The sequence below is a fragment of the Pholcus phalangioides genome, unplaced genomic scaffold (assembly GCF_987345545.1).
Source record: "Pholcus phalangioides strain wild (caught in Gottingen) unplaced genomic scaffold, Ppha-v1.0 ptg000014l_1, whole genome shotgun sequence".
Classification (NCBI taxonomy): Eukaryota; Metazoa; Arthropoda; class Arachnida; order Araneae; family Pholcidae; genus Pholcus; species Pholcus phalangioides.
This window is the reverse complement of record NW_028301607.1, coordinates 27,598,141-27,670,229: the sequence shown is the minus strand read 5'-3', so window position 1 is coordinate 27,670,229 and position 72,089 is coordinate 27,598,141. Positions and strand designations below refer to the sequence as shown.

Sequence of the window (72,089 nt, the reverse complement as noted above, 5' to 3'; positions counted from 1 at the left end):
TTGACGCCCAAAAACCATTGTTGCCCGACAGTTTTTCGCCCATTTGGGGCACTTGCCCTGCTCTGACGAAATTTTAAAGTAGCCTATCGTTCAAGTCGGGTCCCATTTGGTATATATGCAAAATTTGGCGACGATCGATCTAAAATTGTAGATTTGTATAGAGAACATACACACACACAGACACACAGAAAATCAATTTTATATATATAGATATAGTTTCCACTCCCGTATCCCGTATACTCAAACAAACATACTTCCGTACTTTAGATGCTCCAATCGGCTGCTATAGGCATTTCTACCGCAGTTCTTAGACTTTTCCATCGGCTATTACAGACACCCGCAACATTGCCGATAACCGAGTCGCTGATATTCCTCTAGCTGTTGCAGAGACCAGCATCAGTGATGTTCATCATCGGCTACTTTACGGCCGTATTCACCACTCACGGTCCTGAAACGCGGATCAGTTGAAACCCGTTTGTTTTAGAACGAATTTACGGCCGTATTCACCAACACAGTTTCAACTGCAATCGCAGGTGGAAAGATTGAAGATCGAAACGGATTGGTTAAATTAAGGATTTTAACCAATCCGTGTCGATCGCTGATCGTTTAACCTGCGATTGCAGTTGAAACTGTGTTGGTGAATACGGCCGTTAGACAACCGCACCATAGGTATTAGATCCCCTCCTCGGCTATTGTTAAGATACCCATCGCCGAGCCCAGAGTCACCGATATTCTTGCCGTTATTGCAGAGAACCGAAATATCGCGGATATCCCCTTATTTTCGTACAGATAGTTGCAGACAATGGTTAATGTTTCCCCTCGACTATCACAGATAATGTCTGTGCTAGAGATCTCGTCTTCCTATCGGCTATTATAGACACCCTTACCGTCGGAGATATCTTTTAATCATTGATATACTCTTATCGGCTTATTATATACATCCGTACTATCGCAGATACCCGAGGCCTTATTTTTGTATCGGTTATTGCGGACATCCATTAATGTTTCCCCTGCTAACACAGATAATATCCGTACCAGACATCTTAAGTCTCAACGGCTATTACAGACACCGCTTCCATCGCAGGCACCCGAGTCACTGATAATCTTATCGCCTATCTTCGAAGTTCGTACCACCGCAGACATCCGAGACACCGATATCGGCTAATCTTAAGGCTGAAACACACTACACTGACGTGATGTGTTTTCCCGTCGTGTCAGAGACGTTGTAAATTCTGTGATGTGGGAATTTCACGTCATATCATTTCAACGTCACAGAATTTTACGAATCAGAATTCACAACGTCTCTGACGAGACATGATAATCGCGTCACGTCAGTGTAGTGTGTCTCTGCCTTTAGAGGTTCGTATCATCTCAAGCATCCGAGTCATGATTTTTATATCGGTTATTGCAGACTTCTTAATGCTTGCCTCAGCTACCACAGTCAATACCCGTACCAGAGATCTTAGGTCTTCCTATCGGCTATTATAGACATCTGTACCATATTCTTCTTGGAACTTTCCATCGGCTATAACAGACACCCACAACATCGCAGATAACCGAGTCACTGATATCCTATGTTATTGCAGACACTAGTGTCAGTGATGTTCATCAAATCATTTCCAGGCATGCATCATGTGTAGCACATGCAACCATTTCTCGATACGAGCGGTAGATAGGGAACTGATTTCAATATATGAAAGGTGGGCATTCACCCAGGGGGTCACTCAGAATATAGGTCCAAAATTTTGGCCATCTTTGTATTTGGTGCTGGTGTATGCATTGAACGCCTTTGCTTTTTTGCAATTTTTCTTTTCCAAACACGATTTCGTCTCAGCAACTTTAATCATAAAGGAATGGATCTTTGTATATTTGCTCTGCAGAGCTTATATATATGTGACCTTTGGGGGGGGGGAGACAACTTGTATAACAGAAAGCTATTTATACTTAGTTATCGATCGGATGAAATTAACCTTGAGGGAATATGAATATAGCAAGCGAGAAAAAGTTCAATAACAAATCACTTAATGGATCTTCTTCGTCCGGAAAATATATATACGACCGTAAAATCCAAAAATAAAACCATAAGTTTTGGCTTGTTCCATCCATAACGCCACCAACACGCACCCGCGTACATACATGGAGTGATCGAAATTCTCGAGAAAGGGCTATCGTGATGCACTCTTTGAGATTGGGCTTCGCTGGGGAAACAAACGAGAACCCCCGTTATATGTATAGAAGAAAAGGGTTTATATTATTGATTTCAATACAATATCTCTCGAAAATATTTGGGCGCTGACGTTGGTTGTTGTTCCGAGTTTGGACGTCGTTTTCCGGGAAGACAAATGACCGATTTCTCGTTTTTCCTTATCCGCAAGATCGAGATCCATTTTTCTTCCCTACTTTACTTTTGATTATAAATTCGATATCCGTTCTCTCTTTGTGGCGGCGACCTCAGATGTAACGAAAATATCAGTTCGATATTATGTGTGGATTCACGCTAGGATGGCTTTAAAATAGCTGTAGAAAACACATGGGGAGCTGCCATTTCACATTTCAAACACTGGTTATGTCACGATGACTCTTACCTGTCTCATAAGCTGGCACCTGTTACCGATGCTCATATCGGTTATTGTAGACATTCGTTACCATCGCTGACAGAAGAGAGTCACTGATATTTCTATCTCAGTTATTGTAAAAATCCGTGCTATAGCAAATACCCGAGGCACTGATTTTTGTAATGTCTGTTACGTCCATTACAGATTTACGTGCTCTCCTCGGCTGTTACAGATAACCTAACTCTTCGGCTATCACAAACAATATCCGTACCAGGGATATTAGTACTCACAAATCACCAACGAATAAGGGAAATACAAAACTCCTGATGCATTCTGACACCTAGGTGTGTCATTTTCAGAGGGAAAATATACAAACTCCAATCACGCTGACCGAGAATCCCACTCAATTTGGTTACCAAATCTTAAGATCGATCTACTGATTTTTGCTATCTGCTGATTGATCCGTTTTCCCTTTTTTTCTTTCCCTCCGCTGCTGAGGGTACGTCATCATCATCATACCTTTACCCATTTCAGAACCCCTCCGGCCATTTTCTAAATCCTCCTCCTCTTTTACTATGTGCAGACATCTCTTCCTCCACTCTCTATGCATTTTTTGCGACTTCTTAGTCGCAATTCTTGTAAAGCTGCACTCATAGTGGAACGAAGAGGTATTAGTTACAAGAATTGTGACTAAGAAGAAAAAAATGCATAGGGGTGGAGGAAGAGATCTCCGCACCTGTAGTAAAAGAGGAGAAGAGGATAGAGAAAATGGCCGTAGGGGGGGTTCTGAAATGTAAGGGTATGATGATGATGATGATAACGATCCCTCAGCAGAGGAGAGAAAGAAAGAAAAAGGGAAGAACGGACCAATCAGCAGATAGCGAAAATCAGCAGATCGAGGTGAAATCCTTACTGGAGACAAACTTTGAGGTTTTTCCCTGCAACACAGACTTTTCCATCCAATTGACAAATTTTTGTTTGTCCAATGACGCCTGTGTCATTCCCGTTGCTCAAAAATGATCGCAAGACTCAACTAGCATGCACTTGTTAGTTTAAGCCCTATCGTGTTTTCGAGATACTATTTTCAGTGCTAACAGCCCTGTCTTATCCGACCAAAGACGAGGCTGAAACGCATATTCCGCGAACAGACCCAGACATTGGCCCCATGACATATACGTATATACGAGTGTTGTGTATAAACAATAATTCTTATACTTACAGTTCAGAAGATGCTCTTCGGAGTCGACTCCCGGAAATCGGACGTGGAATCTCCGGTTGTGGGAACGGGCCAACCTCGAGTGGGGCAGAGGCGACGGGGGCGTAGTAGGAGGAGCGGGAGTGGTGGCAGGAGTGGGCACAGATAGAGTCACGCTGTTTGGCATATCTCAGCCATCGCTACCACCGGATCGATGGTCATCCGTCCACGGTCACCTAAACACACATGAAACAAAAATAACTCGACAAATTATAAAACACACACACACATAAAAAAACCAAACCAAAATAGGGTTGGCTCTCCTTCATAAAACATTTTTAGTCGTTTTAACTTGGATAGCCTTGGCCTTTAACATCAAGAGACTCGTAAGGAAAAGTTGTAGTTATTATAATTACGAAGTTAGGTTCCGATGGTGCCTTTGATGGCAGAAGAAGCTGATGATGGCACATTAGTGAAGGGCATCGTGACACGAAGAGAAAAGCATTTAGACTAGAGAGAGAGAGAGAGAGACAGCCGCTGTTATTGCCAGCATCCAGATAGATTATTCAGAAAAAGAGGCCAGAGGCGTTATTATGTGTGTGTGTGTGTTGTCATGTGTAATTGTGAGTATTTCATTACGCCATTGTGAGGAATGCTCGCTTCCTGATTATGTTCGAGATGACTGACTGGAGGAGTAGATTGGTGGGCGGAATGGCACAATTGTAATCTCTTGCATGTGTTGTAGCGTTGATACAACAGAGTCTTTCTCTCTTCATCCCTCTCGGACCAGAGAAAAAATTTGTCATCAATGAGCCTGGTGCGTGATTGTCGGTTAATTATAGACACGAGAAATAATCCTGGAGTGATTACGATGGGCTCTGAATGCATTTTTTTAGGGCTGGTACAATTAATCGGATCGGGTAATCGCAGTTAAAAATTTTAGTTGAGTTAATCGACTCGATCAATCCGATTTAAATTCGATTAAAACTTTTTTTTTTTGAAAGTTCATAATTTAAGTTGATTTATTTGATGAAACCGATTAGAGATGTCTTAAATTATATTCCTATACATAATATTTCAGATATGCAACAGTATTTAAAAATATTTGAATCAATATTTTGATCAAATTTTTCGACATGGGAAAATACAAGCTCATTCAATGAAAACTAGTGATGATTTCAGTTTCAAATCGAGTTTCATGGAAGTTATCGAAGGCAAGACCAAAATTTATTGCCCCCACCGGGAGAAGAGCGCTTTTCTTATTCGGGAAGTATAATCTTCCCCTCCCCCACCAGTATCATTTAAGAGCAGTTTCAAGGGAAAAAATAACAGTATGAAAATCGAAAGTAGTTTCGAAATCAGTGACTAACTTAAAAATGACTGATTTTCTAGAAATAAACAAGATCTCGTAGTGAGAAAATTCCAAGATCAGAACAAAAATGTTCAGCGTATTGTTCAGTTCAAAAATGTTCAGCGCGTTGTTAAGCTAAAAAATGTTCAGTGCGTTGTTCAGTTAAAAAATGTTCAGCGCGTTGTTCAGTTAAAAAATGTTCAGCAAATTCTTCAAGTGTGCAGCCTATCATCGTTTGATCATTTTTTTCGCACCACGGTCATTTTCTGCACACGAGGCAGCCTTAATATCTTAAATTTATTCTAATATTTACTTTCATCTAACGAATAAGTGAGTGAAATTTATAAAATATATTTTTTTAGCATTAATAAATAAATATATAAATAAAGTTGAAAAATAAGTTTGCCAGAAAGTGGCAAAGTTAGCATTTGAAAATATTCGATTAAAATTCGATTGATCGATTAAAAGTTTTTGATTAACCAGTTAAAAATTTTAATCGATTCCCAGTCCGAATTTTATTACACGACAATAGTTCTCGTGCGCTGTGACGGTGCAATAGTTAACGATGGAATTTGTTTTTTGGTCAGCAATGAAATTAATCACTCGCTTTTTTTTTCTGGTTGTAATGAAATTATACCTGTGAAATTTTCACAGATCTCTCCTAGAAGTCAATTCTTTGAGCAACGAATAAATCACCAAAAATTTTTTTTTTATTTTGACGAGGATAAAGAAAATTCATTTTGGTTAAGTTGAATGTGAAATTGCAAAAAGAACGTTTCTTTGGCAACGATAATGTTAAGAGCTCTTGGGAATGATGGAATTCTTCTAACGCAAAGGTGTGAATTTAACAATTAAATTATTCAGGCCACAATGATGTCAAAAATGAAATTTTTAGCTCACAACGAAGCCTTGGTAGTTTTTGTCAGCGATGATTTTAGCAGTGATACTTTTGGGTAATATAAACTTTAACAATGGGATTTCTGGGCAACGATGAAGCTAAAAATGATTTTTTTTTCCGGCAGGCGCTGAAGTAGAGGCATTAGCCTCAACCTAGAGGTAGAGATAGACGACTTTTCCTCAGCCCAATATATTAAAGAAACAGATGAAGGGTAGGAGGGAAAAATGGTTTCAGTCCGAAAAAATTCTAAATTAATGTTTTTGCGGTTTTGTATAGGTCAGTACCGTCTCTTTCAACCACGTAAAACATCAGAGGCAAAAATGATTTCAGTCCGCTGTATTAAATGAAGAAAGATACGGCATAAGGTGGGAAACAATGATTTTAGTTACAGCGCGCAGATGGAAAAAAACGATCATTCCAGCATATGTGCATGCGTAGAAGTCCTTTCGTAGAAGTCTTCTTTCATAGTGATTGACTGTAAACAAGACATTTTTAAGGCTTGGACAGATTTTTTAAGATCTTTTTAGATTTTACCAGAAAATATGTGCTCACTGCCGACAAGGCCAATCAGATGCTTTAATGTGGATAGTTCTACACCACGTTTAGTGTATCGCCGTTCCAGTTTCTTTGATAGTCGCACTAGACATGAAGTTACTGTTAAAAAACAAGTAAAAAGGAAGAAAGGACCATCAAAAAGAGAAGGACATGTCTATCGAAGAATTGGAAGTTTTATACAAGGCGCCAATCCCAATGTCTCGTGTGAAGTACAGAGAGTGTCCATAATTAAAAGACCCTATTTTAAAGTAGCCTACAGGCGAAACCAGTCATCAGAAAAATGTGAAATTTTGTGGAGGACTTCATAAAGTGATGGGAATTTATTTCGGGGGGAAAAATTAGTTATTAGTTGCTCTACCAGAGGGCGTTTTATTAAGAAATGACACGTTTAGGCAAACGTTTACAATTTTAACAATTGTTAAACACCTTTGCAATTGTTACAGCAACAAAACATGGTTCCACATGATGATCATTATTTTCAGATACCATGTGAAATCGCAAGATGGCATGTTTCACATGACCGAAGTGTGTGCGGGGAAATGTTCAGCACGTGGCGTGAAATGCTGCCTTTAAGACCAGATAGAGTTTTTGAATTTTCACGAATTATTAGACGTTTCAAATGCCCTCCCCCCCCCCAAAGCCAAAAATCGCATGGCCGTATCCGCCCCCCCCCCGGGTAGTCCGGGGGATCGGGGAGGCCATAGATTAGGGAAGTGATGACACATAATCTGTCAAATGTGTTTTCTACTTAATTGTTGTTCTACTTAATTCTGTAAAATGTGTTTTAAGAACATTCTTAACACACACTGCAATGTGTGGAGGAAGTCTTGCATAAAGATTGTGTCTGCAAGGCAATGACGTGCTTGCAGAGCCGGAACAATTTTGTTCTGTAACAGCTATGCATATCGCTTCCCGGTGATCGAACATGTCACTGGACCTGTAGAACGTAACTCCTCGTAGAAGTAGAGACCGAGAATAAATGATGCAGCATATCCACACCATACCGTCAATTTTGGTGAATGCAACGAAACCTCTAAGATAGCATGCGGATTTTCTGATTTTCTGAAGCAGACTGCAGAGGCCTATCTCTAGGAGGTGCATCACCTGCTAGAGATAGAAGGCCTCCGCACTCTGCCTGTGACGTCAGTAAGTAGTCTATTTTCCCTCAGAATATTCAAGGAAAAAAATTCCCTGCTCGTGCCAATATCAATGTTGTGAGGAAAAGAAATGATCGGGCTCAGAATTGGCGATTTCTATGTCCCACATCCAATCACTATGCGGTATTTGTGAGCCAATCAGGAAGATTCTACGCCAAAATAAGAAGAAACGAAATAGGATGCTGTGTTTCAAAATGTGGCAAACTTGCTAGGTAATCTGAATGACGTTCATTGCAAACAGTGCAGAGGCCTTCTATCTCTAGGAGGTGCTGGGTGAACTCGGAAAGAAAAATCATCTGCAGTAGATGGTAGCATGCTTTCCCGGAATGCAAGAAGTCCTGGGCTTAAGCAACACCATCTATAAAATAAAGCCTCCGCACGAAGCTTGCGACGTCAATGAAGAAGGCCATTTCTCCTATTGCCACTAGATATACTGCAAAAAAAAAGGTAAAGATACCCCATGCGTCGTCCTGCTATATCCAATGGCAGCAGACGAAATGGCCTTCTTCAGTGACGTCACAAGCTTCGTACGGAGGCCTTGTTCTATAGGTGGTTTGGCTTAAGTCCCCGCGGAGACCAGATGGCTTTTCTTTCCGAGTTCACCTCGGCATAAAATCCAGAAAATATCTGTTTCTTTGACATATTGGGCTGAGAAAAGTCGTCTATCTCTAATGGAATTTTTATTGGGCAACTCAAGGACGAAATTTTTTAGGAGTCAGTAAAGCTAACAAAAGATTTTTTTTCTTGGGCAAAAATGAAGCTATAATCGAATTTTTCGGGCAATAATATTGAATTTAAAAAAATGTGTTTTGAGCGATGAAAATCTAAAAAAAAATTCCACTAATTTCAAATGAATAATAGCGATTATTAACTAGGGCTGATCCGATTAATCGGGTCGGTTAATCGATTCGATCAATTCGATTAAAATTTTTAATAAAAGTTTGCGAATTAACTCGATTTTTTTTGAAAAAACCGATTAGATGTCATAAACATCCTGTTCTATACAAGAATATTTTGGATAAGTGACCATATTTAAAAATATTTGAATCAATATTTTGATCTAATTAGATTCATTGGAAACATGATTTCAGTTTAAAATTTAGTTCGATGGGAGTGTAGGTGTCGCTGTGAAAGTTCTATATCAAAGGAGTTTTAAAAGACGACCAAAATTTATCGTGCCCACTATGAACAGTAGTTTTTCTTATTCTTGGAAGCATCAGCTCATCTCAAAAATACCATTCGAGAGGAGTGTCTAGGAGAACAATCAACATTATAATCGAAAGTAGGTTCGAAATCAGTGAATAATAACCAAAAATAGCTTAAAGCGGGCAGCCTTAATTTTTTTAACCTATTCCTATATTTGTTTACATCTACCGGAAAGGTGAGTGAAATGAATAAAATATATTTTTATAGCGCATCTGTTAATATAATTTCGTCACAACTATTCGATTAAAATTCTGTTTAACCAGTTAAAATTTTTTGAATAACCAGTTAAAATTTTTTGAATAACCAGTTAAAATTTTTTGAATAACCAGTTAAAATTTTTTGAATAACCAGTTAAAATTTTTTGAATAACCAGTTAAAAATTTTAATCGATTCCCAGTCGTGTTATTAACTAACATCAGTAAATAATTAACAAATATTTTTATAACTTTTTCTGATAAAATAGCTCAGCTATTTGACTTAAAACGATTGGTTTGGTTTGAAGGTGCTTTCAACAGCCATCGTTTGTGTTCTAAGTATGGCCCAAAACAATTTCGCTCTAGGCCACAGTTCGAGCCTAAAATAACATTTCCCTTTTCCCAATGTGTCCCTAACCAAAAGAACGGGCACCCCTTGAATTAGACAGTATCACTTTAAAATTCAATTGTTTCGCATCAAGAGACGGTTGTGCAGAATCATCTCGAGTAGCGAGAGGGTAAAGGGTCACACGCAAGTACGTGGCTTCCAATTTTCCAACAACCTCTGTGTCCATGGTCAAGGTGAATCACAAGTGTGGTAGCCAAAGGCTACTCCGCCCCTTTCGTCACACATCCGTTCTATTCTGGCACTTGCCCCAAAAAAATTTTTTTTGGGAAGAGGTGGGGGTGGCGGGGGGACAGTAGCTCCCGTTTATAGCAACACTGTCTGTATCCCGATGGCTATGTATGACCATAGATTCGTTACAGATACGAAGCAATTCCTCACTTGAATACAGGAGTGGCTTCTATCCCCCCCCCCCTTCCGCTGGAGAGGCTATTACCACTTAATGACCGGCCAGTTATGAATAAGTTTTTCAGTCACCGCCGCTATAATCCTGGGATACGTGTGTGTGTGTGTTGGGTGAGGAGCAAGGCAAGTAGTGCAGTTTGGCAGCGGACAGATAGAACTAAACCCGCTCTCCCGGAATCGATCGCGGCGGCGTGTCTTGGTAGGACACACACACACACAAACACACATATAAAGGATATTATTACACACGGCGGCAGAAATGCTGAGATCTCATCAGAGACGGAAGACAATTATACTGCTCTGGTGGGAGTTTGAGAAGATGAGTGTCATTGAGACAACCACCGTTCTCCGTAAATCGATGGCAGACACTGAAGATGTCTGAAACTGTTGTCACGGGCACTAAGTACGTACATCTATCACATTTAATCGCGTCTATACGGGGATATAATTATCTGATTGGTGATCCAATCGTTTCTTTGAAATATCGAGAAGGGAGGGGGCGACAAAATTACATGAACATGTAGAGGGGGCGCAAGCAATAGAGAATATTCCCTATACGGAACGGGGAATTTCATAGGAACCTTAACAATATGCGATTCGCCACAAACGCAATGCATCGTAATTCGCAAAATACCACCGTGCATGATACAACGCAATACTATCACCCTCTTCTGTGAGTGGTGTTGGCAATACGCGGAGCACCACAATACACAAGATCTCTTGGCTAAATTCTTTGGCGGGTCCCCTGCCACAATTTTTCCCGAGTCCCTTTAAAATAAACTTACAGTACGTAAAACAAACAAAATAGCAGAATTCTTCCTTTGTTCAAGGGCTGGAAGAACTTCCCCCTGCATGATGGGGGAAGGGGAGTCATGCGCGTCTGACCTCTTCCTGCAATTACATAAAGAATGGCTTTCCAACAATATAATAAGAAAAAAAGCTCACAAACAGTGCAATTAGACAAATGACTTTCCATAAATAGGAATAGGAATAGGCAACAAATGATTTTCTGAATTGTAATTAAATTAGACAGACAATGGCTTTCCAACAACGCAATTAGAGAACATACAGTATACATTTTTCCAAAAATGCAATTAGACAACAAATGGCTTTCCAACAATGCAATTAAAAAACAAACGACTTTCCAACAATGCAATTAGACAACAAATGACTTTCCAACGATGCAACTACAATGGTGTTCCAACAATGCAACAATAATTACTTTCCAGCAATGCAACTAGAATGGCTTTCCAACAATGCAATTAGACAACAAATGACTTTCCAACGATGCAACTACAATGGTGTTCCAACAATGCAACAATAATGACTTTCCAGCAATGAAACTAGAATGGCTTTCCAAAAATGCAATCAGACAACAAATGGCTTCTTTCCGACAATGTAATTAGACAAGTAACTTTCCATCATTGCTTCCGTTGAAAGACACAAATGACTTTCCAACAGTGCAACTATAATGGCTTTCCAACAGTGCAACTATAATGGCTTTCCAACAGTGCAACTATGATGGCTTTCCAACAGTGCAACTATGATGGCTTTCCAACAGTGCAACTATAATGGCTTTCCAACAGTGCAACTATAATGGCTTTCCAACAGTGCAACTATAATGGCTTTCCAACAGTGCAACTATAATGGCTTTCCAAAATTGCCATCAGACAACCAATGCCTTTCCAACAATGCCATCAGACAACCAATGCCTTTCCAGAAATGCAAATGGACAACAAATGACTTTCCAGAAATGCAAATAGACAACAAATGGCTTTCCAGCAATGCAATTAGACAACAAATTTTTTTTTTCAGAAATGCAATTAGACAACAAATTTTTTTTTTCGGAAATGCAAATGGACAACAAATGACTTTCCAGAAATGCAAATAGACAACAAATGGCTTTCCAGAAATGCAAATGGACAACAAATGACTTTCCAGAAATGCAAATAGACAACAAATGGCTTTCCAGCAATGCAATTAGACAACAATTTTTTTTTTCAGAAATGCAATTAGACAACAAAATTTTTTTTTCGGAAATGCAAATAGACAACAAATGACTTTCCAGAAATGCAAATAGACAACAAATGGCTTTCCAGAAATGCAAATGGACAACAAATGACTTTCCAGAAATGCAAATAGACAACAAATGGCTTTCCAGAAATGCAAATAGACAACAAATGGTTTTCCAGAAATGCAAATAGACAACAATGGTTCTTTAAGTAATTAGTAATTCTAACGGTTCTTTAAGTAGTTAGGACCCCTTCTTCAGGTGAGCAGTTTCCATTCAACACACGACGAATGATTTGATGGCCATAGCTAGACTCAACCTTAGCTATAGCATAGGCATACCATTTAAAAGTATAGAAACCGAAACCAAAACTGCATGGCCAATAGCCACTGCGTATCTCAATCTTTTTTCCCCGTAAAATGTTTTCCATCATTGGTACAATAAAAGCATTAATATTGTAGAAATATCCGTTCGTTTGGGTTCCGTGAAACTATCAAGGGTTCCAAGCGATCAACTAAATTGGTTTGAAACCTCTGATTCACAAAAATTTCAGTAGATACGTATTTGACATTGTTATTCTATATTATTACGCACCGTGACCCTAATTAGTGCCTTGAGTGCAGGTTTGAATCCAAGGTGATGTCTCGAGAGGGGTGAATAATTGTCAATATTCGTAGGATCATCACGTATTTTACGGGACAGCCAAATTTTTCACATGTTACATACGGCTGTTCGGAAGGGTGAAGGGTGACACATAATCATTTGATAATTAAAAGGTTTTCTTCTTAATCCATACCCTGTGGGAGGGGGGGGGGAGGTTGATCGGACTCCAGTCCAGGGGCCTGAGACGAATCATATATATAATTATTACAGTAAAACCTTTCTTTTGAGGACAAAGGCGGGAATAAAATATTCGTTCGTAAAAGAGGGGTGACCGTTAAGAGGAGTTTCACACTGTATTTCGATATTTTACACTGTAAGTTTATTTTAGAGCGGAGGGGGGGGGGTTCTTAACTAGGGGCCCTTGGTGAGATTTTAGGAAATTTGAATTTTTTGGATGAGAAAAACAATCGATATAACATTATTATATGTTTTAATATACTTTTAACATTATTGCATCTTAAATATTATTCTGTAAAGGGAGTTTAAGGCTTCATTTTATTGGCAAAAGGGAGTCCACGACTTGAATTTTATTGACACGGGGAGGGGTTCAAATTTCCTTCATCTTACTGCTACAAGGGATCAGCAGAACAGAAAAGGTTGAGGACCCCTTCTTTAGAGAGACCTGCAAAAAATCTCAGCCTAGGGAACCCTGCTCCAGGAAGTGAGAGCCATCTTCACGCCCAACCGCAATAGGATATAACATCTGTTACGTGAATATAAATACCAAGTACATTCTGAGAGAATTATTCTTTCTCGTATGTAAAACCCATACTAATCGAGCTTTATAAAGAAGTTTTATACAGCCAAAAAAAAAAAAAAGCATTTCTCCGAAATTCTTAGTTAGAGATTGTTAGAGAAGAGAGAGAGAGAGAGAGATCTTCTCAAGTCATAACACGAGAGAGAAGAGAGAGATAAGAGATCATACATACCATCACCATCGATGGTCGATACCAACGGCTAACATCAGATTTGTACTACGACAATCATACCACCAATTCTATAATAACTACGAGACCTCACTCAACGTCAAGGTTGTCCAAAGAAAATAACAATAACAATTCCCGATGACAATTGTTTCTCGTACCGAACGGAATAATGTAAGGTTTTGATGGAGACGTGAGCGGAGACACACACACTTCCTCACACTGGCTGCTTGCTTCCCCGTCTGACATAACCACACTGCACGGAAGCTGCTATCGAAGAATGGAATCATGGGATTCCGCTCATGCGCATTGTATTTGGATCCAAAGGGGCGGGGTGACCGCTACGAGGTACTATACTATAATAAGGAGGTATATCCTCCTCCACCCACCTACCCTATTCCCGTAAAAGTTAAAGGGAAAAAAATGGATAAGAGAAGGAGATTAATAAGACTTAGACACGCGAACAACATTGGGCAGTTTTGTGTGTATGTGTTTGGTATGTCAGGGTCTTATACTGTAAATGTGAAGGGAGGGAGGGCGATAAAATGGCCACGAGGGAATTTTCTATCTTTAAAAATTGGACCGTGTGTGATGGCATTTCGGCATTTCCCATGATGATCCCTTTCGAAAGGTCGAAGATGAAGAGAGTGAGAGTCAATATTTTGAACGATGATGGACGTTTTGAACTTTCATATTTTCTTAAATGAACTTCTCCCTTTTTTCGTCCATATTAGGGGTCTTCATTGCATGGCCCTCGGAACTTTTTGCAGCGGGCCACCGACAAAAAAGGCGGCTTATACGTAGCTACAGATATGATAGAAATGCTGAAAATAAAACTGTATGACGAAATGTATTCTAGAATTAGTGAAAGAAATCATTTAGAACTAATAAGAGAAATAATTTCAGAATTATTAAAAGAAATAAACTTAGAAATAATAAAAGAAATTATTTTATAATTATTGAAAGGAATTACGAAAACAAATAATTTCAGAACTGATAAGAGAGGGAATGACCAGAAGTATCGAAAGAAATGGTTTCATAATTATTGAAAGAAATAATTTCAGAATTAATAAAAGAGTGAATGTGACCAGAATTACCGAAAGAGAAATGATCTCGGAATTATGGAAAGAAGCGATTCCATAATTATTGAAAAAAAATAATTTCAGAACAAATGAGAAAATTTCCAGAATTCTTAAAAGAAATATTTATGAAAAATTATAATAAATATTATAGAATAGCTATTTTCTTAGATATTTGAAAATATTTTGACACTGTTGATCATCAAATTCCACTACTTCATTTAATTGGAAATATGCGGGAAATATTTATAACTTGTTAGAATTTTGTCAATGGAACCGCCACCGATATGTTATAATTAATGGCACATTAAGCAATCGTTTGACGGTGTTCTTCAGGGTTCAGTTTTAGGCCCCTGCTTTCTTATTCTTTTGAAAATATACATTAGCAACGCTCTTTAACTGCCTCACAGTAGTCCATTTAGCGAATCTAATAGGAAAAAAAGTATTTTATAGAAAAATAATGAATATTTTTTGAAAATTCTTGATCCGCGTCAAAAATATCGATCCATACATGCTGAGAAATATAAATAAACAATTAACTTCGGATTCAATTACATTCGGAAATTTTAAAATCATTTTATTACAATTACCACGTTTTCTCCCCTTTTTTTTGCAATTTCTTGCACTTTAAAGCCAAAATTACTTTTTCTAATTAATTTATATCAGTTGTTACTGATATTTGTTATTTCTTTGATTCGTTGTATTCAAAATAATAACATATACCTGATATTGAGAATGTAAAAAATTGAAATGAATAATGATACAAAAGTTATTGAACAAAATACTTTTACAAAATATTTCTTTTCTCACCACTTAATTCAATGTTTGCAAGCAAAAGTCAATCTCTTCAGTTAAAAAAAAACCAACTATTTTGCTTATAGCAGAACACTTGAAAAATCTATTTTGTGTTTTCGATTTGAATTACTGATTTTTCAAACAAAAAATGAGAGAAAACTCCACAGATTATTTGAAAATAATGTATACACTCAGTGCTGAAAACACTTGAAAAATATATTATTTGATTGTTCAAATGAATTTACGCTCTCGTATTTTTTTTCTATAAATTAAAAACTCACGAAAAAAAAAAAAAAATCCTCCAGCAAACAGTTTTCGCTTTCAAAATTTATCTAAAGGATGGTGCAATTTATCTTCGTGTGTTGGCCGGATCGTGAGCGGACGGCCGCAACTAGATGCTAAATTTGCTCACCCTCTGGTCCGGCTCCCTGGGCACCAGACCCGCCTGCTCCCTCCCCTCAGTTGCGTCCCTTTTTGGATGGTCTGGCATTAGCTTCTACTGCGCATCAAAGCTTGTTCGCGCTGTACTGCTTTTTCCTTGTAATCGTGATGAATTCCTTTCGAGGAAACACGATAGGGTCTTGTATGATTTTCCATTTTTTAAAAGGTGACGAAACTTTTTCATATTCAGACGGAAGTTGATGCCTCTAGGTTCAGGGGAATTTTTAAATTTTTCGCGCGGATTTTTCATCAATTTATTTGATCGACAGATCTGTGGACTTCCTAAAAGGCAACCCAATTCACCGTTAGCACTATGCGCGTACATGTAAAGTAAATTTAAAAATTTATTACAAGAAAAGGGGCGGCTAGAGGCGACAATGGATTATACATTATGAAACCTGTCTAAGACGGACACTGTATGAGACGGAAACCTGTCTTAAAAACGGAATAAAAATATAGTCTGTTTAATGAACCAATTCGTTAGAAGTTCCGTAGGACGAGGTGCATGTCTGATTTAGTAGTAGTAGTAGTAGTCTGTTTGATGACCGATACTTTTATTTGCAACTTTATAAAACGGAATATTATTTCAGTCTATTGACGTTCCGTCCTAATACGTTCACCCACAACACGTAAAACAACTGAAAAGAAGTATCTCGGTAGAACAAAGTGAACTTGATTCGTAAGTCACTTTTAGTGCTTAAAACTATTCAAAAAGAAGTAAAAGTACCATTTTCGAAAACGATTTGTTCTACACAGAGCTGGGAAAACGAAGGATCACAAAAAGAAAAGAAACCTAAAAAGGAATGGCAAAAAAAGAATTTTGTGGTTTTAAACACAATTGAGTAATATAAACTAAGAAAGTTAAGTTTCTCACATTTCAACAAAAATTTTCAACAAATATTACGAAATAAACAACACCTCAAAATACACCAGACACACTGATATAATAGTTTTTTTTCCTCCTAACACGAAAAATACGTCGTCGTCGTCCCCACTAGCTAATTTCGCGATCTGGACCACTGTGCGCCGGTACGCGAAATACATTTATTTCGACTAGGAAGCCTGGAAATACTAGCGGGCTCATCACAAAGAGTGACAACCCTTTTGAGCCCGGTAAACGAGCCCGCCCGTATCTTTAGACTGCTATAGTTTCGACCAATCCACATAGCTGCTACATAAATTAAGATTTATTTGTTAAATATTAACAGTACCGTCCCTAACATTGGTTTTCATTTCTGTCTTAGGCTGAGAATATTATTTCCCCCATTTATTATTTTTCACCGGTTCTGTAATTTTTTCTCAATTTTTGAAGGTCCGCTAATTAATCTAAATTCTCCTATATATATATAGGAGAAATAATTAGCGGACCTAATATATATATATATATCAACCGGTTATTATGCGTACTTACTAATCGTCTTGGTAAGTTTGATAAATTTATCACTTTTACAATGTTCAATTCATAATCATCAATGAATATTCATAATACACAAGCGTCGTTGATAACTTTGATAAATGGTAAAAAATGATCACTTTTACCGAGGTTATGCATAATAACCAAGTGTCGTTGGTAAAATTTATCGCCTTTATCTGTGATTATGAATAATACCCTGGTGTCATGATCCCCTACACCTTGGAGCTGTTTCCCTAGGGTAGGCTGTATCTTTTGCGGGGTTCCCAGTCAGACTTTTCAAGAAGCCCTTCTATAGTTAATTTGGTTCACAGAAACTTTACCCCGACATCTCGCCCCTGACACGTTCTGTCCCCAGTACATTTGGCCCAAGGAAATTTCGCCTCGGTACATTCGGCTCCAGACATTTCAATTGCCCTGACCATATAGGTGACCATATGAGTGATCAAGTGAGTTGGACTCCCTGACATTTCACCTACCCTGGCAGTATGAGTTATGGTGTGAATGAGTGAACATATGAATGATGGTATGAGTGAACATATGAATGATGGTATGAGTGAACATATGAATGATGGTATGAGTGAACATATGAATGATGGTATGAGTGAACATATGAATGATGGTATGAGTGAACATATGAATGATGGTATGAGTGACCGCAATGAATGATTGATCAAGTAAGTTGGAGATTTACCCACTGGCATTTCACCTGCTCTGACCGTGTGTGTGACCGCAGGAGTGACAAAGTGAGTGACACGTAAGTGATGGTATGAGCCATCGAGTGAGTGACCAAGGGAGCGATTACGTGAGTTGGACATTCAGTCCCGGATATTTCATTTGACTTCCGACATTTCGCCCCTTATATAAATGTTAGGTAAGTAAGTATGAGGCAAACATTTGAAGCCTTAATGTTTATTGCTGTCACAAATGCATTGGCGTACGCAGGAAGCGTGAGGGGGAAGGCACCTTGGGGAATTTTAATGTTTTTCTTCAGGACTGTTATACTTCAGCTTATGGTGAAATATTTCACAGGAACGTAAGTTTCAAAAAAATTATTTTATGCTTCACTGTGTGAAAAATTCCAAATTCTTAGGGCCCATTAAAGTACTACACAATAAGTAACCAACTATAAGAGGGAGGGATCACCTTTACAGACACTTAACCCCTCACTTGGTCAATCATTCGGTCACTCACTTGGCCAATCATTGGTCATTCATACAGTCTACTTAGCCATTCACTCAACCATACATTCGCTCACACTCACATACTCAAACGGTCACTTAACTTTGTCATTCATTCGGTCACTCACTCAGTTAATCATATGGTGATCATTCTTATGGTCACTCACTTGGCTACTCATACGGTCAGTCACTAAATAACTCATTTGATTACTCATACGGTCACTCGCTTGGTAATGCGTACGATCATTCACTTGGTCACTCATTTGCTCACTGATATAGTCAATCACTCTGTAACTCCCTTGGACACTCATACGGTCAATCACTCACTTGGACACTTATACTGTCACCCACCTGGTCACTCATATGATCAATCGCTCGGTCACTCACTTGGTCACTTATACGGTCAATCACTTGATCACTCATACAGTAAATCACTCGGCCACTCATGCTGTGAATTACTCAGTCACTAACTTGGAAACTCATACAAGCATTCACTTGGTCACTCATTCGGTCTCTGACGATCAACCACTCAGTAACTCCCTTGAACACTCATACGGTCAGTCACTCACCTGAACACTCATACCGCCTGGTCACTCATACCATCACTCACCTGATCACTCATATGGTCAATCAGTCGTTCACTCATTATTCATATGGTCAATCACTCGATCACTCATTTGTTCACTCATTGCTCGTATGGTCAATCGCTCGGTCATTTGGTCACTCATACTGTCAATCCCTCGGTTACTCATATGATCAATCACTCTAATCACTCACTTGGACACTCATAAAGCCATACACTCACACAGACAATTGCACACTCACAGATACATACGGTCACTCACTCATACAGTCAATTGCACACTCACAGTTACGGTCACTCACGTGGTCAGTCATTCTGTCACTCACTTAGTAATTTGTATGTCCACCAAAGCACTCCTACAGTCAATTTCACACTCACTTGGTCATTTATACAGTGACTCATCCACTTTTATGGTCACTCACACAGTCACTCACTCATGCGGTCGCTCATACATTCAGGGCAGATGAAATACATCAGGCCAGGTATGAAATTTCCAGGGGCGAAATTTCCGGATCCCATTTATGCAGGGTGATTGAAGTGATTGAAAAAAGATGGGAAAAACTTGAAGAGGTGACACACACACACACACACACACACACACACACCAATACAAACAACTGTCATCAAAGAATTCATGGTCTAACATGAAACGCAAAAGTGTTTCGAAACCGGCATTCCTGTTGAAATTTATCGGGAGAAAAAGAGCACCGTACATGCAAATGTGACCTGGGAAAGAAGAAGAAACCGTATGCAAATTTGCTTCACAGGGAATAAAAGGCGCGGACGCCATCCCGTTTTCTACAACTGTTAAAACGGTTGCACACTTGAATAACTTCACAGAGCTGGCATCGGCACTTTTTATTCACAGTGACGCAGATTTGTGTACTTTATTAATACTGAAAAACAGACATTTAAGGAGCTGCAAACGGAAGAATCACAGAGGCAGCACGAATGTACGGTGAGCGTTTTCCCCACAGGCGGTGGCCCAATCCGAACACATTTGCACGCTTGCATCGGCAGCTGTACGAAACGATCCTTTCTTGCTGCCCGGTCTGATGCACTGTGACGCAGATTCGCATACGGTTTCTTCTTCTTTTCCAGGTTACATTTGCATGTGTATGGTGTTCTCTTTCCTGCCGATAAATTCCAACAGGAATGCCGTTTTAACGTTCGCGGATCGGCCGTTTTAAAACGCGCTAGCGTGTGTTCGCATTTCTAAAACTAACAAGTTTCATCGAAGAATGTTTTTTCCCCATTTTTTCTGAATCACCGTGGCTTATGGCTTCATTTATAATTATGGCTTCGTTTTCCCTTTTAAATTAGTTATTTCGTCTGCCAGTAGATGTCAGCAGTATGTATGTCATGACAGGAAAACAAGCCGTTGCAAAGGTGCCAAAAGCAGACGATAATACTGAAAAATTTGTTTTCTCTTCATTTTTTTATTATTATTATTTACGATAATATTCGCGCACAGTGTTTGTTTTTCTCGTTATGCCCGTCTCCGAGGAGAGAGAAGCTGCTTCAATTTATGTTTTACGCTAGAAAATAATTATTATGCGTTAATGATCACTGAGTGAGATTATCGTAGAGTATGTAGATATATCCGACTTTTTCGTTGGAGATTATAATGATAATGCCATCATAATCACCGACCAATCACTTCGAGCTGCTGGAATATTATCCTTTGCACATCCTATATACTATATTAGTGTGTATCCTTGTGAAAAATGGTAATTCAATTAACCTACATATCTCTCTTTCCATGCATTATTTACCATGTTATTGTCAATCGGTCATGCACAGTTGACGACCATGTCACTGTCATGTAATTGTGTTTTGTCATTTTATACGGAATTAGTCCATTGAAACTAACATGGCATGGATCGTTTTTCGACGTTTATTCCATGTTGGATAGGGTCCGTAAGTGAAGTAACCTGTGGGTATCGAGACCTGCCAATGGTTTGTTTGAGTGGGGCTGAGCCTATCTAATCATTTTTTGATGCATGCAGTGTACCACAGCCCCACCTATTCAGCTGTTTGCACTCTGAAAATCCTATGTACAGGGTGATTCGGAACTCGTGGGCAAAAGTTTAAGAGATGGAATGCATCTCAATGAGTAGAGGCACATTTATTGTTTTGTCACCTGTGGGCTACACAAATTTTGCAGCGCTTCTCCCATTCTAGTCCAATTTCCTTGACTACTCTTTCCTCGAATTCGCCACTTGGTCACCGCTTACTCCTGCAAATATACCTGTCTATAAATCACTCCCATGCTCACACATTCTATGTCACTCTTTTAGTCATTCACATTCTTGCACATGTTACAGGCTACTCTTTTGGTTTCTCACTGACACTGTTCCTGTTGGGTCGTTCTTTTGACCGTTTACAGATGCCCTAGGTCATTCATATGTTTGCACTCACTCTAGGTCATTCTTTTAGCCATTCACATGCTTACCAAGCGTGTGTGTGGGGGGGGGGGAGGAATCGCCCCTCCCAATAGCCGAATAATATAGGTAAAATTTCCCTATCCCTGAAGATGTCTGGTAAGGTTTCATATGCAGCTGAAGATCTCCGCTAAGGTTTCATACACAGCTGAAGATGCCTGCTGAGGCTTCCAACCCTCTGTTTCTAAATCTCAGCTGCAGACACTAGACCTGGTTCTGTTCCCTTCATTCCTGATGACTGACTACGTATCTAGACTGACTGTATCTATGACTGGCCCATGTATCCCCTGTGATCTGATCTCAATACCCCAGGAATCCGGATGTCTCCTGTCGATGTGCCCGAAACAGTACACGAGTGCAAGCCTATCTGAGCAACAGCACAGCAATCAACCCCACCAACCCAAAGCCTGCCCTGGCAGCGAGCGCTGCAACTTTTATTTGCTAATTAGACAAATTCTCTGGAAAACCAAAGTTTGTGTAGGAGCGTTTTTCAACAAGATATGTGCCAGATTGGAGAAACCATCGAAAAAGTGATTGTACCACTATCTGTGTAAAATGGGATTCTTGTAGCATTCTCACGCTTCTGGCACATTTCTGACAAAAGAACCTGTTTGGAACAGACACTGGTGCAATCGCTCACAGGTTAATCGGGTACATATCTTCTCGAAAACACTCCCTGTACAGTGCTTCGACTTTCATAGCATTATACATGAAATGCATGCTCGTCTTTTCCCGATTTGTGAAAACAGATATGTCTGTTTTGCAAATGATGATGAATACAAACTCTTAGGCTTTCTGCTTTCAATGACAGACCTGTGGCCATGTCCTCCACAAGGGTAGAACTGACAGGGTCCGGGATAATTGTCATCGTTTTTTGTTTTTCCATGTTATAAATTAACTATAGAGGGGCCTGTGAAAGGTTGGCAGGGGGGGGGGGTATGTATTATTAGTCTGTGTCAATGCAATACTCCTCAAATCTCAAGACTGCTGTTGTGTCACCTGCAGTCCTCTCTGGGTCTCGAATCATCTCGCATGTTCTCATGTCCGTTTGAGATTTTTATGTACCTGTATAATATTCTTGTGCAGTCTGCTGTTTGTTGATGTAGTCATCTATCACTTACAATTTGGCTCTTAATTTAATTTAATAAAATGATAATTAATTGTTAACTTGTGAGTTTCCACTATTTCTTGAAGTAATATCCGAAGCATACTGAAACTTGATTCAGTATGCAAGTATTTTGGAATACGAGCACATTTCTGGTATGAATTATGCTCCCATGAGTTTTCTTCGTTCATTCCATGATGTGCTGGCATAATTTACATAAATTTTGTGTTGTGTCCCTAGACCTTAATTTAATAATCACATAAAATGTTGGGCACCAATGCCATTTTTTCTAAGTCGCCGTGATCACCTCACACCCAGAATTCACTGAGTCCTGCTTTGTATCGAGATGCATCATTATGCATGATCTTATTTATGCTGTGTTTTTTTTGCATCTCTCACAGTTTCATGACCGCTTCATTTTGGAACCGCTTGCTGCATCTACATCCTTGAAAAACCAGCAAAGTTAGTAAGCAGAGTATCAATATTAAGCATGCCCTATCACAAAAATAGGACACAATTACATGACATTAAGACAGACATCTTCAATCCGTTGCTTGCAAGCACTACAATGCTTTTCCAAAGCACCCAAAGTGCTCGATGCTCATGTCCGATTTCGTACTTACGAGCACTTGATCAATGTTCCGATTGAATTGAACATTGCCTTGTACAGATTGCATCCAAGGATTGAAATCATGATTTCGTGCATTTGCATGTCCAACTTGCGTAAGGATGCTCTTCTTTTTGATGATGGGTACAGACAGTGCTCGTGACTAGAAAAAGGTTGGAGACCTCTGCTTTAATATGTGAACATTACCTTTTTTTGAATTTCAAAATTATTGTCTTGAGTGTCAGAACAAATGGTAATCGGAATTTCATCCTCTAATTCAGCATTTCCGAAAGTGGGCAATATCGACCCCAGGTAGGAGATGGAATGGTCCAGGGCAGGGGGCGATAGAAGCTACAGATTTAACATGGGATCATCACTTGAGTTGGGGGAGGGACGATGACAGGGAAAAAACTTCTGATGAAGGAGGCGATGGAAAAAAGTTTGGGAAACTATGTTCAATTGTTTTTCCTGATAAATTTTTTTTTTTTGTGTATGTGTAAAGTAATGATACTGGTTGGTTATTTGGACAACCATTGGTATGTTTTTCAAATTGCTGCTTTTAGTGGTACTCTGGCATTCCTATTTGTGCTTGTGATTTAACCGTTTAAAGGCAGAACTATGAACAAAGTCACTTATTGTTTTGAAACTTGGAATTCGAGGTCCTTTTACATGTCTATACGTAGATCAACTTTGAAATTTGAAGAAAAAATCTTTTTTTTTCCCCCCGATGTTCCATAAATGAAACTTAGGCACTTGGGGAGAGGTGAAAGCGGAAACTATTATGACTATTATTTATTTCTGGAGTATAGTTATCATACGAAGTTTATCATTTTCTGCTACAAATTCAAATATTTGTTTTTCTAAAGAAATGCTAATTATTTTCTAATGTCTGTGATAAAAGAAGGAAAAAATCTCTTTTATAGACCCGTTTGTCATATTGGTAGTATTTATACATAGTATCTTTTTGGCAAATCGCTCGTCATCCATGCATCGCAAACACAATGTAATCATCAGATGATCTGGTATATTTTTTCAGTTGACAAGGTGGACCTGGATGAATGGTTAATCCCTTCTTCGTTCATAGAAGGTTCATTGTCACTTCTCTTTGGAATTCCAAATGTGAAATATGATCCATTTCTCGCAACTCTGAATGAATTTTCCAATATCATATAATGGTCATATAGCAAATATTTTTCCATTGGACTCCACAGCTGTGGTTTTGATTGGTTTCTTGAATTTTTTTTTATCCCATGCAATAGTTTTTATTTCAGGTTCCTCAAAACCTTCTTGTCTTTTCTTGAAATTTTCACATGCGTGTTGCAGTTACATTTTGCTCCTGTTTTCTGCCTTACATCTTTTGAAGAACACACTTCAGGAGTTTCTAACACCTCATCCTCATTGTTGTAAAATATATCTAGCATTCCACATCAGTTGGAATTGTTGTCCCTTGATCATTTTTAACAGTATCCTCTTCATCTGTGATGATCCCATTTTCAGGTAATTGGTATATTTCTACGTTCTCTAATTTGGGGAATTTGAAAGAGTTTCTAAATATACCTACAGCTTCCTCTAATGTCAGATATCTTTTGATAGATACATAGATAGATATCTTTTGAGGCTACACGCAGCTGAATATAACAAGACTATCTATGATTGCTGATCTCAGTTTGATTAGTCAGTGGTCGCAAAAACATATATTTCTAAGAATGCAAGAATAAAAAAATACTCATTCAATATAAACAATCCATCCCAAAAAGCATATTCTTCTGCGTCATATTACCCAGAATTCGACCTATACTGGTCTTTAAACAGTTAAAACACCTTTTTTAACCATCAAAACATGCCCACATAAAGTTTGTTTGACTGGTTTTTTTTATCCCTGATTGCTGATTATCTCAGTGACCAACTAATACCAAAGTTTCAAGTGAATCTTCCTGTATATTATGTGTTGTGATTCAGATGATTTTTTTAGTCTTTATGCATATTTAATTCATGATTTTTATTCAGTGCATTTATATTTTTGTGTAAATTCATTTTAGAGCATTGAAGTGAAATTAGAACTTGGCCACAAGGCTGCGATGAAAGACAAACCCACTCCGGAGGGTTTCACCCATGATTGGACAGTGTTCGTGCGTGGCTGTGAAGGCAGCAACATCGTTCATTTTGTGGACAAGGTGGTTTTTCATCTGCACGAAAGCTTTCCCAAACCAAAAAGAGGTAAATGATTCTTTAGATATCAGTTATGTTGAAGGGAAATACAGAATCAAAACTTTTTTTTGCATTTTATTTTAACACAGCACCATCTTCAGTGTCCTGATGTGCCGTCAATTCTTACTTGTTCAATTAGTTGAAGCAGTTAAATTGAGCCTTCATGATATTGAAAATCTTTATTCACAATTTTAAACGACAAGTTTTTCACCTCTAAACAACAAAATCCTCAAATTACTCTCACCACCATTTTCTCCCTTCCTCTTCTAATATCTTCTGAGGGTAGAGTAATGGTTTTACTTGTTACTACATATTAATAATTATAGGACTTCGTGATTTTATTTTATTTTTTTCTTATTATTTCAAAACTAGAATGCTAATGAAAACAGTGATTTGAATACTATCATTTCATCACTTGGTAAGTTCACAATGTAAATAAGAGGAAACAATTCATGTGCAAAAAGACCCTATGTTTTTGCTGACTGAGTATCAATCGAAGGAAGATTTTTCGGAATGAACACTCTGCATTACACTGCTCTCTCCTAATTCTAAATCTTTGAAGGTTTCCGAGGCATGGAGTTTTACCCATAATAGTATTCTGGGGTTAAATAGGAGAGGAAAAATGATGACTTTTTCATGTAAATTTTGGGAATTGCAAGCCACAGGCTTGAAAATGCCTTGCACTGTTGTTTCAAAGTAAATGAAATCAACCTAAAGAACTACTTCTATTTACTGTTATTACTTATGATTAGACTGATTTGCTTTACCTCTGCCCCCTTGGAATCTCTAACTGATGCTGTTTATTTTCTCTCCTCAGTTGTCAAGGAACCTCCTTACCAAGTGTCTGAGTCAGGCTACGCTGGTTTTATAATGCCTATCGAAGTGTACTTCAGAAGTAAAGAAGAGCCCAAGAAAGTTCGTTTCGAATATGACCTCTTTCTTCGATTAGAAGGCTCACCTGTGTACAACATCCGCCTTGAAAAACTGACTTTCCAAAATCCATCTGATGACTTCAGGCGCAAACTCCTCAAAGCAAGATCGGTGAGTGCAATTAGAAAATTTTTAAATTTCTACCCATGCTCACAAACATGTAATATATTTCACCACATTATCCAATATGCCAGGAAATTTGAGTCACAGATTCTTCATAATTCCTGAATATCTGGACTCCCAAGAACCTATTGAATTTGAACCTCGTTTGCTCTCTGTATTTCAGGAGTCCTTCTGTTTTATGAACTATGTTCAGATAGATTGAACTTCATGTTTGATATTGCTACCAAAAATTGTGATTTAGCAAAATTGTTTGATATTAAGCATATTTGTTGTTGTGGATTAGAAAAGTTAGCCTAAATGAAAATATAAGTAAACTGTAAAGTTTAAATTTTTTCATATTCCTCGATCGTGTGCATAATATTGGAAAAGTAGATAGAATAATTAAAGAATTACTAAACATATACAGTGGAACTTTGGTTAACAAATTAATTCACATAATGAGCAAAAGTTTTGCACAAATTTTTACTCGGTTAACTAGCTATGATTCACGATTAAATAATCGACGTTTGGGTTTACCCAAAATTCCAAAACAAACACGGCTATACGCATTTCAGAACTATATGAAGTTCCTTCATCAGTAGCAGAAACAAAGAAAAAAGAAAATATTGAAAAAACTCCTTATAGTGGGAGTTACTCGCTGTTGTAGACAAGAGTCAAATTCAAAATGAACCGGCAACAAAAGAGCAAGAGGACGGAAAAAAGAAGAAAAATGGCGGAGCCAATCACAACCGAGAACGTGATAGTGATGCTGATGGAGAAGAATAATTATTGAAGTAACTGTTGCCAGATTTTTGAGAAGAGTGGTGTGCTAGATAGGTCGTTGACCAACTGGTTTGTGTTTTTGTTGATGTGGAATTATTCGAAGAAATCCATGTCAGACGGTGAGGGACATTTTTATATGATTTTGGCAGAAGAGAAGTCAAATTGATGGTCAAAGGACCAGCAGTGTTGGGCTATAGATGAGTGGTTAAGGTCTTGGTTGCTTACGTATCTTCTATGCTCATTTAAACGGTATTTTAGGGCACGTTTAGTTTGGCCTATATGATAATCCGCATTGGCATGAAATGCTGTAGATGCCCCAGTTGTTGAGTGTGTCAATGGGATCTTTTAGTTGAGAGAAACGAAGTTTATTGACGGGGGTGAAAACCACAGAAAAATTGTATTTTCGAAGGATTATAGCAATGCGTTGGCTGGTTTTTGGGAAGAAAGGCAAAATGATCAAGTTTTTGTGTTCAGGTTTAGGCTTGGTTTTGGAAGTGTTTTTAATCAGTTTGCTGTGTAGATTATCAATGAGAGAGCTACAGTAGCCACGATCGACTGCTATTGCTGTAAGGATATTCAGTTCAGCATCGAGTAATGTCGGCGAAGAGCAGATATTAATGGCTCGCTTCACGTATGTGTAGAACGAGGCATACTTTTGTGATGGAGGATTTGCAGAGAGGTTGTGAGGGGGTAGAGAAACAGCAAACGGTTTGCAAAATACAGTGGTAGAGAAAGTTTGTTCATGGCGAGTGACCAATACATCCAGGAATGCAATTTGGTTATTGTTTTCTTCCTCTATAGTGAATTGAATGCAAGGGTCAATGGAATTGAGAGTATTTAGAATATGGTCAATGTTAGCGTTACAGTCAAGAAGAACGAAGCAATCATCAACATATCTGACATAAAAAGGAAAACGAATTTCACGGAAGAGTTTTGTTTCAAAATAGTGCATGTAGATATCACTAAGTACAGGACAGTATTTAATCGTATTATCAAACCCAAAAGGTAATCCATTTCTAGCTATGATTTGCATTATGAGAAAAAATTTTGAGCTTCATTTATTTGTTTTTTACATTATCACAACTGAGCTGATGGTTTTTCACTTTCATCCACATGTACTGTGGAATTGGAGGTAATATTCTTCCCTACCGTCTCCATTCAGTGTGCCTCACTCAAAAAATTGATACATGTGCAATCTTGACTGTTTACAATATGAAACTAGAAGTAGCATTGTAGCCATGCATATGAGTGCTTGAAGTTTTTTTTTTTAAATTCTGCTTGAACAAAACTGTGCAAAAATTGCATCATTGGATGTGACTTTGAGGGGCTAACTCATGAATAGGAGCCATCATTTGTCAAAGAGATTGTATTCCTTGGGGAAGACGATGAAGACCAAGCACCCACATTGATTTTTCAATTTGGTTTTATTTTCCTGTTTCAAAAGCTTGGTATTGTGGACTAATTTCTCTCTACTGACAATCTGCTGTAGTACCTAGATTATCTGAGCTAATGTGAACCTAATGTAACTTTGATAACTGAAACCCTGAATAATCCAAACCATACAGAATTTTGACACTAAATAAATTAGATAAAGCTATATATAAATGGTGGAAATCTTTATATAATGGTTATTTTCAATTACTGTATGAGGCAATAAAGCAATCAAATGAATATAGGCCTACTTAGTATTGTAATAAATATAATAAATACTTAATATTGTAATAAATATAATAAATACTTAATATTGTAATAAATATAATAAATACTTAATATTGTAATAAATATAATAAATACTTAATATTGTAATAAATATAATAAATACTTAATATTGTAATAAAGTCACATGAAATGCAGTAGACTTTCTAGAATCTGGCCTTGCACTAATTTGGCCATCCAGTAATCTGGCGTGCTAAGGCAGGCTTCCTGTAAGTTTAGAATGGGGAGAACATGTCACTGCCACAGTGTTTGCCAATATGCATCTAGATGTGTGATTCACGCATCAAAATTCAATTTTTCCCCTTCAAATTTCATAGGGGAGTGAAAATACTCCAAATTTTATGTATGTGTATCTCTTTAATATTGTATTACTCAGTTTTTCATCATGAGCAATGGGGGGGGGGGGGGAATTGTTAACAGGATAAACTGAACACACAACCCAGGCTGTGTCACTCAAGTGATTTTAGCACAGTGTCCCAAAAAAAGGACGTGGTTGTTGTGTCAGGGGAAATTCCAGTCAGCAACCTGGACTTGATGAGTCCCCACCCTCCTCCAGTAAGAAATGGGATTAAAACGGTTTATCTAAGTAAAAATCTAAACTTACTTGCCTCATAATTTTCCTTCTGAGAAAAAAATTAATTCCTATCGCTGATAGCTGAGTCAACCCATATGATCCCGTTGTTGAATCTGTAGATTTTACCCTTCTCCTGTTCGGGGCAATACTGCCTATTTTTGAAAACACTGTGTAGTTCAAGTTCAAGTCTCTACTTTCAAAACCTGTAGAGCTCTTGCTATAAGTTGTGGCATTCTGTGAACCAGATTGTTGCAATGCTAAGCATTTAGCATGCCATTTTACTATCCTTAATTTGTACAATGAAATTCATTCATTCATGCCCCTAATTTATAAAATGAATTTATGAAAAGTACCTTGGATAAATGGAAACATAGTTTATCAAAGAGGTCCTACTGTATTTCTTTTTTGCTGGATGTACGAGGCTATATAGGTACTGAACCTGAAGAACCCAGACTCTCATCACTTATGCGCTTTCAAACCTTTCTGAAGGATGGATGCAATTGAAAATCACAGTCTCAGAAACCCTCACAGGAAACATCAATGCCATCTCGCAGTGAAAGAGAACATCATGAAATAAAAAAACATATATTAGTCAGTTAATGTTGATAATGAGCAGGGAAAACCTTAAAACGTTGTGGTCTGCTGCAGAGTTGCCCTTATTAGACCTGGGGCTTGGTGCGAAAATCATAGCAAGGCCAGGTGCATCTCAACAATTTTGGGGTACCAAAAATATTTAGGACCCTGATTTTATACATCTTATGGGGAGAAAAATCGGTGTCTGTTATTTTAAAATATACAGGACTGCTGAGAAATATCCATACAAAAAATTTAAACACCCAATTGAAGTGCAAATTCACACAAAAATAGATGAAAATTCAGCACTAAAGTAATTTTAAACCAATGAGAGAAAAAATTCCCAAAACTAAAAGAAAAAGAAATTCCAGCAGCAATAAAAATTTTAGACATGGTGAAATTAAAAGTAATTGAAAATAATAACTGCAGCATCAATGAAAGAAATAACTGCAGAATTGATGAAAATTCATCATTGATACTGAAATTGATACTGAAAATTCAGTATCAATGCAAGAAATAACTGCAGAATTGATGAAAATTCAGTATCAATGCAAGAAATAACTGCAGAATTGATGAAAATTCAGTATCAATGCAAGAAATAACTGCAGAATTGATGAAAATTCAGTATCAATGCAAGAAATAACTGCAGAATTGATGAAAATTCAGTATCAATGCAAGAAATAACTGCAGAATTGATGAAAATTCAGTATCAATGCAAGAAATAACTGCAGAATTGATGAAAATTCAGTATCAATGCAAGAAATAATTTCAGAATTGATGAAAATTCAGTATCAATGCAAGAAATAATTTCAGAATTGATAGAAGCCTCAGATAATTTACCATGAATGCAGGTCTCCTCACAAAGCACATGGTCCAGTGCAACTGCACACACCCCTAAAGCCCCGTTCACATGTGTAAGATTGGGGGATTGCTTTGGTGATAATTACTGGCATGGCAACTTTTTTTTTCCCCCTCTCGTAGGGAAAAAAGGTGGGAGAGAAGCTTATCAAAAAAACCCATCTTTTTTGGGATGGATTGGTGGTCGACACTGACCTTCTCTCCCATAATTCTTTTTGCCGCGAAAACTACTGTAAGCTTCTTCATCAGCCATCTTGATCCAACCACTTCCATTAAACCAACCAGTGACGACTTCCGGAAAGAAGAGGGGGATTACAGGCATAAACTAAACGCCATGTGAATGGTTTGTAGTGAAAATCCCTGTTACCAGGAACTTCCCGGGATGTTTTATTGCACATGTGAATGGGGCTTAAGGGCGGTGGTGCTAATCTGCTGTATGCTTTTTCTTTGATGTATTGTTGCCTGTCTTGGAGTCACATAGACGATCATGATCATGTTACAGAGGGCGATTAAAAGCTATAGGCCTAGGCTCTGAAACCTCTTTCTCTTGCATCATTTATTTGTGATGCAACTCCTGCACAAATTCATTCCAAAGCATGTCCTTTTCTACCATGTGACAGGCAATAATGCCTTCTTCAGACTTCATAATAGTTTTCTTCTTTCTTCTGTTTTCCAAAAAAATCCTTGTAGTGCCCAACAATATTTTTTCAGTTCTAAAAGAATTTCCTGTAATGGTGTACCTCACTCCTTTTTTTCTCTTTCTCTTTCTTAGACAGTTGTTAAATGTCGAATGAATTCTGCTTCATTAAATGATTGACTTAATTTGACTTATTTGGAGATGATTCTGCTTACAGCGATTCATATAAGGGTTTTTGCCAGCTGGCTCTAGGTAAAGATGTATTCAGAAAAGAAAATTCAAATGCCTCTGTGGGGAATCAAACTGCTGTCCCCTTGCAAGCCAGGTGAGTGCACTAGATCACTATGCTACAGAAGCAACAGACATTTGTGAAGGGGACGGTAATTCTCCTCAGAGGCAGTTAAATTTTCTTTCTTGAATTGCATTTTAACATAGATCCAGTTGTCAAAAGCTCTTCTACTTATTTGTTCATCTCTTCTTAGATTGTCAGCATTGAATTTAGGATCCAATACATTTACTTCATGATGAATAGATTTCAGTGTTATAGCTTTTGCTTTCAATTACTATTTAAAATATAAATTATTGGAGCCAGAGACATTAGTACAGAAACAATGTCAACCTGTGGGTTTTGAGCATCTCCTCTCAATAAAACTTGTCAGGGGCTAAACCTTTAAAATTCATGAATATGTAATCCACTGTACTTAGAGACGTATGCAGAGTTGACCTTTGGAGGGGGCTCGCTTATTTTTGGAATGACACAATGAATTTCTTCCAGAGAATTCTGTTATCAACCTTCAAAAAGCATTTTGAATTAATAGAAATTGGTTAATATAGTATGTAAGTGTAATTCTTTTGATTAATCATTTTACAATTGTATTTAAAAATATTTTCAATTTTTTGTTCCCCTGTGCCCCTTTCTGCATACGCCTCTGACTCTTCTCCCTTCACTGTGTGTGTGCTCTTAAATCCTACTGTGGAAACAGGACCCCTTTTACCCTTAATGTTTTCTTTGTGTCCACACTTCTCATCAGTGCTCATTAAAGACACCTCATGAGAAGGAATGGATATCCTCCAAGAATTTAATGGAGATGTTTAATTTTTATTTTTTTACACCTACTTTTTCTAGAAAACAACATACAGAATGTATAAATACAATAAAATGCATTTTACAAATGGAAGCAATTCACAGACAGAGGGTGGTATCAGTAGAACACGGAAAGAAAAGCACAACTCTGACAACAAAGTTTTCTGTGAATCAATTCACTGCAAAATGTCCATAGGCAGTCTCCTCTATTTGTGTGTGTGTGTGGGGAGGGGGGGGGGCAACCTACCTGCTCTGTTAGTTTTTCTTTGAAAGAACTATGGTTTCCATGATCATAGTGCTAAAACTGCTTTCAATAAATAACAGAACCTGTATTAAGCAGAAACCCCTCTTTAATAGGAAAAAAATTGTGGTCCTGTGATTTCAATGCTAAAATACACATTAAAAAAACCTGGATCCAGGCATAATGGAAAATTTCACACAAACACTTTGACAGTTTCACGCCCAATTGATCAAACAAAATATTAGTGCTGCTATCAAAATTCTTAATGCAATGACTGCTTGCCAATAGGAGTTCTACTTCACCCACCCTTAGATTTATAAAAATCGTTACTGTACTTGATTCTGTAGTTTTTGAAAAGCCATATGTAGTGAAGCAGTTGCTTTCTGAAATTGTATCAAAAATTTTTGCTAAAGCAGGTTTTTCTATGGGAGAAATCAGTGTAATTGTTAGATTTCCAAATGGTATCTAAGATTTGCAAAATTGCATAAAAGCTGCTTTCCATGATCGCAAATGCTGAGTAGGGCGGAAATTAGAGGGGGGGGGGGCAAATTTTATGCAGGAAAATCATCTAATTTTAAAGCGATTGGGCCAGCAAAATCATGTTCCCCCCACAAAAATCTTAGTTACAGTCCTGGTGCTGAGGATTACATAAACAAAGACGAGAATGTACAAACTGAATCTGACACAACAGATATTGTGGCACCCACATTGAAAATTTCAGAGAACGTCAAAAAGAATGTAAGTGTAGTCAGTTCAAGTGAAGAACAGTGTGTGGCAAAGTTTAATACAGATGCTGTGAAAACCTAAATATTTATCCATTATAGAGTGAATAATGTGCATTACTTTATTTTATGTACATTTAAATTAGTTTATTTTCAATTGATTTACTTTTATTATTTTATATTTCAATTACATATGAGATTGTTACATAATTTTACACATTATGCCAATTGAACCTCCATGAAGCAAAAACCTGTGTTCAACGGAAAAAAATATCTTGGTCCTTTGCGATTCAGTTGAAGACAGGTTTCACTGTATTATACATATATTGTATAGATCTGATCTCAGATGATATGGATAGAGGGATAAAACAGTATTGGTATCAATGATAATCCAGAATTCTAACATCCATCCAAGTGAATGAAATGACTGTGGTGTGAAAAAATGAATTTTATGAAAGAAAATATCTTTATTACCGCTGTGGTGGTCGAGTGGTTATAGTGCCGGACTCGTGATGCGAGGATCCGGGTTCGAACCCCACAGTGGTGGTCGGCTGAAGTTGGTTTTCTGTGGTTCCCAACTTCAAGGCGCAAATGCGAGCCGATCTCCCCGTTAAAAAGTCTCGCCACAGAGAGCAACAGTCCTACAACGGTAAATCATTCAACCATAACACTTCACTCATAGTTAGTAAAACTGGGGGCAGATGACAGCACTACACATAACAAGCATTACACAGAAACAAACTTTACGTCAGGTTGCACTACACGTACACGCACATTCCCGCATGTACCGATTCGTTGGGGGGTTCCGCGCGGGGGGGGGGGGGCATGTGTGGTGTAGCAGTAGTAGGTAGGGGCTCGGGGATCCATGATGTGCTTAAGTCAGCCACCTCGTTGGGCAATTTGCCTGTTGTGGCGTTGTATTTGTATTTGTATTTGTATTTGTATTAATGATGACTAGCTATTGAAAAGAAAAAAAATAGCCTGAGTGGCGTGGTGGTAAGATGCTCCTCTAACACTGTGTGTACAGTGCCATCTTTAATTTGAGTTGCATTATATCAGCGGTTCTCAACCGGTGTTGTGTACACTCTCCAGGGGCTCTACGGCCACTCAAGGAAAATTTAAAAAACTAAATTTGAAAAAAAAAGTTTTTTTAATCAAAAATAAATTAGTATCTTTGACTAATAAATAAAAAAATATGCCCAGGGGGCTCCGCCATAGAAATTTCTTATTAAAAAGCGAGTCAAAAAAGGTTGAGAACCGCTGCATTAGATATTTACACTGTAATGTGTTTTATTGATGACAATATAAAAGATTCATCATGAATAAGAGGACTAATTAGTTTTTCTCCTGCAAGATATATTCTATTTTTATTGGAAAACGGATTCATTGTCATAGCTCCTTAATCCAAACCCTGTTAATATGAGCGTTGGTAAATCCCAATAGCTAAAAAAAAAATATTCACATTACTATTTGCTGAGTGACAGAGTTTGCTTATAGAATGTTTTCCTAAATGCATAAAGATGAACTAAACTGTTATAAGTAATTTTCATTCTTGTAAATATTTATTTTTATATACAATTTTAAAAACATCTTTCTTTGATTCTCATATTGTATTTTTGTGATAGCTATATTGCTTGCCATTATCATTAGCGATATTATCGCTAAAGAAAAGACAGAAAAGAAAGAAAAAACTATGCTAAAGAAAAACCACGATCAAAATTTAGTTCAATGTAAAGTAATCATCATTGCCAGTAATTAAATTTTTGAACTTGTACTTTTTTTTGCTGTTATTAAATTTTTAACATTTTTTTTCGCGCTGTTAAAAGGTGGTGGCTTTTAGGAATTTCGCTGTATTGATTAGGGTAACTCATGCGTAAAAGAAGACGATTCTAAGCTAATAAAAACTAAATTTTGATTTTCATCACATTTTTACACTAGTTTTTCCCAGTAAAAACATTTAAAAAAAAGTCTCTTGCTTAACTTATAACCGATCTAGCAGCCATTCCCCTGTTCAGATGTCGCAAGATGTGAATGTACCTTGAAGATGCAAGTTTTACCACAATCATATCAATAGTAGTAAAACGGGAGAAATAAGGTAGACAAGGTGTACGTCGGTTAGCTTGTAAAGGGGGAAAAAGTTTTTTCTTTTAAGACGATGACACTTTTGCTTGGTCTGCTGGCTTATTTACTACCTACCTTTTTCTTTCTTTTATAGATGCACGCGGTTTTTAACCCTTCGGGGCTTCTTTTACCGTCAAACAGCAGCAGAATACGGGCGGAATAGAGAAAGTCGTTTTTTTTTTCTCCTTACTTATTCGCTGAGGAAATAAGAAAAAAAAATGTCAAGCTAGTGAGCAAATAATAAAAATAATAACGGGGAAATGTTCTGTCCGCTTTTTTTTTTTTATTATAAAAATGCCAGTTTATCTAGCCAGGTAAGCTAGTTTTGCCACAACCGCTGCAACCAGTGGATGTGCGGCCGCTGCTGCCGGCTGCCTGCTTGTTTATGTGTGTGTATAATGTCTGTCTGGCTTCTCTTTTCTTTATTATTTTCGTTCGCCTCGATTAGAAGAAGGAATGGCCAGCTGATACCAGCTATTAACACGAGAGAGAGCGTACGCTCTCTTTTGAAGGCTTGGAAATTCGCTCGGTCCTCATCGTTGTTGTCCTTATTTATGATATCTGCAGACTGAATATCAAAACTAATTTCTCTGTCTGTCTCTCTCTCTCGTTCTCCCCTTCGTGTATGTGTGTGTGAGAAAATTCTTCATCTATGCGGGTTCCTTATTGGCTCGACGCTTACCTTGCGGAAGTGAGTATTACTTCATTTGCATGTTGTGTAAGTCGTACCATATGGTTCTTGTTGACGTTGTCCGTATGTTTCGGAGTCCTTCGTTTAGTCTCTGAGGTCAGTTCCCTTTTTTCCTCTACTTGTTCTACGCCGAAAGAAATTTAATTGTTATTTTTTTTTTTTTCAATTATACGTATTTTGAAGAGATCGGCGTGTTGCTTCGCGAGGGAGTAGATAAATCTGGGAGTAGACAGTTCTATATTCGCCGTTATCATTTGAAGGTACTTCCGTCGTTGCGGCCGGCTTAATGTGGTTCGTAATATTTGGTGAGTTTCACAAAATGCCAATTTGGTTTTTGTTCTGGTAGGAATTGTACTTTTCACGCTTGCATTTTACGGCTATTTCTATTAGATATTTGAAAAAAACCAGACTAATGTTCCTTAGGGACATGGGTGGAAATACGGGGGACATTGCCCCCCAGCGTCAATGGTGGAGTTGTCTGACCTAATGTATATGAGTATATATGAATTCATATCGTGCCTACCCCAGACTTTCAAGTCTGTCTCCGCCTATGCTTAGGGAACCTCTAACGTAAAAGGTATCTTCTGTTAAATACTTCATGAACGCGCGATAAGGGAATTTTGTTGTATACCTTTTGGATTTTTCAAAAAAATTCGGTGCAAAAACAAACAAACATGGGAAAGTTTAAAACATGGTGTTTGCATATTCGAGTTTTCATGGGAGATGAATTGTTTTTTCATGGCAAATTAGGAAATTCAGAATTTTTTCTTAAAGATGAACGGAATTTGTGTACAATGATACCTCGGCTAACGAAGATAGTTCGTTCCGAAATCGCGTTCGTTAGCCGAAACGTCGTTTTCCATGGGTTTCTATGGAAAATCGTTCGATTCGTTCCAGGTTCTGCCCAAAATTTAAAGATAAGTTTTTTAAAACACCGAGGAACACTAAAAAAGACAAAAACTGACTAAAGGCTAAAATGAACAGCTTCAAAATTGGGTAAATGATAATCTACAGGAAGATGGTAGATATTGAAGATCTTTCTATTTTACACTAAATGCACACACACACAACACAGTCGACTTCGTAGGTGCCCCATCCATTTGTGATTTGGTCAGCTTATTTCTGTGTCTGATACATGCAGATAAGAATGTCCAGACTGTTTAATTTGATGCTCAGAGTCTTGCACTGAAAGGAGGCGTGCTCTGAAAACATACTCTTTTTTTTAGTACATTTCCTATTAACTAACTCTTTCATTTTATATTATTCATTTTACATGAAATGATTCAAAAACTTGCAGAAAGAGAAGTGTAGGTACATTATCGGGGAAAAATATTCCGAGGTGTACATGAATTAATCGGACTCAAGTGAGTAATTCTGACGATGATTGGTATGAAAATTCAGCTCTCTCGTGACGCAACTGCTTTATATTAGCACGTGCATCCATATTCATATTATCCGCGGCTGAAAAATCACGAAAAAAAAAATTCATTAGCTAAAAAATTCGTAAACCGAGGTATCACAGTTTAAGGCTGGGCTTGACAAATCCCAGGTTCTGGGTATCCATGGTGACTAAAAATTAGTATTGGTGCCTATAAAATTTTCTGTGAGTGAATTACTAAATTGGAGTCTGAGAACAGCGCTAATTTTTTTGAATTTTTTCAGCATATCTACCGACATGGAAGAGGGCTGATATCGATTATATCCTGGAAAAGTCGAAAGAAACCTTATTTTAAATCTGTTCTCGAAACAAACTGTTTTTTTTTGGCTCCCAGAAAATTGATCTGGCTCCTAGATTTTTTTATAATTTATGAAGCCCTGGTTCATAATCATATGGTACGATATGTCAGGGATTCTTGAAATGGGGTCCGAGGATCCGCCTTTTTAGGGTACCCTCAGAAGTCCCGCGTTTAACGTAAAAAAATTCTCCTCTTTTATTAACTTTACTTTCATCAGGTATTTATCGTTTCCTAAGTAAAAAAAATACATACTGGTAAAAAAGAATGCATAAGTAGTTTTTATGGGACTCTCTTCTGTATTCAATGTTCTAAGGGATGTCAATAATCTTAATGAATTCAATTTTGAATCCTGGGGTTCATGAAGTCGGGGGATTGGGGGGGGGGGGCTCTGTTTAAAGTAAGAGATTAAGAACCTCCGGTGTGGTGTACACCATTGTGTAAGATTTTATATTCATGAATCTAGCGGTAGAAAGAACTTTTTCGTATTTTAGAAAATGCCTTTCTACAACAGATCTACGTCTAAGGCAAGATATGTATCCAAGAAAATCGCAGTTAATTACAAACAAACCCATGTTCGTACCGGAATTTGAACCCAGACTTGTAACTAGCTCTCAACTGCCAGGCAGCCAAAGCATGAGTATTTTATTTCACAAGAGGTGGTGAATTTACTTTCATGAGGTCATCAAAAATGCATGGTTTCCTTTACTTCTATGAGTTAAATTAAATTTGCACTGAATTAATTCAATGAACACATAAGTATTTGTACCCTTAAAATGCTATAAGTATTTTTGGGAGATCGAAGGCTACTGAAAAAATCCAGTCCATTACTCCGTTAATTATTTTGCTTGAGGGATAAAGCTCGAGTGATCGTTTTAAATTGAATTATCATAATCAAGTGAAGATTATCTTGGTTTTTGTTCAAGGGGATGTGCATTTTCTCTCATATTTCATACGATTTCCATCGTTACTGGATTAGAATGAACGTCACGTGCTGATTCAATCGGAAAATCTCTGTTCACTATCCGATTACTGCCATTTATGATCTATCGATATTTGCTTACGTAGGCGAAAGTTAGAGAAAAAATAATTGCTCGCTGATCATCCCCCCTCTTTAATCTTTCGCTTACTTGGTCAGCAGAATGATTTAAAAAAATAAGCCCATAATAAAAATATGGATGTCGTATATTTCAAAAATAAAGATTCATCAAGATTTTTTTAACATTTAGAAGTTAAAAAAACCCAAACAAATCAACTTCACTCCTGGCCCGTCTTGAGGCATGGACGCACCTAGGGATCCTATGATAATCTATAGCCGGGTACACACTTGACCGATACGATAAGCAATACAACCTGCCACTCGACACGGATTGTTTGAAAATCTTAATTTTTTAACCAATCCGTGTCGAGCTGTAGGGTGTATCGCTTATCGTATCGTCTAGTGCAGGGGTTCTCTAACTTTTTCCACCAGCGGTGCCCTTTCCTATTCAATACTTATCCGACCACCGTCGCTCCACCGACTACCCAGAACTGTTTAACGAAGAATATTTTCGAAAAACCTTTGTCAGGATGACCGCTCCGCTGCGCCCCACTCTCCGCTGTGACAAAGGTTGGGGCTTACCAGGACGCCGCGGTGCACAGTTTGAGAACCCCTGGTCTAGTGTGTACGCTGCTGTTAATAGCAGTTAACATCAAGTATCGCAGTCTCGCCAACTCATTGCTTCACCCTGTGGGTGCCAGTGATACTTTCGAATCAAAGTATTACTCCGATCAAAGCGCGTTTATTTTATATACCGGTGAACAAGTTATTTTTCAATCGGAATTTCCAATGTTTTCTCGCACATGGTTAATGTATATGAAAGTTGTTGAATCGTTACTATGCTTTATGAATGATGTTACAGTGGCACTTGTGTGTGTGTGTCGGTAAATCAAGCGGTCAATCCGGCCAAATCAAGAAGTTCTTTCCCCTCCTGAAAAGAAAAAAAAATCTAGGTACACGGCTCCTGCCCTTTTTCCGAAAACAAATGTATTCTATTACTCATTAGACGTGGACTGACAGACGAGGATAATCCATCAATACATGGTTTAAATCAACACCGTCCATAGCAGAAGGCTTCCGCGCGAAGCTCGTGACGTCACTGAAGAAGGTCATCTTTCCTATAGCCATTGGATATAGCGTGCCAACGCATGCGCCATCTGTGCCTTTTGTAATATATCCAATGACTATAGGTGAGATGACCTTCTTAAGTGACGTCACGAGCTTCAAGCGGAGGCCTTCTGCTATAGATGGTGTTGATTTAAATCGTACCGAAAACGCAGTTGAATAAATTGAAAAAGAAACCCTAGCACAACTAATAGATTATTATAAATTACGTAATATAAAAAATAAACTGGTTCTATACCGACAGTTATCGCATTCATGTATCTCTCGCATACTCTAAATAAATTGATTAATGTATCGTGCAATCGCAGGTTCGATCGATATCGTTCACCTCGTACCATCACGATTATTTCCACCGTCACGACAATTATTTACATATTTGCATCGATCGCGTTTCCATCTAATCGTCCATAACGTGAAGCAATTCTTTTTTACTTTTGGTACTATCCTCGGATCGCGCGCGTTGCGTCTTATTATATTCATTATTACATTTGGGATTTATGATTTTATTTATTTCTTTTTGCTTCTTTTAAACTTCGTTATTTCTCTGTTTAAAGAAAACGACGAAGATGAGATTACGAGGCGTGTTATTAAATTCTTGCAGGTAAACGTCCGATGACGAATGTCTTTTGATTAGGTTTGACTTCCTCGATATTTTCTTCGATTTGGTTCTATAGCGATGTTTCATACATGAAGGTCGTTCTGAAAGTTTCGGGTTGCAGAATGATCTACTTTTTTGTTGATCCAGGGATTTTTATGGTTTAATCTTTTCCGAAATAAAATATTGAATGATTCAGCTAGAACTAAGAATTTAAGCACCAAATCCGTTTCATAACCCTCTTGATGGCCTATATTTCCGAGGTACTTATACAGCTATTTAGAGGAAAGATGTACATTCCACTTTTTAATGCAAAATATTCTGAAAAACTGGCTAATTTTGTAGGGATAATGATTTTGGAAAAATTTCATCTCTTCCGCAACCGGGAGGGACTCGAACCCCGGTCCCTTAAATGCCGGTCGAGTGCTCTACCAACTACGCTATAGTGTCAGATAGAATATTTAACCAGTGGAGCGCCTATATATGCTGAATGGTACCGTGCAATAACTCGACTGGCATTCGAGGGACCTGGCCTCGAGTCCCGGTAGTGGCAGAGATGAAATTTTTCCAAAAATCATTATCGCTACGAAATTAGTCAGTTTTGCAGTATATCTTGACTTATACAGCTGTTTTCGAAGACTCCTCATTCGTGAAGTGCCAAACTTGGGACTGCCTTTTTGTAAATTAATATTATCGGTAAACTTCAAAGAGAAGTTTTGCATTGTTTTGCAACGAACCCTCAGCTCTGCGATGAAAATTCTCATAATTGCATTTCTACATTTTGTTGTAGAATTCTTCAATATTGTTCTGCAGAAACACTGATTGTTTTGCGACTTATGTCGCAGATTTCGGCATATTATGCTTTGGGGGAATTTCCAACTGTGAAAATATCAAAAACACGTTTTAGAGCATCATCGCTAAATTTTTTCATCACAAATTTGCCTATTTTTTGCTCATTGGGCATCCGTCGGCTCATGACCTACCTGGCAAAAATATGGAAAAAATATGTTTTGCAATGCATTGATAAGCACAAATGAGATCAATGATAAAAAATAAGTGGCACGTGTAAAAATTTATGTGTAGGGAAAGAGGCACGATTGTGGTCTCCGGGATTTGATCAAGACCACGATTTTGGATCTTGGTCAATTGGCAGTTAGTGGGTTTAATTGGTTCATCATCGTGCCCGAGGGAGTTCTGGGTATTGATTTCTTCTCGAGTTTTAGTTTCCATCGTCTATTTTTCAAACATGAACAACTTTTTTTTAAATTAATATATGATTTCCATAGTTGGGCCAATCGTAAAATTTTGCAGTTCTGTTAAGGGGTTCGAGAACTTAAATGGCTTGACTGCTTACTTGTAGACACTTCATAGTTGAGTGGAAGTAACGTTGAGAAATTTTAAGAATTTAGAGGAAAGGTTGGCTGCAAGGGTCCCGTGGCAGATTGACATTTAGGCCCGTATATCAGTTGTGCTCTACGTCTAATTAGTTTCCTTGTGGACCCCCCCGAAGATCGGTGGCTCGGGTTATTGTTGCGGTTAGCCCAGTCTAGTTACGCCTAGAAAAGGATCCGAAATTTTCGGAAAGTCATACAAATAGCGCACTGATGTCCCATTGAAATTTTCACATATACCCATTATTCCAACTTCATTCTGATATCATTGCTATGATATTTTTTTTTCTTTCACGACTTAAGTTCGATTTAAGGTTCTTTCATACAGCTTGACCTGGTTGTAAGTCGTCATAAAAAAGAAAAATATATAATAAAAATACCGACAATAAAGTAACTAGACCATTATACACACAGAATCAAAGAATGTTGTTTGCGTGTATATGCGTCAGTTGATGACGAAATTCTCCAAAAAATATTTCTTTTGGGCAGATTTATTTATATTAAGAAAAAAATTCTATATAACGTCAGACACTTTCTTGAGAAGTAATGCAATAGGAATTTTTTAGTGATTAATTCCTTTAATACGTTTTAAAAGAAGTGTATACTGTGGGAAGAGGAATCGTTTTTCCGCGTGATTAGATATTAAGAAAAAAACTGGCATTTGATTGAAAGTGAAGAAAAGAATTATACAGAGCCATGTTAAATAGAGCATGTCTGCAAAAAAAATAGTATTTTTCTATTTGCTAGTCCTCGTCATCGGTTTTTTTTACTTATTTACGTGTTCTGGATTAGCAATGATTGATATTTTGTATCAGTCATGTAGCAAATATGTATTTTTTTTTTTGTTCTGATTCAAATATCATTCGTGGCTTCGCGGAGAATTCGACCTGTACCATTTGCATAAAAAAAACCTGGATTTTTTTTCTTTTGGGTCAAACAAGTTTGTCCTCGTCCTCCCTCATCGTTTACTCCACGCCTTTCCTATTGTTATTTCGTCATTGTTGAGGAATAATTATTATTGGCTAGTTTGAAATTTTCTCATCTTTAATAATAGTCCAAACATAATAAATCAGCGTTTTTCTTTTGGTGGGTGAACCTTGTACTTTACCCGTATCGTCATTCATGAAAGTCGTTCCTCTGGTTTCCCATGCAATTTATTTATCTCGAAAGAATTCCATGACGGATCCGTGAAATAATGAGAAAATTTGAATAAAACGCCGTTTGCTATTTTTTTTCTCCTTTTACTCTTGGTCAATTTAGGTCGATTCGCATTCCTTCTGCTGGTGAATATTTCCTGTCGTTGGAAACTGGTTAAGAACTGGTTTAACGTCACATTCTTATTCGTAATTTTTTTTTAAATAATTATGTAGGCAACTGGTCCCGTTTTTCTTGATCTATTATATCCTCAAAGAAATTACGATGCATTATTATTGTTTTTTTTAGATATTATATTGCATGCACGGAGTTTTGATCATATTTTCCGGGCTTCGTGAAAGCATTTGAAGTTGCAGGTCAACTTGCCGTGTACGTGAATCGTCTTTTGAATCCTTTATCGGTGTATACCCTCTCATCCTCCTTCACATTGGAAATCCTCTATAGAGAATTTCACCGGACAAATATTAATTGGTATAGAATTTGGTGGTAATTTTATTGGTCTAATAGATTTAGCGTATTTTCTCGAAAAAGGGGCTATTCGATCCAGACCAACAGGGTCGCAAAACTTGGAAACAAAAATATACTCTGTCAACCAGAGCAGGTATGCCTTTCCACGCCCCCACTCTGTAATGTTGAGTTAACAATTAAACGAAAGTGAAGTTGGTCGAATTTGACTCTCCTCTTGGTGGTGTTACATAGTTTTCATTAGTCAAACTGGTACAAATTTGAGGTCAATAATGAGAAAAGGGCTTAACTTACCAAACCGGCACAAAATAAATAAACAGCTTCAATACACAAACGAAAACAATAGTATCTATTGAAATTTCCACAGATTGAATATTCAAAGGGGAAAAAAACACGCTGTGTATATATACAACAACATACATTTTCTATAAATAATATGCAATACTAAAGTCAAAACAAGCGTAATACACACATAGCATGAATTTTTAGACTGCTATCTCCCAGGGAGCCTTGCATCCGTTTGGGGCTAGATCCATGATATTTTACATTGCAGATTTTATGAAAATTTAAATTTATGCAATACAATACAAATACAACGCCACAACAGGCAGATTGCCCAACGAGATGGCTGACTTAGAACATCATGGGATCCCTGAGCCCTACCTACTACTGCTACACCACACATGCACCCAGCCCCCCCCCCCCGCGGAACCCCCATCGAATCGGTACATGCGGGAATGTGCGTGTACGTGTAGTGAAACCTGACGTGAAGTTTTTTTTGTTTCTCTGTAATCAGGGGTCTGTCCAGACTTTTTGCACAGGGTCCTGTTTTTGTGAAAATGTACCTTATTTTTGTGAAAATGTACCCTATTTTTGTGAAAACGTTCAAAATAGCAGTGAAAGTAATACTAATTAAACAGCAACCTCATTTTCCTATTTCATTTCATTTTTATTATCATTTTCCTAGTTTTTGATGCACTCACAGCTTGTTTGTGTTTCTGGCTATATATATGCTTGTTGACACATCGTGTTGGTGTTGAGTGATCACCAAATTGCACCCCTTGGTCAATCCAGGGTCCCTTATCAAAAAATGTAGAACATATTTTGCAAAGAAAGCCAGATGCAGAAATGCTGTAACATAGCCAACTGTGAAGCTTCTCAAAACGTGCGATGTTCAACAAATTCGGTACTTTTGGACCCATTTTTCTAGCTTCTGTAGATGAAATTTTCTTTAAATCCGGCTCTACCGATGAATTCGTAGCATCTTTCAGCGCTTCCGATAAATCAGCAATGTCTTCCGCCGCTTCCGACGAATCGGCAATGTCTTCCGCCACTTCCGATAAATCGGTCATCTCTTCTGCCGCTTCCGACGAATCGGCAATGTCTTTCGAAGAATCCGAAATGTCTTTCAGCGCTTCTGATAAATCGGTAATGTATCGCGCCGTTTCCAAGGTTTCGACAGCGTGGTTCGAAACCGATGAAGGAAGCAATGTTTCAGTAATTTTTTCCGGTTTAGCACAATTGGAATTATCTGTATCTGACGTCTTTTTGGTGACGTTTTCAGATCCTCGTTTAAAAAACGATGTTATGGAGCTGCATCCCCGAACGTCAGTTGGCCGTATTTTTTTAATGTAGTAATCACTATTCCTTGAATTTCCACCTGTTGGTGGTCGACCACGCTTCATATTAAATTTTCAAAAATGAAAGCGCATAATCCAATTCTACAATAAGCATCAACTACACCGATTTTACGACTAACAAGAGGTTGTGATTCAAAGACCATTTGAGGAGAAGTGCAGGGCTAAAGCGTTTGTATAATGGCATAGGTTGTGCGATAAAATATCGGACGCGGTCAATCCGTGGTCAACCAGCGGGATGTCCTAACAAGAAGACTAGAAACAAGGAAAGCCCTCTCAAGGTCACGCTCTTTCTCCGATCGCCTTTTCAAGGTCATGTTTTCCGGTATCCAACCAACAACTTCTATAGATAAGATTACTCATCTATGGGAGAGTTGGTGGTGGTGTTGGGTCAACAATGCATGCTTAAAAAAAAGATCAATGGCTTTCTATTACGACTAGGGTCATAACTGACAAGAATTTTGTCGCACAGCAGTCGCAAAAGTTTTCCGGACCCAAATTCCGGCTGGACAGAACCCTGGTAATGCTTGTTTATGTGTAGTGCTGCCATCTGCCACCAGTTTTTCAAACTATGAGTGAAGTGTTATGATTGAATTATTTATCGTTGTAGGACTGTTGCTCTCTGTGGCGAGACTTTTTTCGCCACAGAGAGATTTAGATCAAATACATTTAATTATTGTTGTTCATTGTTCCTGTATATATTTTGCTGCCGATAAAAACTAACTCAGATATACGTACATAATTCTAATAAATGTCTGGTAGAGTAATTGATATTTCATCCATAGTAAATGAAATAGCTATCTGGTGGATATTCTGACCCTTTTCCACACTTCAAATTTATACTTCGTACTCTTTACTCATTGAAATTTTCAATCCGAGTCATTACCATTGATCTTCTAGGCCTAGGGTCTTCAACGCATAGCCCGCGAGCCGCATTTGGCTCTCGGAGCTTTTTGTTGTGGCCCGCCGATCATTTTCAGAAATTGATTGAAAACATTGAAAAAACGATTGATTTTAGAATATAAATGAAAGAAATAATTTCGGAATTAATAAAAAATAATTTTTGATATTAATGGAAGAAAAAATTTTGGAATTAATGAAAGAAATAATTTCGTAATTGGATGAAAGTTCAGAATTACTGAAACAAATAATTTTTGAAACAAGTAATTTAATAATTAGTCAAAAAAATAACTTATAAATCAATGAGAGAAATAATTTTGTAATTCTGATAGAAATTATTTCACAATCAATAAAATAATAATTGCATAATTATTGAAAGAAATGATTTCAAGATATATTGAGAAAGAAAATAATTTCACAATTACCTCAATAAATAATTACAGAATCATCATTTAAAGAGATTTCATATTAAAATGAATCAATTAATTAATTTAATAAGTTTTTAATCAAAAACCTATTTAGAATTAGTGAAAGAAATTATTTCGGAACTAATCAAAATTGATAAATAATGAAAAATAATTTCAGAATAGGTAGGAGTCTTCAATTATTTTCGTCCCTATTAAACTCGGGGGTGGGGGGAGGCCCATTGGTCCCTTCTATTAATGTGTCATTAAATTACATAAGGGGCCGTTCAAGTATTACATCATCATCGATGGGGGATTTCCGATTTGCTGACTTTGATGACAGGGGGGGGGGATAATGCTTACGTCATCAACCACCCTCTATGAAAATATGAAATATTTTTAATGGTATCTTACTCGGTACGCCAAAAACGAGAAAAACCTTTCGATAGTTTGTGGGCACTTGAAGTAACATTCCCCCATGGATAAGTGCCCTACAGAGCCACTTTAGTGATCTCTAAATGTTTCACGGATCCAAGTGATCTGGAAATGTGTCCCATCGTTTAAGTTATCTGAAAATGTGCCACGGGCCGCCTGAATGTTCTGGAACTGTATCACGGGACACTTAAGCAATCTGTAAATGTGCGGCTTAGTATATTTTTACAAAATTAGGTTTGAGGAGGGCAGGCCGCATCAGATAACCCCAAAAGCCATATTTTGTTCGCGGGCCAAGGAACTTTATGCGATTTATCATTATATGGCTTAGAGAGGGTGAGTCGAAATGAATTTATTGAAGATAAATTTTGAGTTCATAGCCTTCAAATAACATTAAATTAACAGAAATTGATTATAATAACATATAAAGGTATTTTCTTCTGATATTTCAATAAAAAAAATTTTTTTTGCATTAAAAAAAAATTTTTGATCATTGAAGGGGGCACGAGCCCCCGTATGCCCCCCCCCCCATATACTTCTTTGATCCCACCAATATGCATCAAGATTCAGAGGGGCAGAGCTGATGGTGAAATTTTGCTGACAAGGGGGAGGGGGTCAAAATGGCTAAAAATTTGCTTACGTAATACTTGAACGGCCCCTAAGTTAGTGGCTCATGGTGGGCTTTATGGGAAGTTTTAGTTTGGCCCATGGTGTGTGTCTGAAGGGATGAAGATCCCTGTTCTTGGGCTCGTTAATCTTAGGTTGGAAATGCATCTCAATAATTAAGGAGTGATAGAGATGATCAAGATGCTATTTTTTTTTTTTTAAGTTAATCATATACGTGTCCCAGAGAAGGTTTTTTTTTTCTTTATTACTTGGTCAGACAAACTGAGAGTGGTAGTTTCTAAACACACTCCCTCCGTATTGTAAAATAACGTTTCCTTTCTCTTCTACTACTATTTTCATTTTTTTTATATTAGTTTATTTTTTATTTTAATTAAGAAATTGCAATTATGCATTCCCTTTTCTTTCCTTTTTTTGCAGGAAAAAGCAAGCCAAGCAGCCACTGGTGGAGAAGTTCGTCAAGTTCCAACTGCAGCAATTGCACCAATACAGCACACACCTGATGAACCCAGGCTGCAGCAACAAGTGCTGCCAACACATGCCAAGGCTCTTCCTGCTATTGCAGAGAAAAGGCCAAAATCCCACTCTTCTGCCAAAGTAAGATTTCTTGTTATTACAGTTAAATTCATTTATACAGTCGGCTCCCATATTCACAGTTTTTTTTTTCTTTATTGGAAATTTTTTTTTGGCAACACTTAGCAATCATCATTCACATGCTTTGCTTACAACATTTGAGTTGTGCGTGTTTAGGATGGCTCATTTTTCTAGTGCTACTGTAATGCTTCGAAAAGACAAAAAAAAAAGTAAAAACTTTAGAAGAAAAATTGGATACATTGACTATGCTTGGTGAAAGTAAGTCAATTGCTGCTGTGGGCCTCTATTATGGAATCAACTAATCTACGGTAAGATATATCAAGTAAAAGGAATCTGAAATTTGAGCAGCTGTGGCTATAGCTGCACCTTTGACAGCAAAAAATTTGCATCACGTACAGGATCCATGTGTTTCTCGTACGGAGAGTGCTTGTTTTTTTTGTGGGCAAGACTGCTACAAAACACGTATTCCTAGTTGATTGTAATATTATAATGGAAAAGGTGAAAAAATTGTATGTTCTATAAATCATATTCTCTATAAATCATTATTGCATTGCATTCTAAGGCTGAAAATAATTTCTAATCTTATAATGGTTCAAAGTGGGCTTTGAACCACCTTTTATATTAAATGAGAGAAGTATTTGTACATTAAGTGAGAGGAATATACTTCCAATTGAAGACGCAAAATTTATTTTCCTTTTAAATTCTTCAAAACTAATATTTTTTCAGTAGTCTTTCATTTTACTGATAGTCTTATGTTTCATGTTTTTCCTTCAATTTAGGAACCTTCAAAACCACCAGCTCCCCCAGCAAAACCAGCTAGTCAGCCATTTGAAAATATATTTGGCACTCCTATCAAAGCCAAGAGTTCACCAGATCCTAGCGTCAAGAACAAGGTGAGGGGAATATATTTCATGCTACGTTCTTTATTCACAGAACTTGGCATAGTAAGATCTCAATATAGCATATGTACTCTTATTTACTGTTTTGTAGTAACTGACATAAGTGTCGTTAAGTATGTCGAATGTGTGTGAAGCATATTTTTTAACACAATCAATGCTGGATTGATTCCTCATCCTTAGAAGGAAATCATAGTTAACTTTATTTTAGCATCTTGCTTATAATTCAATTTTCTTTCATGAATTTGACATTGTTGTAATGCTTAAAACTTTCAACATTGTTTCAAGATATATTTTAGGCCATTGAGGGTGATAGTTTTTCTTTTAGACATTTTTTTTGTTCACACAAGTGCCAAGCATCTTCAATATTACAATGTCTGGGAATATTTATGAATCTCTTCCAGCTTGACTTTCACCCCTCTATCAGGATTGTTGTTTAGCACAATTTATATGATTGTCTTCATTACCTAGTCCTCAACTGACTATTCCTGTCAAAACAGTGCAAATCAAACTGAAGAAATTAGTAAATATGAGATCTTGTTTTTGCTCACTACTTGCTCAATGTTCAAGATGAAAAAACTTTCCACCACAAACACATAAAATTTCAAAAACAATGTATTGTTCTTTAAATGGCTGCATAAAAATCTATGTGGGGCCAGAGACAGGCTTAAATATTTAGCAGCCCGGTGAAAAAACAACTTTGTGCCCCCCCCCCCCCCACCTAAAATGAGGTTTTTCAATCCCTCAGTGTCCATGAACACCCTGGTACATGCCAGGTTTACATTGGCACCCGAGAATGAATATCAAACTACTATTTTATGGTCATAAAAAAAAACATCAGCAATAAATTTGGACAATAGTGCCTGCTGCTCAGCTAAAAAATTGCAAGTGTACCCCAAGGCACTTAAAGGTTGGGGGCGCTGTTGAGGCTAGACAACCGATTATCTACTCAGGGCTGCAAATTGATATTCTTTCAGCTGGGCAAGCATGCATTATGTCTCCCTTGTGTAATTTTGAATAATTTTAAAAGGACAATTTAGTGGCCCTTTGGTCCAGCAACCTGTACATTAGATCCACCTGCATTATTCTGGCTTGGGAAGGGGATGTTCTGCGAAAACCCTAGGCCAGAGGGTTCGATGCTTGAATTTTAGATGCGTCGGCATAGCCCCCACAACCTTCAGCAGAGCCCCCTAGGCTAGGATCTTTGGTGGGCCCTTCATTGTAAATTTATAGTATGAAAAACAAAAAGTGATAAGAATCGTCTTGGGCTGGAGCCCTGTCAGTCCCCCTCCCGTGCGGGGGCCGTTGGTCTTGGACAGAATTTTAAGCTATTTGCTTTGTGAAGTCAAATGTGAAAAACGTTATGGTTAAAATGTAAGCAAAGTATTTTTATCCCATTTTGCAACCTGGTGTGGCCGCACCCTTTGCACCTGCTTAAGTGTGTAGCCCTGTGTGTGGCACTTATTCAAAATTATTCAAAATGGCATTAATTCAAAATTGCTGTAGATTTATAAAGAATGCAGTATAATTATTCATGTGTCTAGGAACTAAACATTTAATGAATGATGTTTTCTGAAAATGTTGGATAAACAATGACTTCAGATTTGCCAGTGTGAAATGAACGTTTTTCATAATGTTGATTTGGGAAAAAAAATGGATTATGTTACAATAGAATCTTTTTTACCGGTCGAATTAAGGTTTGAATTGATTTTCTCTAATTTTTTGTTTTTTTGTTTTTGTTATTTCCTGTCCTGATCCTTTAATTTAAAGATATCAACCATAAAATTCATGAAAAAAAATTTTCTTGTATGTTTTCTAGTCTTGCCGATGTCCATAGAAACAACATTGAAATCAAAACAAAAAAAATTAAATTTTATTCATCCTTAAAAATAGGTGATTTAAAAAAAAAATCAAGTTTATGTGCCCATAAGTGTTTTTGTTTTGCAAATTAAGTTTGGAATCTCATGCATTCAGGAAAAGAAAAGTGCTTTCATGTAAGAAAAATATTTTTTTGCAGTTAATAAAACTGAACATTGGCCATTAAAAGGTTAATTTTATAATGAAGTCCAAAAAAAGCTCTACTATGAGGATTCATTTACACAAAATTTATCTCTCTCTTTGACTGTTCATACACTTGTCAGCACCTTATTGACAAATTTTTTCGAATGATAAAATATAAGGTGCTGGATTATATGCCACTCTTACAATTTAGCGGTGACAATAGGATTTAATAATAGAATTAATTCTTTGGTGCTGTAGAATATCTACTTATGATGATATGGATATGATTTTTTTCTTTTCAGGATACAAGTATTTCTAACCACCAAAAACCACAAAAAACATTGCAACCACCACCACCACCACAGCCAGTGATTGCTCCAGTGAAAGAAGCAAAGGCTGCTCCAAAGGAACAAGAAACCAAAGAACCCAAAACAAAGCTTCCTAAAGCTGAAAAGGAACAAAAGGCAGGAACCAAACGTCCCTTGACACCGGAGGTGACAAACCACCATTCTAACGCTTCTGTTTCAACTCCTGTTTTAGAGAAGAAACGAAAGCATGCCACATCTTCTGGTGGCACCGGCAAAAAGACTTCTGATTCTAATAGCAATAAGGCAGAGAAGACCAAGGAGAAGAAGGAGAAGGTCAAGATCAAGTCATCATCGTCGTCCTCCTCTTCTAGTCTCACCAGCAAGAAAGATAAACACAAAAGCTCTACTCATAGCAAGTCAACCAATGCCAGCAGCACTAGTCACAAACTTCCATCATCTCCACCAGATGTGTTCTCTCAGTCACAGAATGCGGACTCTAATGGCACCAAGCCATTTTTAAAATCGGAAGACAGTTCCAGTAACACCCCACATTCCAGTGCGCCAGTCTTGTCACCCATTGAAAAGTCGTTATCGCCCCCCACTCAAGAACTAGACAATGACTTCTTGAATTTGTCTTCTGATGAGGATAATATTGCTCCTGCCCGCTCCAAAGAAAAGCTCCAAAATTCCTCGGCTGGCGGAGGCAGTAGTAACCACCATTCGGACGACTTTGAAAACAGCAGCAGCAATCACGCTTTCCCTGACAGGCCATCATCGCGAGCTTCTGGCAAGAGCAACTCTTCTATGAAGCCAAAGAAATCCCCAACGAAGAATCACAAGACTAACGCAAAGCATAGTAACAGTAGCAGTCCTGCAGCTGTCATGAAAGAGAACCATGTTAACAGTCCTAGCTCCAGTGCTGCTGATAGTCCCAAGTCTCCAAAGCTGCCAGCAAAAACATTAGATTCGGATTACCACCAGGAGTTGGTGGACCTTCAGAAAAAAATTATGGCCATCAACGACCAGCACCAGCTCCAAAAAATCGTGGATGTCATTGAAAAGACTGGGAAATTCAGTATTACCACCAGTAGCTTTGACTTTGACCTGTGCAGTCTTGATATCGGCACTGTGAGGCAGCTCAAGAATTGCTTGTCTATGTAGCGAACTGTGATATACAGGGTCCTTCAGAATGAAACAGTTATATCTTGAGAATTTGAAAAGAAAACTAAACAATATGCATGACTCTGTAATTAAAATTCTAAAACAGCACGTTTTCTTGATCATTTCAGGTATTTTCCATGCAAAAGACAACAACGTCAAAACGAAAACTTTGCAAAAATAGTTTTGACGATTCGTACTTATCACAGATAGATTACTAAAAAGTGTGAATTCTTCTCCAAGCATCCCAACTTTTTTCTTCAAAAGTTTTCTGTCGAGTGTTTCACGTCAGTATATGTAAATTGAATATATATTTAAAAAAATTGCCTGCGCATTCGTGCCTATCAAATATCTCAGTACAAAACAAGCTTCATGTACAAAATTCATTCTGTAGTTTTGACAGGGAGAAAATTGCTATATTTAAATACCCTTTTCTCCTGGTCAAAGGAAAGTTTGTTTATGAAAATGTTATGAATTTCTATGGTTCATTTCTCAGTGATATTTACTTGCCACCATCTCTTGTTTATGATAATATTATCTCTATTTAAAAGAATGCATCGACAACCTAGATAAGCAGAGTTTTACCGTAATTATGCAGAAAGAATATATGCTTGTGCTATTGAAAATGGCAAGAGACAGTTCTTATTTTGTAGTGTTTTGAACTCTAATCTATTTTGGCAAATTTAGGTTTCCCTGTGACTATAGGAACATTCATCTTTGGAAATTTCAATGGTATATTATTCACAGATGATAAACCAAGATTTATCTTTTTATATTCTTTCTAGCAAAGTTTTGAGCTCTCTTAAATTTATTTCTTATTGAAAAAAACCTAACTTCGGTATTTATCAAGGGGAAAAAAATATTTTGTGACTTGGATATATGTGAAATGTTACTTTGTTTTTCTCGAAAAAACATATTGTTGCTCGATGATCTACAAGTAAATAATATTTCTTAACATGGCCATGGGAGTCTTGACAAGTTTGGCTAACTTTAAATTAAATTGATACGTTCCAAATGCTTAATGTAGACTGATTTGCATGATTGTTTGTGGTGGTCAGTTCCAGGGAGTGAAAAAGTTCATATTCTTTCACTTAAAAAATAGCCGTCATGACTTATGTCCTCAATCATCATATAAAAATCACTTATTCTCCAAGATTTAACTGTTTTCATTTTGCAACTAGTGGGGTGTTGATATTTTTGTCTTTGCTAGTCATCTGTTTTCCCTGTCTGGCTTCTGCTCGGAAAACTTAGGTATGCCATTCCAATGTTGAGGCTTTCATTGTTATGCATGTATGAGGTAGCATAACGTTTTGCTCCAGGCTAACTCGAACTTTCTGGATGCATGAGGTAGAACTTCATGGGTACTGTTATTGAAAATTAGGTTGATGATCCAACTATATCCCTTCAGAACTGAAGTTTAAAACATTCCTCGAGTTGAAAAAACAAAGGCTATAAAACAAAGTTTTGTTATTTAATGAGAAAGAATTGAAATGCATAGCATATTTTGATTGGCTGCTGCTCAATATGTCTTTCCTTGTTTTATGTTTAGTAGAAACCTAGTTTCTGAAACAGGACGTAAGTATGCATGGGTAATGTCAGCCCTCTCCCAGGCCTCATTGGCCCTGTAAAGATATCATTACCCTGGATGTAGAGGTTAATATATATTTTTTCAATTATTATACTGTACCACTACTGATATAAACTTCTAACTTGTGACATCATGAAATAGACTTACTGCTGCTTTTCCAGAAGAAACGTGCTGGCAATTTTGTTTTCTTTGGAATCGGTACAATTCTCTGTAGAATTTCTGTCACTGATAACATTGCTGTTTAAACCACTCTCAATTTTGAATCCTTCCACTCTACTTTTAGAAATGAAATGTACCAATTATTATAAATTTGCTTTACAGTATTGATAAAATTTCTAAAAATTTTTATTTCAGGATAGGATTTTTGGCTTTCTTTTTTTCCAGTATTTAAACTTCACTCTACATATTGACAGTTGCTATCAAACAAGGGTCTCAAACTCCCAGCGAATATACTTGTTTGTTTCTCCCCCCCCCCCCTACAAATTCTATTTGTGCCATAATTATTCATATGTAGTCATGTGACAAAGATAATACAAATATTTTCTTTGCACGAGTCTTTATTTCTATGTAGATTTCCCCAGTACTGTATATGATTTATCAAATATGTGCATTGTATGATGTCTGTATGTGAGTGAATTTGATTTGTGTGGACCAGGTCAAGTGTAATTTGAGGTTTTTATTATTCCATCTGATTCGACCAAACTTTCCAATTGTTTGTAAATTTTGATTTATAATTATTTTTTAGTGCAATTATATCAGATATATCAGATGGTTTCATGCAAAGAGGGTCCAAAAGAAATTGAAATTCTATAGTTCTGAGATTGAAGTAAACTATGAAAAATGATTAGCGGGAAGAGGGAAAATTCAATCGAAACAATGCAATAAAATTTTCTTCTCTCTTTATTTTACTAGAAAATTTTCCCTGTGACATTCAAATAAAATTCACAGAGATATAGATGACTGAAACTCTTCGATTTTCTTTTTTTTCTTGTTATTAGAAGTCTTGAAAAATTTTCAACGCTGCAGTTCTAGGATGCAAATAGTGGTAAAGAAAGTCAAGAAGTGTTCAATTACTGATTACCTTGGTGAATCCTTTATTTTTGACTTTTTGCCATATTTTTAGGTAGACTTATTGAAAAAGTCCTGAAAATTTCTGAGACAGTGTTTCAGCTTGTGAAAAGTAGGGAAAAATTTTTAGACTACAATTCGCAGAGATATCGGTGATTGAAATGTTTCGATTTTTGCCACTCTTATAAGTCGAAAATATTTTGGGATGGCTACTTTGTGTCAGAAATCAAGAATAAAATTCCCTGAGATATCAGTATTTGAAATTCTTTGATTTTTTTTATCACTTTTCACATTTCTATAGGTCTTTTATTGAGAGTAGAATTATTCTACTCTCAATAAAAGTATAAATATATTATTGGTTGAATTTTTCAAATTTTATAAAAGAACTTTTAGAAAACTTTTATAGTGTAATACCGGCCTAAGGCTGGCATTATACTATAAAAGTTTGATAAAAGGTCTTTTATGAAACTTGAAAAAAAACAACCAATAAACCTATTGGTTACATTCACTCGAATGTAACTGATGTGCTTATTGGTTGCATTTTCAAGTTTTATAAAAGAACTTTTCTAAAACTTTTACAGTGTAATCCCGGCTTAATAGACTTTTTTTTAACATTAGGAGTCGTATGAAAATTGAAATTTTCATATATGCCTCCCCTTCCCCCAATTATTATTTTATGGTTTCACTAGGTGCCATTCCTTCTTATCGAAGGTTAATTTTTCATATTTTTCTTCCGATTTTAGTTTTTTGGCCGGGATTACACTATGAATGTTTGATAAATATCTTTTAGAAAACTTGAAAAATGCAACCAATAAGCATTTCAGTTACATTCCAGCAAATGCAAACCGATACCCTTATTGGCTGCATTTTTCAAGTTTTATGAAAGGACTTTTTACCAGACTTTTCTAGTGTAATCCTGGCCTTATTCCTTTTTGGATATTCTTCATGCTCTCATATATCTCGTGAAACTTATTATTTCTAAATCCCGATTTCGAAAATTATATAAGATTAAATTATTTTTGTGCTTGGATGTAGCGTGTAAATTGATTTTGTAACATGTTCGTTGTTTGTATTTTGTTATTCCCTGGTCCACAAAAAATAATATATATATATATATTATACATACGAGTATATTTATTTATCGTATATGTCCAACGTTCTTTGTTTTTTTGTGGTTGTTATCCCTCCCCTTTTCCTTAACTGAGATTTAAAAAGAGATATTTTGTTTCTGACTTCTCTTTAAGAGTATCACTGATGTAAGTACGAAATAAATTTAATAATTAGTGATTTAAATTAATTCAATGGAGGAATAAATCCATGGATCTACTACTATATTGGATGATTATTCAAATGTTCACAATTTTTTAACAAATATCCGTTTGTTGAATACAAGTAAATAGTACAGTGAAATCTCTATATAATGATACAACGTGGACCACCAAAAATTATTGTTGTAGAGGGATTATCATTATATCGAGAGGTAGCAGTTTAATATTAGACTATAGGCAGGGCTCCCACTTGTCTTACATTTTGGTAAAATGCCCAACTTTTTTTCCTACTTTCTAGTTTTTGTCCTACTTTTTTTACCAAATCCTATCAGCAAAATTTGTATGATTTTAATGGAGGAGGGAATCATCAATATTATGCCAAGTAATACACATGATGTAGATTGCAATTAATGATTCTGCCAAAACAGAAATTGTATCGTTTCAAGGTTATTTGGGGGTTGTATGTGGGCATTTGGTTTGTTAACTTCTCTTTTGCTTAGTTTGAAGGTTCAACAAGTAGAGTAGTCATTAAAAACTTCTGTGTCTGGATGGAAAAAATAATTTTGTATTTAGTACTTCATGGTCTTGGACAGTAAAATCAATATTCATCATTCAATATCATAGTCCACATTTTGTGTATAGGTGAAACGACAGTTTGCATTATAAAGCAGTTAGTTAAATAGGCCTATTCTAGGTTTGGTGATTCTGATGCTACCCAATAGCATCCAATTGTCTTCTGTATTTTCAGGGCATGCAGAGGCATAAACAATATTTGCAAAGCTCTGCAAAGAGCTAGAAATGAAAGTGCTTCATTTGTCAAAAACGATGACACTGGCATTGAACAGTAACATTTAAACAAATCCTTTTAAAAAAGGGAGGAACGGACAAAGCGGTAGAATCATTCATCCGGTTCACCTTTACTTATTATTTACATTGGACCTTGTAATTCACACAATTTGTACTATGCTTTTGAAAGTGAAGCTCCAAACAGCATCATTCTTAAACTTACATGTCTACATAATTTGCTAGTCATGGAAGAAGATAGTTGATAGACTGGATTGTGGAAGACTCCAAAAAAGAATGTAATTTATATCATGAGGAAAGACGAAATCTGTGGTTGCTAATACTCTGTTTTGTTCCCGAGTGGTGCAGTGGTAAGATGCTCGTCTTCCACTATGAAGGTTGCCGTCAAGGTCCACGGGTTCGAATCCAGCCTTATAACTTTAGCTATATAAGTTCTTTATATCTAATGTATGTTTATATCTTCTGTGGAAATCGCTGTATGGCGATATATGGCCAGAGTTGGTGTGCGGTAAAGTAAGTATCCTGTTTTGGGCCCAAATTGTTTTTGTAACCAAGTTATTTCTGTCATTACGTTTTGACTCCAGTCAATATTATAGGTTACTGAAATAGTTTTTTGATAGTTAATATATTTTTTTTAATTTTTTAAAAATAAAATACATAGTTTGATAGATTTTTTTACTATGCAATGATTATATTGTGTGGTCGAGGGGGCGTCCTACTTTTTCTAATTTTTTGAGTGGGAGCCCTGCTATAGACATTTCCAAACAAGACTTGGAAAAACATAATTTTAGGGGGATTTATCGTTGTATCGAGATTTCACTGAAATTGTATAGAAGGTTAATTTTACCTTGGAAAGATGCAGCCCTTACGCTCATGAGGTGTATAAGATTCGTTTCTATGAGGAGCGAAAGATGTGCTGGAACCCGGGGGGTCTGTTGACGTCCCTTTGAGAGTTCCATGTTTCATTTTTTTATACACATATTATTTATTATAAATATATTAAATATATATTTACCATATTTAATTTTTGATATTTATTAATTTTATTAAGAACCAGGGCCGTCATTTCAACTTTTTCCGGGGGGGGGGGGGGAGCAAAGACATGTACTCAATGTATGTATGTATATATATTTGTATATATACATATATATCATTTTTAGTGTATTTTCAAAAGCCACCCCCAAATGACGGGCCTGTTAAGAACATTCTAATTAAACACTATTTATTACTACACTAACACTAATTATTCGCTATGCTAATTGTACACTAATTACAGAAGAAGCTCTCCTAACGGGCACCTCTCTGATCCCCGGTCTCGTAGAATAAGGCTTTAATGTATTTCACTCCCAAATCCGCCAGCAAAATCCGCCAAACTTAATTTTCTTTAAAACTCTAATTCATTCATTTTTGTTCATAAATTGAGAATTTATCATATTTAACGGTTATTATGTATATAATCCCATACTCGTATGGTAAATATGGTAATCCGTCAATTATACTTGATTAACTGAACATAACTATGCTTCGGGATGGTGATGCCGAATGGTAATGTTGGTTTTGTTTGCGTATGTTGGTACATGTGAAAGTCATTATAATAAGACTGATAATAGTTTTTGTTTTTTTTCTCTTCACATTTACTTTATTTTCTGTTGTAAAATACGTGCTGATAAAAATAATTAATTGGTTTAATGAAGAGAAGAAAAGTTATAAATGTTTTCATATTCATCATCAGACTTTTCAACTTTATTTGGGAATTATGCATAATCGCAGGTAAAAAGTATTGAAATTTAATCAAACTTTCTTTATCCAGGGAATTGGTGATTATGTATTATCACCGTACCGGTATTCTCTTTTGTGCACACAGCAACACATGCATTTTAACATTAAAATTTATAAGTAACCAATTGCGACTGAAGACAAACGTCGTATAAATGTGGAAGTTGTATAAACGAGTTCCACTGTACATCGTGCCTCGCCATTAGCGGTCACAATTTTTGGTCCCATGGGTGCCCATTATCGAGAGGTTCTACTGAATTTTTATATTATTCACATGTTATTGTTACTTAATTTGTAATGTAATAAATATTAATGCATTAATACAGTCGAACCCCCGCCCCCGAATTAACGAATCAGATAAAACCCACATTTTCATTCGTTATATCGGAGTCTATTAATTTAGTGTTAATACATATTTAATTATCATTAAAATGTATAATTAGGGAAGTTACCACTTTCTTTTTATTTTTAAATGATTAATCCCCACAGAAATTTCAAATTATTAAATATTACTTGAACGGTGGTGTGAGCAGGGCTGTCTCAAAAGCATCTTGTATCTCCCCCCCCCCCCCCTCCACTTGGCCAGAAATGATCGCGTACCAATTAGCATGCGTAAATATGAACCAGAACTTATTTTCATAAGCCCCCCTCGTCCGGACCGTGCCTAAATGGGCTCATGCGTTAAGACGGTCGATAGGATAACACATACATGCTCAACCCATAGCCGTCGGATGGGGCCCGTGATCTTTCGTAAGAATGAACCAAGCAGCACATTTTTGCACATAAGTGGCCCTTGGTATGATTCCGAGTGCCCGAGCGGACCGTGGAACATTGCTAGATCACTTGAGAGCCTTCGGCACAGTTACAGACAGCTTGAGTAATCCGTGATACAGTTACAGAGCACTCAAGCTGTTGGCGACACATTTATAGATCACTTAACCCCTTTACGGTCACAGACGTAATATTGCGTTCAAACACCAGTGGAATGAATTCAAACAAGTTCTCTGTTTCTTTTCCTCTCTCTCTTCACCATCGCGAAAAGCTTTATAGTAATCCTATATTACCTAGAGAAGTTTCTTTCTATTCTCCTGTTAATGATTTTTTTTCTCATATGTGTCTTTCTACTATGTACATGTAAGAGCGGAAGATGAAGTTGGTTTCCTGTGGTTCCCAACTTCGAGGCACAAATGCGAGCCTCAATCTCCCCATTAAAAAAGTCTCGCCACAGAGAGCAACAGGCCTACAACGATAAATTATTCAATCATTTCACTTCACTCATAGTTAGAAAAGCTGGAGGCAGATGGCAGCACTCACTACATATAACAAACATTACACAGAAACAAACTTCACGTCAGGTTTCACTACACATGCACGCATGTACCAATTCGTTAGAGGTTCCACAGAGGAATATGAACGAGGTTCAATAGTAGCAGGGGTGGGAACTCTGCGCCAATTGCGCCGCACTGCGCCAAAATTAACATCTTGCGCCATCCTGCTCCAATAGTATATTTTCGTATTTTTCTGCGCCAAATAGTTTTTTGCTGCAGTATGCCGGGAAATTTTTTTTTTCCTGCTTGCCGCGAAACGATTCTTTCCGAGAAGAGGACGTTTTATTCCACTTAAACTATTGCCTTATTTAAACTATCGGGCTTTCCATCGTGAAATCCCGATAATATCTGTGATCGTGCATCTGAAGGTGGTTTGCAATGGTCTTTCACCTTTAAAGCGCAAATGTGAGTCAGTTTCCGCTTTCAAAAAAGTCGCTGCTGGAAGCAGCAGAAATTACGGTAGTCGATCGCCAATGCGTCAAATCCCGATGTTTCGTGAAAAAAAATTTCATTCCGGGAGTAAAAATCGTATGTCCGCTGAATTAAAAATGCTAATTTAGAAACTGCCGAATAACGAGCGTTAAATTGCCAATATCGCCAAATAACGAGTGGCAGATCACCAATCTCGCTAAATAATGAGTGCGGAATTGCCAAACATCGTGTTGATTCTTCCGAAATTCTCTCCCATTTTGCAACAATTTCTTTCCGAGTATAAAAATATTGAAAACTTCTGGAAAAATTTTAGCCCATTTGAACTGCTTCTGTTCTAGACAGCAAATAGTGCCCTCAGTAAGCAAAAATCATCTGAAATAGACTGGTGGGAAATATTTTATCACAGCCGCTCTTTCAAACAAGGAGGCAAAAGCCTGAAACATCAAAAACAAAATACAAGCTGATGAAAAGATGTTTGATGACAAAAGTAGGGTGACCATACATCCCGTATTTCGCGGGACAGTCCCGGTATTTTGACAAAAATGTCCCGGTTTTCCCCGTATTTTACACGAAGCCTGCTTGAATTTTTATTCTCTATTGAAGTCAATTGACATTATTTTTCAACTCAGAAATTATTTTATGATAATTACTACTTTATATGAGAATATTAATCTCCCACATTTGCCATGGTGAACGTTTTTTTTTTCGTGGAATACATTTTAATCCACTGCTGCTTGTAGTAATGCATCATTTCCCGCCATTGTGATTATCCGTAATCTCAACAATATTTGGCAACTTTGTTTGGTTTTGGCGTCGTTTTTGGCGATAATTGGCGATGTCCCGTATTTCCCCGTATTTGGAATCCCGATTTCCCGTATTTCTCTCGAAGAAATATGGTCAGCCTAGACAAAAGGCAGTGCAGTTGTTTTATTTTGAAAAGGGGTGGGAGTTAACGAAAATATTCTTGTCAATTTCTCTGCTCCAATTTATAAATATCTGCTCCAAATCCTGAATTTTGCTGCTCCGAAATGGACTTTGTCACTTCCCACCCCTGTAGTAGTAATAAAACCGCGCAAATACCGATTCTGAGGTGAGACTAGCAAAGCACGGGCATGTTTCTAAGTTCAATATTCGTTGAGATATTTTAATTCACAAATCGGGGGAAAAGTTATGAAAGAACAGCGAAAACACTTACGGACAACGTTCCTTTCTTCCCCCTCAATTATGCTTTCCTCTCCGATGTTTGAATTCGAATATCTCAGCGAATATTGCTCTTGATAACATGGAACTTTTTTTGTAGGCCTCAGGAGATGCCGAGCAACAACTTTCTAATTGAAAGTTAAGAGGACAGGGGGACCGTATAAAAATTTAGATTTTTTTTCTTAAATTTTTATTTTTGCGACACACTGTATTTTCACTCTTGGAACTGGTACAGGGTAATTTTTGAACGGCTTTTGAGCATTTTCTGATGCGGAATCATGCCTCTACGACGGATGGTTGATGAGATAAACGCCTCATTAGCACTTACAGGACACCCTGTATATTCGTTGAATTCCGATCAAAAGGCTGTTGTCTTCCATGTCGGAACATGGCGTAGCGCGATCTCTCTCACCTCGAGAATTCCAAAACAAAAACCCTGGAAATTAAATGAATTAATTCATTATTTAGTTGATGAATATATTTTTTTTCTCGTAGAGATTCGTCGAAACGAGAGCTGAGATTAGTTTACAAACGATACCTGCACTGGACAAAAAAGGTGAGTCTACATTTTCGCTGCTTTATTTACTATCCGTGCAATTTGATGTGTATTTATTTCTCTCCCCACTCGTAGCCTCTCTGTTGAGTCACCTCTAAATATGGCCAATTTTTTTCCAGGTCCGAAGCACCCCCCCCCCCCCCCCCCGTGCAGTAATTGAGGGTGACTCCAGAACCATTTTGGACCGGGCCTTTCTTACTAAATTTATTCATAGTGGGGGAAAAAAATCCATTTCAGCAGATGCACCTACGTGAAGAAGACATTGGGGGGGGGGGGCGAAAGTTGCTGGTCGTCCCGTATATACGGGATTCAAGCGGTATACAGAAGAGGGAGGGGTGCATTGCATTGTTTTTTTTTCCAGAAATTATTGGGGGGGGGGCCTCAAATGGCCTCATCCCTCTAGGTTCTGGCACCTATGGGCTGAACCAGTGTCAACCAGGGCCGTCTTTACTCATGGGCTCGTCCAGGCACAGCTAGGAGTGAGGGGGGGGGGTGTGGTATCCTGATGACGTTTCACAGCATGATCTATAACAGGTTGTCTTTTTTCCAACCTTTGGTCCACGGATCCCCGGGAGTCCGTGAGTACTTTGTAAGGGGTCCGCGGGATCATATTTTCATTTACTGCCATTGCATAAATGACACATTTTGTGTTCTGTGAAATTGTAATTAATTAAATTTCTTATGATATGTTGAAATATACTTTCTGACGCTACGAGGAGGGGTCCGTAGTACAGTGAACTTCACTGCAGTGGATCCGCGACATCAAAAGGCTTAGGAAACTTTACCCAAACTTTTTGTTCTTCGCCACCATCCTTCCTTCTCGAAAAATGTTCTTATCGCTCCTTTCTTTTCCCATGTGGTCTCATAGGATCCTATATTGCACCCATAAGAGTATCATCGCTCCCCCAAAGGGAGCCCACTTAGGGCAATGGTTCTCAAAGTGTGCGCCCGTCACAGGTCAACCTTCGTCATGGTGAGCTTAAGGGCTGTCTTAAGAGCATCATATGGGCCAAACAGGACCAAAATGGCGTATGCGTGCCTGTATATAAAGGGGGTATACTTATATACAGGCACAAGTTGCCACTACCTCCTACAATCTATGTACTGTATATAGGAGGTAGTGGTATTGTCGAGTTTCGTTCTTCCTTGGCGGTATAAGCCAATGTAGCGATGAAGACGCCAAAACGGGAAAGATTTGATACTCAGTCGTCGCCTCGATCGAGGTTCTTGAAAGCATAGAAACAGAAAAGGATCGCGTGACGTAATGTGACGGAGACGTATCAAAGTCCATTCTCGTTATTGGAGGATTTTAATCAGGGGCGTAGCTGCCGAAATTTCTTTTGGGGAGGAGGAGGGGGGACCAAAGTGGCAGAGCATTTGGACTTATGTGTTATTTCATACAAGGCAGGCATTTCCTAACAGTTCGGAGGGGGAATAGACTGTAAGACCAGTCGTGGCCCAGGCTCTGTCCCATGAGGGATATAAGCCCTTTTTACCCCGAAGGGTTGGACCACGCTGGAGAGAAGGGGAGGGGGGAATAGACTGGTCTTTTCTCCTCTCGCTACGGTCTGGAGTTATATGGCAATTTGTTATGGTGGAATCTATTAGTTTTTGAGATAATTATGTTATAATAATTATTTTTAATTATATGCAGGATTATCTTATCGAATTATCGAAGATCGTCATCACCATAATCAACAACACGAATCATGTTGGGAGAACGAGGAAGAGGTAAATTGACATTTTTTTTTTGTTTTTTGTTACATTTAAAGTGCTCGATGAGCACTGATTTCCTCGGGGAATCACCCCCACCCCCTGTTCGAAGTGCTTGGTTTAAGCTTTATTTAGAACATACATACTCAACCCATAGCCCGCGGCCCAAATGTGGCCCTCAGATTCATCTGACGTGGTCGTGACCACAAAACCTAATCGGTATATTCCCAGATAACTTGGGTGACCCGTGGAAAATTTACTGACCACTTAAGTGATTTGTATAGCCCATTACAGATAACTTGGGTGACCAGCGGTCCAGTTCCAGGAAATCCCAGGGCCCGTAACACATTATTACATTACTTTAATTACACGTGGCACATTTACATATAATGTAAGGCGGGTTTCCGAAACTGCGCCGCGGTGGCTCTGACAAATGTTTTACGAAGAGATTCTTCGTGAAATTTCTCTGTGGCGCCGCGGGAGGAAAAAGTTTGAGAATCCCTGATTTAAGTGATCCATGACCCATTTACAGATCAATTAAGTGACCCGTGGCACAGTTCCAGATCACTTTGACAATCCGTGTCATGGTTTCATTCCATTTAAGTGGCCCTCGAGACGTTTCCAAACCAATGAAGTGGCTTACACTCTTCAAAAGGTTCATGCTCAAGCCATGACCCGCAGGCCAAATGTGGTTTTTGGAGATATCTCATTTGTGTGTGTGCTGCCTGTAACCTCAAATCTAGTTTCGGAAAAATGAGGCACATTACCAAATAACTCAAGTGATCTGCGATGCAGTTCCACACTACTTAAGAGGTTGGCGGCTGAGTTACAGAGCACTTGAGCGGCCCGCGGCACATTTTGAGATTGCAGATCACTGAAGTGACCCGCGGTAAATTTGCAGATCACTGAAGTGACCCGCGGTACATTTCTTTATCACGTCAACGACCCTTGGCCATGCTAACGGGAATAACGATATTGTTCCGGATAATTTTTCACAAGACTTCGATATAGCAAAACAAAAAGCGGTTCGACGCACAAACACAGATTTATTTACAGAACAGCAATTTACAAGCTAATCAGAGAGCTAACAACGTTCTCGCAAAGATCAATCACAACTGACTCCAATCTCCCTAATCTCGAATCTAGCATCCCTCTTGCGGTCGCCTCATATTCATAGCTCTGGTCGAAACTTCGAGAAAAAGAACATTCCACAAATTTCTATTTCATAGTACCGGGTTTGTGGCGCCACTGTTTGGATGGGCGTAACCTTCTGGAAGCTTCTGTCCAACCCTCCACCAGTTCTTCGTCAATCGCATGCCTTTGCGCAATACCGAAACCGGTACCAACAGATTTTGATATTTCTGAGAGCCATCGAACAAATTGTGCCATCTATCGTGTATAGATCGTAACAGTATCTCCCCATATGTTTCACCACAGAAAAAAATTATTGAAATGCGAAAAAGTTTACTTTCCAAATCGAAAAAACAAATTCTTCTATAGTTTCACCAACACAGCTGGAATCGCACTAAAATGAATTGTCTAGGGTCGGGATAAGAGTGAATGTCACATGAAACGACTCCAATTAGAGATTTCTTACGGAAACCAGAAGCTGATTGGTGATTGCCAACCTACCTACCCCTTAAGCCAACCAGTCCCGGTCTACCCTACTGTATGTTTCATTTGACGAAAAATAAAGGATCGAACTCGCCAAAAATAATGCAATCATTCAGGTGGGGGGGGGGGGGGTCTTGACGGTCGAAACAGCACGTTGACCCATATTTAGGGTGTCCGTACGTCTAGTTTTCTCTTGTGTCCCGTAGCACATCGAAATTAATATTGAAGGTTTTCGCAAAAGTGAAAAAAAAAAAGGCGTGAAACTCCTGCCCTATAATAATCACAGCTTATTTATTTCTTTAGGGAGAGGAAGAGGACGAGCAGCTCCGCAAGTAGTACCAGACCTACCACAACCGGGTGTCCCAGCAGAAGCGGCCCAGCGTTCGTCCAGAGGTAGGGGGAGGTCCAAACGAAGTCTTCCTCCTCCCGAACAGCAACTGCAACAACTCACTATCAGTCCTCCAATCACTGCTCCCGAGAGGATAGGCGACGACTTCTCGATCTCGCCTCCAAAGGAGATCCCCACTTGGTCGATCACCTCGTCGCCGAAGAGACCGCAGCCGGCAGACCCCGCCGACTTCTCGCTCTCACCTCCAAAAGAGAGCCCCACCCGGCCGGACACTCCGTCACCGAAGAGGCCGCAGCCGGCAGACCACAACGACTTCTTGATATCACCCCCAAAGGAGGGCCCCATCCGGCCGGCCACCCCGTCGCCGAAGAGATCGCAGCCGGCAGACCACAACGACTTCTTGATATCACCCCCAAAGGAGGGCCCCACCTGGCCGTTCACCCCGTCGCCGAATAGACCGCAGTGGCCAGACCCCGCGGACTTCTCGATCTCACCTCCAAAGGAGAGCCCCACCCAGGCATTTACCCTGTCACCGAAGAAACCGCAGCCGGCAGATCCCGCCGACCTGGAGAGCATCGGACTGAAGATGTGCTACAAACACGGCGTCGAATCCGAACTGCCCAAGAGACCCGACCGGGGCATCCTTGGGAGGAAGATAATGCTGTGCGTCAACTGGTTCCGCATAAACATACCGAGCGGAAACGTCTACCACTATGACGTCGAGGTCACGAAGACCAGGGCCGGCAACGCCACCGATCCCCGGCTGAGCTCTTCGCCAGGTGACGAGAAGAAATATAGGTGTCTGAACACCCAGCACAACCGGCTCATAATATCTGAGTTGTTCTCCTCACCGGAGCTATCCCAATACTGCCCCGCCTACGACGGGGAGAAGAACATCTATACCAGGCACCCTATAACAGAAGCACCGTTCACGAAAACGGTGACGTTGGGTAGTCAACAGCCCCAGGAGCTCGACAAACAAGGCCCTTCTGAACGTCGCCGAACACCCGAGAGGAAACTCGGAGACATTTACAAAATCACCATGAAACCCGTTCACAAGAAGGGAGGGTGTGGCGACGCCACCACCGGTGGCAAACGAAACTCCGACGGACGTTCGTGCGCCATCAACTTGGACTCGATCCATCTATTCTTCGACGGCAAGACCAGCACCATACCAAGGGAATCCCTGGGGGCGGTGGAGACGGTGCTGCGCTGCACGCCGTGCCTGAAACTGACACCCATAGGACGGTCCTTCTTTTCCGCCCCCACCGACGAGAACAGGTGTCTCATAGGGGGCAAACAAGAGATATGGTTCGGATATCACCAGGGCCTGCGCATAGGGGAATGGGCCGCCATCAACATAGACATTTCCGCCACCGCTTTCTACGTAGAGGGCCCGGTACTCGATTACGTCACGACGATCCTGAAGTTGAGGAAAGCCGACCTCGACAGGAAGCCGCAGCTGGACGACTACGAGGTGATCCGCCTCACCAAGAACCTGAGGAACCTGAGGGTCCGGACGAATTACTTGAGAGGCGCGCAGAGGAAGTACAAGGTCTTCAGGGTGACCAAGGAGCCCGCCAAGAGGCTGACGTTCAGCTTGACGTCAGCTGACGGCGTGGCGGAAACCATCACCGTGTCCGACTACTTCCAGAAGCAGTACGGTTTTCGTCTCAGGTACGGCCATTTCCCCTGCCTGCAGATGCAGCCGGAGTCCAAGAAGGTCTACCTGCCCCTGGAGGCCTGCGAGATCGTAGGGGGTCAGCCGTACAAGAAGATGCTGTCCGACGAGCAGAAGAGGGAGATGATCAAGTTCACCTCTGTGGAACCTAACGACAGGTTCCAGAGGATAGCCGAGATAGTGAAGGACGCGAAGTTCGACGTGGACCCCTGTTGCCAGGCGTTTGGGCTGACCGTCGACACCCGGCCCGTGCAGCTCGAGGGCCGCGTCCTCGAAGCTCCGGGTGTCTGCTTCAGTGACAGGCAGATGGTGGTGCCTAGAGACGGCCAGTGGGACATGAGGAATAGGCAGTTTATGAGACCTGCCGTCATCGAGAAGTGGATCCTGATCAGCTTCTCCAACGACTGCAGCTCCACGGACCTCAAGAACTTCGCCAGGGACCTAGTATCGACGGCGATCGGCCTCGGCATCCAGATAAGAGAGCCGGCTGAAATAAAGCCCATGGAAGGGAGTCATTACAGGGTTGAGAACGTCCTCAGCCTCGCGAAGAGCGTCCACGGAGACTGCATGGTGGTCGTGGTCATCCCGAAGTTGAGCAAGACGTTGTACCCGGAGGTGAAGCAGGTCGCCGAGACGTCGCTGGGGCTGACTACTCAGTGCGTGAAGAGTGACAAGATCGCTTCCAGGAAGCCGTCCATGCTGAGCAACCTGTGCCTCAAGATAAACGCGAAATTTGGAGGCGTCAACAGCTCCCTGAATCAGAACCAGAAGCCGGCCATCTTCAGCAAGCCCGTTATAGTGATCGGCGCCGACGTCACACATTACGGTTCCTCGGATAGGCGCAAGCCGTCCATAGCGGCCATCGTCGGGAGCCTGGATAGCCACCCGGCTCGATACTCGGTCACCTGCAGGATACAGAACGGCGTGGACGACAACAGGAGGCCCGTGGAGATAATCGAGGACCTCAAGTCGATGGTGGTGGAGGTCATGAAAGCCTTCTACAAGAACACAAGGGGAAAAAAACCGGAGAAGATACTGTTCTACAGGGACGGCGTCAGCGAGGGACAGTTCGCGCACGTCAGCGACGTCGAGATCAGGTCGGTGCGGGAGGCCTGCAAGTCCCTTGGTTCGGACTACGAGCCGGGCATAACCTACGTCGTCGTCCAGAAGCGTCACCACACGCGGTTCAAGCCCGTCGACGGCCGTGACGGGTTGGGCAGGACCAGGAACGTCCCTCCCGGCACGACGGTCGACACGGTGGTCGTTCACCCGTGCTGGTTCGACTTCTTCCTGTGCAGCCAGTTTGGTCTCCAGGGGACGAGCCGACCCGCACACTACACAGTGCTCGCCGACGACAACGAGTTCACGTCGGACGAGATACAGAAGCTGACCTACTACCTGTGCTACACGTACACGCGCTGCACGAAGAGCGTGTCGGTGCCCGCTCCCGTGATGTACGCCCACCTGGCCGCATTCAGGGCCAGGCAGCACCTGTACCAGACGGACGACAGCGACGACGGCAGCTGCGCGACCAACGACGACAGCTTCTCGAGCACCATCTCTCAGAGCATGATAGAGAAGATCAATGTCATCGACACCTTGAGAAACTCCATGTATTTTGTATGACGTCATCACCTCGTCTTTCCCCCCCCCCCCACGATGACGTATATATGACGTATATTAGGATAACGGTCATTGCTTGTTATTTTATATTGCATATGTTGTCTATGTTATGGTATTTGTTTTACATCAAGTTCAATATAAAGCTTGCATTAATCGTGAATTCTCATTTTATTTATACGCGTGACGTCATTACAGATTTCTTTATAAAATATGGCAAAGGTGCCGTTTTAAATGCACAGTCAAACTTGGTCGTAACGACACTTTGGCTGTAACAAATTGGAGGTTCGGACTGACTCCCGGTTTACGGAAAATTTAACCATGACATTAAAATTCTAAATCAGAGCAATACTTATAACCATCTTGTAACAAACATGCCAATAAATAGCCTGATACACACTCACTTTGCACATTGCTCGTTTGTCCTCTTGCTCACTCGTTTGCTCATTCGTTCACTCATTCATTCACTAACTTGTTCACTTGCTCACTCGATCATTCATTCACTAACTTGTTCACTTGCTCACTCGATCATTCATTCACTCACTTGCTCATTCACTCGATCATTCATCCACTCACTCAATCGCTCATTCACTGGTTCATTCATTCGTTCATTCACTGGTTCATTCATTCGTTCATTCATTCACTGGTTCATTCATTCGTTCATTCACTGGTTCATTCATTCGTTCATTCATTCACTGGTTCATTCATTCGTTCATTCATTCGGTCATTCGTTCATTCATTCGGTCATTCGTTCATTCACTGGTTCATTCATTCATTCATTCATTCACTGGTTCATTCACCCGTACGTTGATTCATTGGTTCATTCACGCACTGAATCAATCACTCATGCACTCATTCACTTGCTCATTCATTCACGCACTGAATCAATCACTCATGCGCTCATTCACTTGCTCATTCATTCACGCACTGAATCAATCACTCATGCGCTCATCCATTCACGCACTAAATCAATCACTCGTTCGCTCATTCACTTGCTCATTCGTTCACGCACTGAATCAATCACTCGTTCGCTCATTCACTTGCTCATTCGTTCACGCACTGAATCAATCACTCATTCGCTCACGCACTGAATCATTCATTCACGCACTGAATCATTCATTCACGCACTGAATCATTCATTCACGCACTGAATCATTCATTCACGCACTGAATTCATTCATTCATTCACTGGCTCACTAAATCATTCATTCTTACTCGTTTTTCCCCTTTTTGCGCGCTGTGATCAATCGCCGTCGAAATTCCAGAATACAAGATCCCACGTTGATTCCAAGCAGGGCAGATGTTATTCAAACCGTGCTCCAGAATAACATGAAAAAGACAGTCCGAAAAACCACTCTGGAAGAAGGAAACTGCAACATCCATTTTGAGAATACCATTGTTCGCTTACCAACAGCAAATTCCTTGCACTGAAGTGGGGAGAGAGGGGGGATGTTACCTCATCCGTTCAAAAATAAAGTAGCGGGCAGCCCGAAGTATAAATATATACGAATAAAGTCATAGGCAATCCTTAACAAAGCTAACTCTGAAGGTTTTCAGAAATTCCATTGAATGTAATGAAATACAGGTTTTTGGCACAAAGAAAGCATCACCATGCTTCAGGCAAAGGCCGTAAAACAATAAAACTGGTGGGAACAATTCATTCTAGCTATATGACAGGGGAATCAGTATTTGTTCTTTTTTTTCCTTCTGTTTTTGCTTCTTTTAGCGGTTCTGTTTTGGTTGGGGGAAAATTATTGTGGTGGCCTATTTTTTGTCATTATAGTGGCGCCATCTGTTGCGGAAATTGGGTAAAGTGAAGTTATCAAGAAGGCACGCGCAGGCGTCCTCTTTTCTCAGTTTTTGAATCTGATAACCTTAGGCAGACATATTCAGCGGGAGAAGGGCGACAAAATTTGTATAACCTTAAATAAATCCAAATCTGTCGAGGCAATAAGGGACTAGGTTAGTGAATGACCAAAAGAGTCACTTTACAAATTGTTACTTTACCAAAGAGAGAAATTACGAGCACGTGAGTGAGCAAAAGAATGACCTAGATCCTAAAGCAGAGGACTTCAACCTTTTTCCAATGGCGAGCACTGCCTGCATTTCCACCTTCAAAAGAACAGCACTCATACGGCAAGTTTAACATACGAATGCATGAAATGACGGTGATTTCAATCCTAGAATGCAATCCCTCCAACGTGTCTAATTGAAACATTGATCAAGTGCT

At 38.6% G+C, this 72,089-nt stretch overlaps 2 protein-coding genes and 1 pseudogene across 3 annotated transcripts; 2 read left to right on the top strand and 1 right to left on the bottom strand.

Moving 5' to 3' along the window:
* Nucleotides 1-20,432: 20,432 nt before the first annotated feature.
* LOC149078390 (uncharacterized) lies at nt 20,433-56,845 on the top strand. 2 transcript variants are annotated; one of them, XM_089242039.1, is made up of 6 exons: nt 20,433-20,739; nt 25,205-25,382; nt 26,191-26,414; nt 48,326-48,502; nt 49,279-49,392; nt 51,699-56,845. In XM_089242039.1, the coding sequence occupies exons 1-6, from the start codon at nt 20,737-20,739 to the stop codon at nt 52,863-52,865; spliced, it is 1,863 nt and encodes a 620-aa protein (XP_089098165.1). In that variant the 5' UTR covers nt 20,433-20,736; the 3' UTR covers nt 52,866-56,845. The 2 variants fall into 2 exon arrangements, with proteins under 2 accessions (XP_089098165.1, XP_089098166.1); XM_089242040.1 differs by lacking the exons at nt 20,433-20,739; nt 25,205-25,382; nt 26,191-26,414 and adding an exon at nt 36,182-36,405 and having other exon boundaries at nt 51,699-56,100.
* LOC149078391 (uncharacterized) lies at nt 27,435-28,221 on the bottom strand. Its single transcript, XM_089242071.1, has one exon. It carries the CDS (start codon nt 28,219-28,221, stop codon nt 27,454-27,456), a length of 768 nt encoding a protein of 255 aa, XP_089098197.1. The 3' UTR covers nt 27,435-27,453.
* Nucleotides 56,846-59,119: 2,274 nt separating the features above from the next.
* LOC149078389 (protein argonaute-2 pseudogene) lies at nt 59,120-69,865 on the top strand (annotated as a pseudogene).
* The last annotated feature ends 2,224 nt before the right edge of the window (nt 69,866-72,089 follow it).

What these genes read in the sequence shown, in the direction of transcription:
- LOC149078390 (XM_089242039.1), top strand. An exon ending in AACTCCTCAAAGCAAGATCG is followed by an intron (nt 26,415 to 48,325) that starts GTGAGTGCAATT and finishes CTTTTTTTGCAG; the next exon opens with GAAAAAGCAAGCCAAGCAGC. An exon ending in AATCCCACTCTTCTGCCAAA is followed by an intron (nt 48,503 to 49,278) that starts GTAAGATTTCTT and finishes CCTTCAATTTAG; the next exon opens with GAACCTTCAAAACCACCAGC.
- LOC149078391 (XM_089242071.1), bottom strand. Translation starts at nt 28,221, where the DNA reads ATGCAAATCATAGCTAGAAATGGATTACCTTTTGGGTTTGATAATACG.